The following is a 72089-nucleotide window of genomic DNA, read 5'->3' on the forward strand; positions in this document are numbered from 1 at the left end:
TTCAAAAATACATTTAATACAATTTTTCATGTCTAAAAATATACTTACAGTATATATATATATATATATATATATACAAAAAAATCTTTAAAAAATGTAGACAATTTAGATCCCACAATAATTAGCATAATAATTAGCATAATTAGTCGTTTTGCTGGTACACTGTCTGTTGTAAGATGTTGTGTGTATGTTCTTAAACTAAATTGGCTGGGGATGGGCGGTTCAAAGCCCCCAGATCAACCCCTGACCCCCGAGCATCCCGACCCTGCAATCTCATGTCACTGCCCCAGTGGACTCTGAGGGAAATGCGGTATCTCCAATGTCTCCAGTTCCAGTTTCATAACATTTTCTTCTTCCTGACATTCTGTTAAAAACATTGTTCACTGCAAGCTTAGCTAAAGGTATTGGTATTGGTATTGGTAAACATAACTACAAAATCATTTTACTGTATATTTGCATTCATCTGGGAACTGCCACTTAGGGGTTATATGTCAATATATATTTCTGAAATATAAATATGAAACTCAGCTCCTGTGGGTGCCAATTTGGCATGGTAAAGAAAGGGAGCTTTTAACCCAATATTGCAGGTACTGCACTACCAGTTTAGCTTTAGGTAAGGTATTTAGCTCAAAACGCTTCATTAGTTACCCCGCTGTGGACATTGAAAAAATGTAAACTTGTAAGCTATCTAAATCGCTCGGGAGTGCACAGCAAATATACAGCGTAAATGACATCCATATATTTAATACATATCAACTTCGACACAAAGAGTTAACGAACGAACAATGCAAAGTTTTTTGGAAATAGAATTTAGCCATACATCAGCGTAGGGACATACACCCCTCTCCCCTCCCTTCCTTCTTCTCCACGCCCCAAAAGTGCATGCCTCTCCACTGGCACCGCTGGGCTAAGCGCAGCCGTGCATTTCCGCAGGAGAAGCGCGCAGTGCGCAGAAGCCGTGGAGTGAAAAACAGAGTAAAAACCAAGCAGCCAGCTTCTCTACATCTCCCGCACCTGATTCCCATGCCTAGCGCTGATTGCCACACGAGAGGAGAAAGACAGCAAACGCGCGTCGTCTGTGAGCAACGGTGAGGAACGGATCTGGGGAATTTAGTCATATTGGACGGGAAATCCAAGGTCGACTGTAATCCTTAATGAACTTAATGCCCGTCTTCTATGCGCACCAGGAGAAGAAAAAGCGGAGGGTTGGGAACCGACGCGTGTCCAACACCAACGCATAAACCCCATCACAGAAGTATGGAACCTTCTCGTCAAAACTATGCTCTGCCGTTAACGTTGTAATCGTTTCTTGTGTTTCTGATGAAAAAGAAGTTAATTGCCTTATGAACCCGCGCAACTTAAGACTCAAGGTGTGGATTTCCCATTGAAACCATAACCAACCTGCATCTATCGTCTAAGAAGAGCGGATGACTAATCAGCGGCTCGCCAAAGAATTTACCGTACGGTTCAAACCTTAAACTGCAGCTGGTGCAGCGTAACTGCGAGTCCAGTGTCTACTGTTATTTTCTTTTACGTAATTACCCACTGGACAGATGATAGATTTTTATTCTAACCCATGTCACAATATTTGTATTTGCATTTTTATTTTTTTCCTTTCCTCGGTTTGGAATTTGTATTTGGATTCTGAGGAAAGGCTGTGCGTTTCACCGTGACCGTTTCTTCTCAAGCGGTTGGCAGTTAAACTACTTCTCCTTGCCTTGTTTTGGATACAGTTAAAGCGCATACAATACAAGTAGTCTACTGCGTCAAGTAAAACCAAGGTACTGAGGGGGGGCAGACTGCAGTTTCGAATCCTAGAGATCATTTCTCTGACTATTTTCTTCGTATTATGTCTGCACTTCGAAAGAAATTTGGGGACGATTACCAGGTAGTGACCACTTCGTCCAGTGGCTCTGGATTCAACCAGCCGGCGCCAGAGAAGAAGAAAAAGAGGCAGCGCTTCGTGGACAAGAACGGGCGATGTAACGTCCAGCACGGAAACCTGGGCGGTGAAACCAGTAGATACCTTTCAGATTTATTCACCACGCTAGTAGATCTGAAATGGCGCTGGAATTTATTCATTTTCATCCTAACTTACACGGTGGCATGGCTTTTTATGGCGTCGATGTGGTGGGTCATTGCATACATTAGAGGAGATCTCAACCGAGCCCACGATGACAAGTACACGCCGTGCGTTGCCAATGTGTACAACTTTCCATCGGCGTTTTTATTTTTTATTGAGACAGAGGCTACCATAGGCTACGGCTATAGGTACATAACGGACAAATGTCCGGAAGGGATAATTCTGTTCCTCTTTCAGTCTATCCTGGGATCAATCGTAGATGCCTTTTTGATTGGCTGCATGTTCATAAAAATGTCTCAGCCAAAGAAAAGGGCAGAGACTTTGATGTTTAGTGAACATGCGGTTATTTCAATGCGAGATGGGAAACTGACTCTTATGTTTAGAGTTGGCAACCTACGCAATAGCCATATGGTATCGGCACAGATTCGCTGCAAATTACTGAAAGTAAGTGCCATTCCTCCATGCATTTAACACTTTTTATTCCAGAAAAGCATTTACGCACAGTCTAAGTTATTAATTGGCCCATCAAAGCTACCCAAATAAGTAATTTAAGTGTGACTGCGAACTGGGGGTAATCCATTAGTCAGAACAATAGTGGTAATTATTACATTTTTAAATCTATTTTTGTGAAAGTACAGTTGCCAGCATGTTTGTGCACAGTTTATTTATTTATTTAGCATTCATTAAAAAAGAAATATATATAAAAAAATAAAACCAGTTCAGTTTATCACAATATTTGTTGTGGAAACGTTATTATCTTAGCGCCAAACAGGCCATTTTGTTCTTTAATGTGTTTACAATTTCAAATCTGTTGTGGTACTTGCCACAAAATGAAATACACGGGTATTTATAGGCCTACATATGTATTTGTGTGGTGGATGTATTTATATAATTTTTCTTCCAGCAGGCTAGTTTATATAATCAGCGAAGTATTCTATTGAAAGCGGGGCATGTACTATTTTTATCACTTTACTTTCAATATACTACTTTACTGTAATTATACATGTATAATTTATGGGGAAGACGCGTCTCATTGATGTCAGACATTGAGACTTCTTTAGCAAATGCAAGTTTTTCTGTATAAATCAGTGGTTTCTTGAAGTATAATCCAACAATTTGTTTGGAGCCTATAATCCAAAATAAAAACCCATGTTATCCAATTAATTTTAACCTCGTAAAAAGATATATTTGATAAATCTTTTTAAAACCCAGACTCTGTCCATCTTCAAATGATTGATGGCTTTGATTTCTGACAAGATGTGAATAGCTGTCAGTCTGGCTCAGTGGATAACGGTGATTACTCTGATATTTCCTTTCTTTCTACACGCTTGTTTAGTCGCGGCAGACGCCTGAAGGCGAGTTCCTGCCATTGGATCAGCTAGAGTTGGACGTGGGCTTCAGCACCGGGGCGGACCAGCTCTTCCTCGTTTCACCGCTCACGATTTGCCACGTGATCGACACCAAGAGCCCGTTTTACGAACTGTCTCAGCGGTCCATGCAGACCGAGCAGTTCGAAATTGTCGTTATCCTGGAGGGAATTGTTGAAACCACAGGTAAGTCAGCCCAACACAGTTCTGCCATTTTATTTCATAACCAGTCGACAACGGGAGAAATATTTGTATTGTGCTCTACAGATTAACAAAGGTCACTCACTGGCAGTAACATGGGCTATTTCAGCATCTTATAAATGTAGAACTGTGTGACATGGTGAGAGATGATTAAGATTTATTTTGGACTTGTTCCCAGCCTTCCTAATCTACGTGTAAAGATATGACAAGCTTCACAGGCACCTACTGTATCTAGGCCACAAATGTTAGACAGGTCATCCTATATACTACAAAGCTGAGTGAAGGGGTACATTAGATTAGAAATTCAGCGAATGGTTTCAAATATACAGATAGCTGAAATTAAATATCTTTGAGTAGCCCTTTCACAACACTGTCCTTACAACAAAAATGGCTCCAATTTAAATAATGTTTGAATCATAGCCCTGTGTTTCTATTGCTTGCATTAGTACTGTCATATTGCTTGTTTTATTACTGTCATTCTAGTCTTCGTCTCTTAAAAGATGGTCATACCAGAAATGAATCTTGCTGTTATAGATTATGGGGTCAGTGTCTCAACAGGGTTGTCAGTGCTAATGGCGGGTGAGACGTTGTAGTTCACTGAATGGGGTTAACCGGAATTGCTCCTGACCTGCATGCATTTGATTTGTAGGGTATGAGCTTCCCTGATACACAGCTTTCATTAAGCCAAAGAAAACAGACCGTACATTGCAGTCCTAGACTGAGATAATCATTTGACAGCGATGGACACTTTTTCTGTGGAATGTTTTTCTTCATGTACTTTGCAGCTTGTTATGTAATGGTGCTGAATAATTTAAAATGCATGCTGTCCATGCCATCACGCTGTACAGTATATTGGATTTAAAATGGAGGGTGGAAGAGCATAAGCCTAGGACTGTGTTGCCACTTGCTTGATCGAATCACTGCTGGTTGGGGACAATAAGCAGAGGCCTTGCCCTTCTGTTTTGGAGAGATACGAAGTACCAGACGATAGTATCACGAGTTTAATGCATGGAAATACGTATACAGTAGAAACAATTAGGAGCAGTATTAAATCAGCGTGAACCCATTTTTGTTGCCTCTGTTTGATTTGTTTTTTTTTTTATAAAGCTGCAATCCTGCTGTAATGAGGCAATCTTTCTTTTGATAAAGTAACTGAAATACTCAATTTACTCTCCTATTTAAAGCCCAGGATGGCAGAGTGATATGAAATGGTTTTTGCTAAATTATGGAGTATGGCTTTTCATCAGAGTTGATACGCCCGCTTAAAAGAAGGCTATTGAGATAATGCTTTTTCCAGTAAACAACCACATGACATGCGTAGCTTAACCTGCAATTCTAAAAACAACCAGCCTAAAAATACAGCATCCATAGTGCTTTTTTCTGTTGGCAAGTTACCTTCGTTTCTCAATAAAAGGGTTTTATACACACGGCTGTGCCTGTGATTCACAGCATATTCTTCTGCTGTTTTCCTTAAGTGCTTACAGTGCGTTTTATGCGAGTTACATCTGTTTAACGCGGGATAAAATGTCAATTTGTGTTTTACGGGGCTGTAGTTGTGTCAGGCCCGTTTCATTTACTAAATTAAATAATTAATTTAAGAAGGTTAAGCCCGCCTCAGGGAGCTCGTCCTGCTGCTGTGGTGTCACAGAATTCTTCAGTGATCCAGAAAAGGAGTGAAATTATCTTCAGCCCACAGGGCTGATATAACAATAAAATATTTTGGAAATGTTTTTTTTTTTTTTTGGCGACGAGAGGGTTTGTGCGATTGCGGTCGCGTCGAGAAGCTGAGGCAGTCGTTATGTAAGTTATGAGGAGCGTGAACCGCTCTCAGGAACCACGCTTCGTGGCGACCGCACACCGCTTCACCAGGCCGTCCTCGTCAGGGTGTTCCTGTGCGCAGCCACACAAAAGGGTCCTTCAACCGTTTGTCCATCTGACAGCTGTTCACTGGCTCGCCGTATAACCACTTTTCTTTTTATCTCACACTTACTTACCCACGTAGCGACCTTCTCATCGCTCTGTCCGAATCTCGGCTCTTTCTCCCACTCGTCTGTACGTGCCCCCTTTCGCCCAGTCGTCCGCTTACCCGTTTTACCTGATCGTTTGTCACGCGCTCTTTCATATTACTGTACGTGTTTTTAAGTCGCTCATCTACAGAACTGGCTTTTCATCTGATCATCCCTATAAATAAACCTTTTATGGTTATATACTTCTTCTTTTTCTCAAGTCTGGTTATACACATAATAGCTTACCAGCCAGACCACAATCATTTTTTTTATCACACCTCCTATCTACATAATTACTTTTCACAGAGCATGCTTAGCACCAGGCTCTGCACATGACTTATTTTTGCTCATTTGTCCATAATTGTTTTTTATATCAGATCATCCACATTATAGTTTCAGACTGTTTCATGCACATAGGTTTAACACCAAATCATGTATGTTGCTTTTTTAACTATCACATCTGCATTGCAGACTAGGCTTTCATGGTACATAGCAATCATATCAGTCTGAGATGTTTTGGAATAAGTATTTGTCCGGAATAATGCAGAAATATGTCATATATACAGTAGATGGTGAATATAAAGGCCTTTGTGGCAGAGATCTTCTGTAATCAGCATTTCCTGCACAATTCTTATTATTTTGACTCGCTTAACTTTACATTTATCTGTGACTTTGCAATTACGTGATTGCATAGGTAAGTAGGTTGTAACCATCGTGTAATTACGACTTATTGGGAAGACCTTCAACATTTATTTTGACAGTAGTACTTGTGTGACATCACGTGCATTCTTTCTTACATATTTACTAAGATTGGGGCAGGAAACATTGAGTTTGATAAAGAAACTTATCAAACCATTTTTTTCTTTTCCCTTTCAAGTCACAATGCTGATGAAACAAAATAGCCTTTGAAGAAACAGAAAAAGGCTCATTGTCCATTTCAAGCGCTAGCAAGCCAAGTTACTCACCCTGCATTAAAAAAGACAGTATTGATTTTAATACTGGTCTCATTTCTTTTTAGGAAATGCTTGGCTTTTCATGTGGAAAACCATTACTTTTATCTCTGTCAGTCTGCCCATTGCTGACCTATATAATGGTCTTTTTAAAATGGATATCTTGCAATGCTTAAAATGAAAAATGGCTACAAGTGCTTAGTAACATTGTGTCTTTGATCTGCAGTAAAAAAAGAAAATAAAACATAATCACGGTCGTCTGTATTAAAGGATATATTATTGTGCAGTGTAATTGATGTAGGTCTCTTCCCCAATGTTCTGGAGATGCCATTGTGTTGTTGCTACATACGCACTACCATAGCCTTTCAGCAGTTACCTGAAAGTGTTGATGTGTAGAATCCTGAATCATACTGTAGTTTTCTGATCACTTTGGCAAACGTACTCATGATTTTTTTATTTTACAAGATACAAGTTGGGCTTGTACAAACCCTATCCCACCCCCATAAAAATAACTTGCTAAAAAAGAAACTTTCAGCATCCCCTAGCATTAAAACAATATATGAATAAAAAATTTATGTACAGTTTTAGTCTCCAGACGCTTTCAATTTAGGCTATTGAAACTGTTTCCATAGTAACCATTTTTTTGTCCTTGGAAATTCAAGATCTCAGCACTTACAGTTTGAGTCGGTATTTGCAGTTAGCACAATGTACATTTATTGCATTAAATCCAGTTAATAAACTACTTGCAAGATTAGTTCACCTACTACACAGCACGTATGTATATTATGCTTTTTAGAGTATGTGTACTGTGTAGTAAAACAGAAAATGCTTTGTTTTTTTTCAGTGTATGTCACATTATATGGCCAGTAGTTAGCAGGGATTTTGTGTTTTTTTTTTGTGACAGTCATAGCATTATGAAATTCTCCCACCAGTCAGACACCACAGACAGGTATGGATTTCACAGCCCATCTCCAGAACCAAAGTGAAAAGTAAACGATGATTTTACTGTTAACGGGCCTGTTAAGCCTGAAGCCGAGGCCGAAGCCGTCTCTCCCGGGCGAGATCATTGAATCGCTGATGGAAAATTAGCGATCGTTTTTGGGCCAACTTTACAGATGTTAAATTACTTGGACTGCAATTGATTCACAATTCCCCCTGCCAGAGTGGCACGCCAATTATGCTCAGCTACCATATAATTTCTTACACAAATCCTGGCTTTGGCACTGTTAAATCAGGAGAGTTTCATCGGAGCTTTCCCTTTTACGGACGACTCAAGTCATGTGTGATGGACCGAAATAAGAATTTTTATCATCAGCGCAGTTCTGCGATTATTGTCTCTAATAATATTCCTTTGCGCAGTGCCCAGTGATGATGCATGCAGTGTTGTCACTGACAATTTCACATCCTCCAAATACAACAATTTGAGTCTTATTGTATTTATTTATTTTTGTTAATGGATTATGTGCTTTTTTATGTGCTTTTTTAGAAGTTCGAGAGAAACCCTAAATGAACGGTTCTTACAACATGTCCTCTGATGCCAGTGCGTTCGCTGGTCCGTTGAAAGTCGATGCACTGAACGTGGAGTGGTGCTGTAACTGAGCCATCAGTGTGCTTCTGAGGAGTGTGGCTCAACGTGCTCCATCCACACGTTAGCACTGAAACGATCTTACGGGCTTCAGCATTGATTCTGGCACATGGGAGACCTCACACTCAACCGCCTAACGTTACTGTGAAATGGAACGGACATTTCGCTTACTCAGCATTCGGGTCTAGTATTGAGCGACAGTCGCTGGAATTTCACGATTTGGTCACCGTTTCTGTGAGGTTTTCCTTCGGTGTCTTATCGGTGACACTTTCAAGTCTCGCCGGGGTCAGATGAGTCTGTGTCTCCTCCAATTTCCTTTGGAAACCTCTGCTTATTAGTTTGCAAATGTGCTCAAACTCCTTTGTACCTTCAGCAAAGGGAAAAGGTGTGTTCTGTTACATTCTGATGTGGCTAATAGTCATACTAGGCCACAGAAAATGATGTTTTTGTAACTATGTGTGTTTTCAAAGATTTTAGTTTTTCAGAAAGTTGAAAGTCAGCTTTGCATTGTAATGCCCTGTTTTCAGCAATTAAATAGGAAATACAGCACGATATATACTGTGAGATATGCATGCAATTTCTTTTTTAAATACACATGTCTCTTGAATGCAATAGCTGTTATATTGAATGCATTTCTAATCTCTGCCGGACATGTTTATTCTGTTGTTCTTATCTGTGCATATGTCTCTGTACTATCAGTGGCCATTGAGTAGCAGAAATCAACATGGGTATTGCTTATGCAAGTAAAGTAATTACTGTAGTTACATAGTATGCATAGCAGGAAGCATTTCTAAGGTGATTTGTTGTCCTTGTAGATCCTTATTCCTTCTTAGGCCTTTCACTGATTGTATTCAAAATTATATTAAAGGTTGACTCACGTATTTTCCTCGGGGCAAAAAGGAAAAGTAAGCAATTATAAAGCATATATTATATTTGTGTTCTTTTCAATAAATCTTAATTTAGAGTTGGAGCAGACATATTACTTCCCATTTCAAATACATTAAGAAGGGGTACCTGTGTCATGTGATGATGTATGCGCTGGTTAAATATTAATCTTGAGAAGTGTTGTGCGGCTGCTGCGTTGCTATATTTAGCATCGTGGTTTCTGCTGTGGCGCTCAGTGTGCACGGAGCACAAAGCCTTAGACCGAGCGTGAAATGTTCTCTTCGTCCGACTGTACCGAAAAACAAAAGTTGCTGCTCATTTCTGCTTATATTTGACCGTGGAAGGATGGTCAGCCATTCTGGTCTATGAGGAGAGCAAATGCTACAAAGTTGCCCCAAAAAAAACCATGAAAAACAACACGTATGAAATAGCCTGAATCAGTCACTAAATTGCACGTGAAATGGAGGGACTGTACAAATTGTTCCAGGTTCTCTCGTGATTCCTGTGGTAATGTACTGACAGAACCCTGGCTGCATGCTTCTCACACATTCTTTACCCCCTCCATTTTAGCTGTAAGCCATTTTGTCATGATTCACTGGTATTTGATGAAAAATAGAATCTTGCCATTGTTGTGTTTGTGGGTACCTCATTATGGCACAGTGTGTGGGCGGTGTAGGGATGCTTCTTGTGCAATGGAATTGATTTTACAAGTTGTGAATATTTATTTGTGTGTATACACGTACATGTGAAAGCATATATTTATTGTAATAAATAAATATATGTATATAAGTCAAAAGAAGCAGATTAACTGGCTGGTTTTGGAGTCATCAAATGAAAATGCCTATATAGCACAGCGTATCTGTTCACACACGAACTCTCTGCTCACAGTAAACAAGCCTGTCTCCTTTAGGGGCATTATTCAACGGATAGTGTTTTTAAGCGGTCCTTATATCTCCAGGGATTGTCTATACGAGTTTTCTTTGATACGCTATTAAGCTTGAGTCTTTTGCAGTGTTTACTGTTGCACTAAAAATTGCACCAAAACCACACAATACTTCAACTTTCCGTCGAGGGAATAATAAGCGGCGTGTTGGAAATTAGGAGACAAATATGAATTTCAAATTTTCAGTTAATTGAGACTGCAGCATTCGTATCCACACGGCTCTCTTGTCTGAATGAGTCTGATTAGAAATGTGAGGTATTAGGCCTGCTGAAGTGCAGGATGAAAAGCCCCAGCTGAACGCGCGGTTGCTGGGATAATCTGCTGTTAAAAATAAGAGGCCATTGTTTAGTGCGTTTAGCTTGGCTTTTCAAGGTATGTCCTTCGATTGTTTTCGTCCATGTGAGCTTGAGTCCCACAGACATCTGTTTCAGTCGTGTCTTATTATTACCTTAAACGGAAGAATCGATATGAAGACCAATGCAGAGGTCTCGTTGTCCTGCTTTTGCATGAATCATTTGGTGACATCACCAGTCTTTGTATTTGTTCCAATGAGTAAAAGATCGGTAAAAATGTTTGACCAATCAGTTGTGCTTGGAGAGCAAATGTTCACTATTCATGCAGATGTATTGTGTTGAACACGTTTCTTTCTCTCTTGAGCATCATTGGAATTGACTTCTGTGGTTTGAAATCACATGCAATGCTTATGGAAACGCTGCAAGTGTGTATCAGTTACAATAATGCAGCCAATAACGTGTCAGGAGAGTTTTATTTTATTTTCGTAGCACCGTGTATCATTTTATGGTAATCATTTACTGGACGAAACAAAATCTACGAGTAAAGAAGATAATTCATGTGGACAGTGGCTGGTAATGTTCTGCGTTTGGAAATTAATGCTACGTTTTATGTGGAGAGACAACAACGGGCTGAGGCAAATGAATCAGCGCGCCGGCAGAATTGGGCGCGCGTGTCTGGCCCGGCCCGCGAAACTCGGGCGAACGGGAGAGCGGCGCGGCCCGTGATTGGTGGGGCTTATTGAAAAGCCGCAGGGTCCCCGGAGAGACGCGCCGTAATTAATCGGGAGCGATTACGCGCGCGGCGTCTCCTCCCCGCGCTCGCCGGAAACGCACCGGCCCCCCGTGCTTTTTTTTCTTTTCTTCTTGGGTTCGAAGCGTTAACGGCGGTTCAGCCGGGGGAAGTTGGGCGTCTGCGCAGGTGAAAGCCGGAGCCTCCAATTAAGGCTAATGCGGCCCGGATCTGCACGCACGCACGCGCGGGCGGGCGGGCGGGGGATTCTATTTTAGCAGACAGTCACACCTCTCCCCGCAGAGTATCTATCCTACGCTAAAGGCGCGGGGCTGATCAACATGCAGCGCGCCGCACAAAAGCTCCCTTCCAGCCCGACGCGTTCGAGTATTTATAGATCTGTCAGTGTTTTTGTGCGGCGTCTAGCCTTCTCTTTTGTTTCGGCACATGTTCGTATTCTAGTGGGTACTTTGCGTACCGCGGATCCGCTTTATTTAAAGCGACCGTACTTGCGCACAGGGACCCAACGCGGTGTGAAGCATTGTGGGAACGGCGCGGCGCGTGGCTTGGTGACTTGCAGGGCGTCAGGGTTCAGCGTCCAGTCGCGCGTGGGAGAAAGGAATCATGGGCCTGGAACCGGCTCCGTTAGTTCCTGGATCAGGTCGAAGATGAATGAGGAAGAGGTGTTTTCTGTCACTTAATGGAGTCTCTGGCTCAGCAGAATTTTCATTATTTTTTTTGTTAACCAACCTCAGGTTGAGTGCCGCTGGCAGGATCAACTATGACTGGATTCCATTAGACTAATAATAAACATAGAAAATAAACAAAGAATCATTAAAAATATTAATTAACTCATGGTGAACAAATCTATGCGTCATACTGAAGGGAGTTTATATATTTTAAGTGAGGCCAATGGTGTGTATTGCGTAGGTATTATCATTTTGATTTTTCATTAATTTATAATTTATGGCTGACCATTATACGCCTGACTGCATAGAACCAAGGCTATTGTAGTTTTGTCATTAGTTTTTATTTCTATACTAGTTTTTAAAATATTTACAATTCAGTTTTGTTTCAGTTCAGATTGAAGTCATCTTTGTCAGTTTTCATACAATTTAGATTTTGGAGATCCATACTTATGTGGTTCTTAGATTTAGTTTTTGTTTTAGCTTCAAGAGATGAGTCAGTTTGTTTCAGTTAAACTGCAATAAGAATCAAGCACCTTTGCCTTAGCTGAAAGAAAGTGGGAACATAAACACTTGTAAAGAACTTTTACAGCACTTATTCTGTAATTTTGCTCTGGATAAAAGCATCTGCTAAATGCCAAAAATGCAATATGATGCTAAATTATTTGCTCAGTTTTATGTCAATGGTATGTTTCCTGTATTCAAATGAAAAACAACCTCAATTTAAAATAGGTGAGGTAAATATTGTCATGCACAAAAGACAAGATTAAATGCTTTAATAATTAAATGATGTTACCATGAACCTGACAAAAATGTCTGGTGACTTTTAAAAACAGGTGCTCGTAGGTACAGTACACTGTTGATAATACATTCTTGATTATACTTTGTAACACAGAAGTAATCCCAGGATGCCATTGGTTGCTTTCGCCTGACACTGGACACTGGGCACGTGGGCTTCTGCCTCGATAGCCAGCATCAGTTTCATCAGTTTTGTTGAACCTTGGAAAGTCTGTACAGTTAGTGTGATGGTAATGCATAATTTAGCTTATTGCCATCTATTGGCTGCTACTGCTTAGAAGCCCAACAGGCAGCTCGCTTTTATCTTTTCTGCAAAAATGATAAGAACATTATGTTGCCTTTTATTTGAAATTCTGAGGCGCATTTTCTGTTTTTAATTTCTCAGATAGGTATGTTTCTTATTTCTATTTAAACTTTTATTTAACCAATATATTTTTACGGCTAATTTTAGTTTTAGTTTCAGTTTTCATTTACATTAACATTGCATAGCGCTGGGTTATTTGACTTGTGTTGGGGCACGCAGTTGATAAAGGTGATTTAAGTCAATTAAAAAAAGTCAATAAATCAAAGCAAAAAAAAAAAGTAGAAACAAAGCAACGGATATTCCCTCCTTATCAAACGAATAAAAGCCTTGGGTTCTGTGTTATGGCAAATGCAAGTCTCTGCCCTCTCACATTCCCTCTAGGGTGCTTACATTCAAGCGATGCTGAAACTGGCAAGACATCAAAACCCAATACAGCCAGTGAATGCTAGGCTTCGATTTGGGAACACCACAAGTCACGACACATCCCCAAGATTGACACCTGGTCCCGCTGCGTCTTTGTGGTCCCGTTGGCACTGGCGGGGTCACGCTGTGTCAGAAACGCGGGGTCGCGTCGACCTGCGAAGCAGCGGTTTAGCGGTATAGGAGGGGAGTGCTCTTTTAATATCTGCGATCCAGGTGGTGGACGTGTGCTCTGTACTCTTCACTGAAGTTTGCCAGGAATGGTGGATGGTGTTGGTGTGGAATGGTGGAATGGTGTTGGTGACATCTCTTGTGGACTTTGCTGCAGTGGAGTTGGGTCCAACTAACTTTTTTTGTATGGTCAGGGGCAAACATGGCACCCACAAAATGATACAGTAATCATTGTGCGACAGGTTTATTTATAGGGAAGGCCAAATACAGATTGAGTTACAGTGAAGGCAAAATACAGATTGATTTACTGTGAAGGCCAAATACAGGCACTTTGGTTCACAGGTGAGGTGCAGCTGTTGGGCCCATGACTGAGGTGCATGAGCTGGGTTGCCTTGTCATTCATTCAAGTTTATAAATGGATAATATTAAAAATGTAAGCAATGTGTCAAAGCTGGGGTGAGTCAGGGCTTATTTTAAATTTAGAATAAATAATTAGAATAGGAGGAACAAATTATCTCTGTTGTTACTAGGAAATATGCTGGGAGCGGCAGAATTCATGACTCCTGTACAGTAGTTATAGCTCAGAACAGCTCTGCGTAATTTACAACATGAGGAACCAACTATGACATCAAGGATGCATTACAGCCCGCAGATAAACTGTTTGTCATTTCCAAGGGTAAACACAGTAATTGGATCTTTAGAGATTTGTCAGGTCCTTGGGGGAGGGTAATAAATCGTCGTTGGAGGGGGGTTTGCGTCGGACGGCCTGGTACGAACGCGTTTTGGGCGAACGGAGCAATAATAGTAACGACAAAAAATTTTAATCTCACCGGTAGAGCCACAATTGCGCTTGGAGGTTTGGTTCCGTTTCTCTCATCCTCCATGTTTTTTTTTTCAAAATCTGTTGTTTAGATACCTTCTAACGTAATCTAGGCTGGTTCACCATTAATCCTTTTATGCCTTGGTAGAGGAACGAGCTGCCCGGGGGGCTGTTTGAATTATATTTTACACAAATAACGGTTTTATTTACATTAGGATGAGAGCGGTTCCGTGTTTGGAGTGGATTTTAACTTAATGTGGCATATATTGCATGGTAATTCTGTATCCCATATGGAAAACAGAGAAATCCAATAAGACATCCTCCCAAGACCAGACAATTAATTTTAGTCCCCTGTAGGGGACATGAGTCTCTGGTCTTAATCTTAAGAACCATATATTCCACTGTGCTGAAAGCTACACTACAGGGGACATCCAGTGAAAATGAAATAAATACAAGTTTTGAAAATATTTTCACTGAAACATGAAACGCATGAAACATGTTATCCAAGATGCTTTATTATGTTAAAAAAGTAATATTGAAATGTATTCTTCTGACGGGTGAATATGTAAACAATGACTTACTTTGTGGATAATATGAATAACTGCCTTGCCTAACGGCTGCAGTGGCTTGATGCCGTGGACTTACATCACAGGGTGACGGAGTTGAAGCTGACCCTTGTCTGGAGTATAGGGTAGAGGAGCAATGATTTTAAGGCTCCATGTCTCAGAAATTGGAGTTAACCTCATTTAGGCATTGATTGTGCTGTGTGGCATGGTGCTCATGTGTTGGTAAAATATGAACTCAGTTCTACCTCACATTTTTTTGTTCTGTACACCAGGCTAAATGGTCCATTCAGAATTGGCCACAGTTCCTACGTCACAACTGGGCCCCTGTGAAAATAGCCTTTTTAACTATGTCATTTGCATAAATCTGCTCTTGGTCAGCCTCTTCTAAGAATGAAGTAATGCCTACGCCTTTCATGATTTAGCATCTACGGCAGCAAGGCATAATTACAAACGAACAAGCAAGTGAGAATTTGAATATGACGAGATTTCAAACAGGCCATTTTAAATGTGCCACCTCTGGCTGTCAGCTAGCAAGAAAGTCACTGCACATCCTTCCAAGGTCCGGAAAAAGTCCAGACTCCGGAATCAAAGGCCCAGCAGGAAGTGTCCAAATAGTAATTGTTTTATATCTAATCACAATTACTATTTGGACACTTCCTGCTGGGCCTTTGATTCTTGAACTGGCTCCTGGTTGAGATTTTACTCTGATTCAAACATATACGATATACCGGTAGATTTACAGATTCAATGTTTGTTTATTTGCTTTTCTGGGATTGGGAGTATGGGCAGGATATGGGAGGGGCGCTCGTGTCCCAGTCAGTTGACCAATCAATGCAGAGCATGTGAAAAAAAAACATGTAATGCCTGCGCAAAATGGCCTGTTCAGCTCGAAGGGTAAGAAACTCACCGGATTTATATTTTAAAAATTAATTGCTACATTTTTTCTCTTATAAAGCCTTAACATGTTTGGTATACCTTGAAGAATAATATAAAATGGCCAAAATTATATTATTGAGAAACGTTAGTACCTTTGGTCCTTTATAATATGGGGCCTTTAATGATTGGACCAGGGGGAGGAGTGGAGTCACATGACCACAGGACCAGGTTTAGTCACATGACCACAGCCAGGTGCTTAGAAGGGGTTGTGCATTAAAATATAATGAGGGGGATACAAAAAGCCACACTGCTTAGGAGCACACTGCCCCCCCCCCCCCCAAAAACTTACTTTTACAACTTTGTAATACTGAGACAACTGCTGCCTCTAAGAATTTTAGACTGATCTTCATTGTTGGGAACTTGAGTTGATTACATACAATTTCACCCACAAAGGATAATAAACGCTGAAGTTTCAATGTGTTTAGGGTATTGCTGTTGTAGTCCTGTATCTCAATTACTTCACTGTTCACTGCCTTGCGAAGAAAAATATTCTTGCTTTGGGTCAGATGTCATTTCAAGTTAAATACAAGTAAGGAACAGTTGAATAGTTCTTCCCCGGGACTGATATTAACAATACTAAAATAAAATATTATGTCAGTAAAGCACAAGGACGCATGGATGAATTATTATTGTGATTATCTTCTGTTGTGCTTTTCAGTTGGAGGGACTGGGATGGGGGTTTCTGTCTGAGTTAATAAGTCACCCTTCTACCATCTTGACAGCAATAAAGACCTCTCAAATCACTGCCTAGAGTGTGGAATAATTTAATTTGTGCTTCTTCGTTGACACATTATGCCCTAATAAAACCTAAGTACTTGATGTAAAACGGGCCAGAAATCAGGCGATGATTCGTTTAAGGTGTGATGAGGGCGTGACTCGTGAATGGAGAGTTAGGCTCTGAACCAAGGGTGCCCTTTGATTTTAAGATGGCTTACGTGGTTAACCCAGGCATGTAGCGGAACCCAGAGTTAGCCGAGTGCGCACTTTGACCTAATTGATTTATTTGCCTCATTATTGTGTCATCCACAGATATGTATTTTCAAGAGATTTTGCTCTCCCATTTCCTTCCAGAGTACTTTTTAATAGCTTTTATTTGGACCAATAGGTCCAAAAGTGTATCGTTATGTTTTGTTGAATTTCATTTAGATTCATACGCACTTATGAATTTGCTGTAGTCAGTTAAATTGGAGGTTCTATGCCAGGGTGCTTGGACCCTGGCTGCATTCGTGAAGACTCACCAGAGGGATCATTAGATACATTTTGTGTAAAAGTACATAGACAGAATATGACGTGTGTTGCAGAATGACAAAGAACAATACTCATGCCCTGATTAAATAAACTTTTGACCTTCATTTTGACTATAACAGTTTAAAATGTGAATGTAATGTACCGTAAATTTAACAGCTAACATAAAAAAATTTTCATTGGCTGAGCTCCGTGTTATGAAAATGAACATGTCATTCTGTTGATGTGTCATATCTACATCCTTGTGCTTATAAAGTCCCCAGATTTGCCATGTTTATTTGGATGTCAAGAGGCATCCGAGATTAACATCACAGAGAGAACTGAATTTTACATTTTTTTAACGAATCTGTCAAGTCATGCGTGTTGTATAGAAGCACCCAGAGCCTTCTGTAGTGATCGGTGAGAACTGACTGCCAGGTTTTGTGTTACTGTCCAATAATCCCCAAGTGATGAAGGTTTGCACTGTGCTTCCAGTGTTTGGGTTTGTGGCAATATTGATTGACACTGTCTAAATGTCCCAGAAAATGATGTCCACTCACCCTTCACTCTTAGCACTGTTTACTGAACCCTTAGCTACTGCTATTCAACACAGCCAATAAATAACTGGAACTCAAACCTCTAAATATACTCACAGGATCAACCTCTATACGGGTGATGTATTGCTCTTAGAAAATCCTATTACTTCACTGCAAGAAACCTTCAAGTTCATTACCATTTTTTAAATACATGTCTGATGACTCGATAAACTGGTTTAAATCAACAATACTACCCATTGGTTCTAAGAGCTGTAATGCTGCAGTCTGAAAACAAACAAGTTTAGCTCTCAACGCTGGCAATATCACATACAGTATCTTATTGCTTTGAAATCTCCTCTGAGCCATTGGTGTTATTTCACCTAAATTTCAGCCTCTCACTGAAAACCATTGACAATTTGCACTGCTGGTGGAACTTCCCACTCAGACTTATAGGACGCGTAGCTACCATAAAAGTGGTCATTCTTCTAAAAATCAGCTATCTTCTGTGATCCCAGTTGTACCAACTCCTCATTGGTTTACATGCCCCATAATTTTCATTATTATTTTGCAAACCAACTTTAATATATCACCAATTGGGTGAGCAAAAAAAAAAAAGCACCAACACAACTCATAGTTAGAATTATAACAATGGAACTGCATAGACCTACAAGTATCAGGTCTTTTTCTCCCTCACAGACACTGCAAAACATTTGCTTCAAAAACTCTCTGCAACTTTGACAGTATGGTGGAAGATAAATAAACTCAGAAAATTCGACCCATCACCCTGCAGATACACCCTAATCTGGTCCAATCCTCACTTCCTGGTCAATAAATAACCTCTCACCTCTGTGATTTGGAAAAAAACGAAGGCCTCCCTCCACTACAGCACATCTTAAGTAACAAATTCCTCCTCACTTTTCACAAGCTATGGTCCAGAAACATTGTATCAGCAAGGACTAATAAGGTCGTCATTAACTATGCTGATTTTGGATTCATTAACAGCCTTCTCTCATCCCTGTTATTAGAAGATAAATCTGTAACTCAAAAAAAAAACAACCAGACTCCACCGTCTCCATTGCCGCTAAACTACGAGAAAAACATCTTCAGATCTCTGTCGATACCAATTTCAGGACTAGAATCTGTTCTAACACATTCGCCATGACCTCATCCCACAACATACACTAATTAAATACAAAATGACTCACAGAGTACACATCACCCACCACAGAATGTTCAAAATGGGTTTCACTGACTTCACTGACATATGCACTTATTTCGCTCTCAGACTAGCAGACACGCACTACCACGCGATGTGGCTTTGCCCGCTAACGCTGCGGTTTTGGAAGGATGTCACGCGTTTCACCTCTTTGTTTCCAGACGGCAGCTTTCCACTCTGCATCCCACCTTCTGTTTACTTGGAAATACTTTCGTACCCAGTACCCCAGACCGTATCGACACACTCACTGTAGTCGCCTTAACTGTCGCCAAGAAACAATTCTTCTGAATTGGAAATCAAGACGTAAACTGAACGCTGCACAATGGGCAAATCTATTAATAGACCACATTACGCTTGGAAAACAAATAGGCTCTTGGAAAAAACCAAATGCATAGTTTCAACAAAATCTGGATCCCTGTACTCAACCGACTCAATTTACCATTGAACTGAATCACCACATACAACATATCTACAGCCATGTACATGCATGGACACATGCACAGACACACAGACACACGCACGCACACACACACACACAGAGACACACGCACACAGAATTTAAATGTTTGTGCAAGTGTATATCAGCATGTCGTCCCCGGTCTGTCTCTATCCTTATTGGTTGGTTTTGTCTAATTGATCTGCCTGTCTGATTGGCTTGTCTCCCTGTCCGGTTGTATCTGACTATCTGTAGGAATTTTTCTTTTGGGGGGGTTATGGCCTGGGTTATGGGTAGCTTCACTTGCAAGTTGTGAAAAAAACAAAAACTCAATAACAAATGAAATTCACATTTCTTTGGGAGAAAGCACATTGGCCCTCGACTATATGTTGTTTTTCAGAGTCATTTCTTACAAGATCATTCTTTGTCATCACTGCTTCTATTTTTGTGACATTGTACTGGCGCGGTTTATACATGAGCTGCCGAATGGAAATGTTTGCTTTTGTTTGTATGCTGTCTTTTGAATTTCCTGCGCACCACCGTTGATTGATAGTTACTTGGTTTCACGGACACCGGTTCGATTTTTTGCTTTGTTTCTCGAATACCGCATTTGCGAAATGCAGCGGGGATATTGTGCTTTTATTCCAGACCTTGTCCAATTTAGAGACACAAAATTGACACTGGCACGACCTCCGCTCAACCTAGAGCCTGTTACGTTACCTCCCCGTGCGCTCAGGCCAACTCCCGCAGCTGCACATTTTCGCATAATCTTCTCCCAAGCGATACTGTACGTTTGCCGCTCGCGTTCTCCGAACCGCATTTCCTTCGCCCCGCTCCTCCACCAACTGTCTCAGCGGAGGCCCCCGGACATGACCTTTGCAAATTCAGGCAAGGCTAAGGAAACATTTATAGAGCACAGAGCTCTATTTGTCTGCCGAGGATAATTCCTAAGGAGGAGGTCACTGAGGCCAGCTCAGTATTCTTCTCTGCTTTAAACATTAGCACTTGACGATGGTCACCATAGAAACGCATTATCTGTCGCTGAGGTAAAACTGTGCTCATAACAGTTTAGTTTATTGCAAAGTGAGTCATTTCCCGTCTAATACACACATTCTGGAATATTGCATTCAACACATCGAAGCTTTGTATGTTTACCTGCACCCCCCCCCCCCCATGCCCTTCCTTCTCTCAGATTGTTCTGCTCTGCGTTTCAATCCTCTCCACTCCTGCTAGTGTTCACTTCAGTCTGCTGAGGCTGGAGTTCCTATGTGGTTTTTTCCACTTTTTTTAGGGGGAGAAAAAACAAAGATTTTTTTGTTTTTGTTGTTGTTGCTGGAACACTACATGTACCGTACATATGAAACCCAGCTGTGGAAAAAATAAATACATAAAATCAATCATTAACCGCAAGCTAACTTTGTGCATTGTGTGACCCTGCTGCCAATCACTGCATCCGATTCTCTTTTGAATATTTCTTTTTTGTGTTCTTTTCCTGCACATGGGCAGTTTTACCTCATTGTTATTGTGAAAGTGTGTTATACATTTACACTAGCCTTTTATTTTATTGTCTAGCATCCCTCAGCTTTTCATTCCTGAAATTAGTGGAGTGGCTAAATTAAGCGAGTCATGAATTTCTAAATTCATTCAGACTCCGCAGGGCCAGGATGAGAATCCCTGAAACTCGGATGTTTTCCAGTGAAAAGTTTCCTCTGAAGAGTTTCCCTTACCTGAGGGTTTGCATATCTCTGTAGTTTCAGCTGACCTACCTGCTGTAAACATGTATTTAATTTCATCAGGGATAGGTGAGTGCTTTGTACTACTCTCAGTAGTGTAATTTATCATATTATTATTCATTTTGTAATCCTACCAAATTTGTCTGCTGTTTTTTGTATTCAGAAATATTTTTGTGTTCCTTTGTATTTTTCACCCGGCACTGCATGTTTCCCAATGAGGAAATAATGTGCTAAAAGGCAACCAGAAATGATGTTCCAGCTAGTGAAAAGTTTGTGTCGATATGACACTTCAAAGGGATAGTTCACTTTCTGGAGTTTTAAAAAAATATATTATTTCTGTTTTTGTGTATTTTTTGAATTGCCCAGAGAGATTTTGTGTGCAATGAAGGACATTTTTACAGATGACTGGCTGGCTGGTATAGGGGGATTTGGGGGTTTGTGGTTTAAAGTAAAAAATAAAAAAAGCACTTCAGGTAACTCCAAAACAGCATTTACAGCAATGTTATGTTCCCAGAGGCTGTGCATAGAAACACATTCATTTTATCGCATTTATTCACAATTACTAACAAAAATATCCTTTTTATATTTTGCGGCACTTCTTTCATTGAGCAGAGCGGTCTCAGGTTGCATTTAACATTGGAAATAGTTCCAACCGAAAATAAGATTAAGCATAATTTTTGGAAAATAATGCTCATGTATAACCTGAAGGAATCACATCACAGTACAAGCAGTTTGTGCAAAGTGTATTTTTTTTCTTTATACCACAAATCCATGAATCCATGAAAGCCCCTATACCAGTCATTGTAGAGCCAACATGATTAGAAACTTATTATAAATATCTAAAGTATCCCACATCACCTGTCCAGGTTAATTGAAAACATACACTGAAACTGAAATGCTAAAAATCTACAGAAAGTGAACTATGACACTGTCCCTTTAACACAGCGGTGCCCAATCACGTGCCCCGGAGGGCCGAGAGTTCACAGGTTTTCATTCCAGCCAATGACTTCACCTGCTGATCTCACTAATTAGTTCCCTCCTCTGCGGTCGAAGGTGTGTTAATTAATGAGATCAGCAGGTGTAGCGATCGGTTGGAATGAGACCAGCATACTCTCGGCCCTAGTGGGACATGATTGGGCAGGACCGCTCCAACATTTGGGTAACGCCGTTGATCCGTGGCTGGATTGGACGGTGGCGGGATCAAAGCCCACTCCGCAGGACCCAGCAGCCTCCAGAGTCATGGTATGGGGTCTCTGCGGTCATTGACTAGATCAAATGTTTTTTTTTGTTTGTTTTTTTGTTTGATAAAACCCCCCCCAAGTGCCCTTGTCAGCACGCTGGCAGCTTATCCAACCGATGTGTACGTACAGTTGAGTGTGTGCGCCCGCAAACGTGTGTGTGTGTGTGTACAAGTGTGTGCGTGTCTGTGCGTATGTGTGTGTGCACGTGGGCGTTTGCATACGGGTGTGTGCGTGTGCGTACAGGCATGTGCGTGTCTGTGTGGGTGTGTGTGTACATGCAGGAGTGTGAGCATGTGGGCATGTACACATGTTGTACACTGCAGATCCAGTTTCTCACTACGGGTTCTTGTGTTGGGAAGTCTGTTCCTTTCCCATGTTACATTTTAGAAGATATTTTCTCAGAAGTACTCTCTATTTGAAAAGTTTGGTTGGTGTCATACTCAACGCAGTGCATAGCACGTACGCATGTTTGAGTGCGGATCCGAGCGCGTGGACGGACGGCGCGCACCGGTGCAGATTCAGTGGCGATGAACATGCGCTCGGCTGAAACGCGGAGCGAGCAGATGATCCTCGCCGCCATTGTGGCTCCATCTTGGCAAGGCTAAATCCAGGCTTACCGCTCCTCAAATGCCAGTGAGCTCGCAGCGCCAACGCAGAGAAAGCGCTGGAAATCTCCTTCTGGGCCTCGCCGCCGTCCTCCTGTCTCTGTTTTCCTCTTTAGCGCGAGCGAGTAGGTGCGTTCTCCCTGCGTCTCAGGCCCCTGGATTGCGTCTCTTTGTTTACACGTCACCTTCATGGCGCCTCCCGCTCTCCTCTGCTGTCACTTCCAGCTGCGGAAGCTGGCTTAGCTTCATCCACCCAGGAGGGAGCGCGTGCGGCTCGTTTTCCCCGCACACACCCCGGCTGTGTCGGTTTCTGGGCGCAGGCCTACAGAAACGGTGAACCTCAATCTGTTTCTCCTTCATACTTCGAACACATACCCAGCGCACCCCATTAAATAATCAATCAATAAATAGATCAGTGGCTATTTACAATATCATTATGAACACTATATAATTCCAATATAATAAAAAATGACAAATAAAAATATGAATTTAGACATTTACAACTTTTTTTTTTAAACAATAAAAAAACAGTAAAACAGTAGCTGAACAAATTGCATAACTGTGAATAACTGATCTGCTGATTTCTTATCCACTGAAAAAACAAAGCCGGCTGTATGAAATATACAGTATGGTATATATTTTTATGTAATTTTATCTGCTACAGAATGTATGTGTTAAATAAAACAATGAAGTTGCCTGTTTTTAAGTGATGCGCACCATTAGAGAGATGTATGAAAAAAATAAGAGTCTAATCCAGTGATGAAGCTCCATTTTCAGAAGGCATCATAAACTTTTAGTTATGACTTCTATAATGCTTCTCCTATGCATGCACAAGTTCAGAAGTGATTTTAATTTATTTAATAAACGTATAGCCTGTAAACAGTGTGCAGTATTTTATTAGGGATTGGGTTTCATTTGTTTATTAATCTGTTGACTCAGCAGCACACACTGCCCATGTTTGTTTACCCAACTGGGGACTGGGTACTGTATGAAGATCACGGATCTCCATAATCATGAAGGATGAGCGCATTATTGCTGTGTTGCGCCTGGATTTCTTGTGCGTGTGTGGTTATCTTTGTGTATTTCTTGGTTGCATAGCTAATGAGTGTTTGTGCTCATATTCAGATTAAACAAATATGTTGACTGCTTTCTCTGGACAAAGTAATGGGTTTTGCTTCACTTACGTGTGTGGTTTGTCACATCAAGCTTTATTTCATCATTGAAAAATTCATCTCTGCTTCATGTTCTGTTTTCATTTTCGCATTATTAGGGCAGAAGCCATGTTATTTTACCTTGTGGATGACTATATATTCACCAGTATGTTGTTTCTTTTATCATAACCATATTTTACCATCCTCTGTTTTCTGTTTTGTTTTGCAGGGACAGTACGTTGTTCTGGCTATTTAAATCCTTTCTTGATTAGTGGTCACTACATTCACAGCTACAGTATGTACAAATAGCTGATGTACTCAAAAAACAATGCATTGGACAACAGTTGGAATAGCGTTATCATGCTATTTGTGACTGATACAGTATAATAACGAGTTCAGTCTGGATAAACATTACCTAGAGGTTGATTAAAGGTGGATTCAAGATGCAAAGAGAATGCTGAATACCATAATCTCATGATCTGTAAATGCAGGTCCTGGGCACATTGCAAGGCAGGGCAAGACAGCTGAGAAACGGCAAATAAAATTCTTGTTATAAAACGCAAAGTTTATGTCAGGAGGTCAGATGAGTATATTGACAATAATGACAGATATGACAAACTGAATGATAACGATGCTCCTGTTTTCATGCCACCAAAATACTTATATTGGAGGAGCAGTTATAAACAACAACAGCTGCGCTACTAGGCCAGCATTAGCACGTTAGCATGTGACTGTCTGGGAACGCGTGTCTATTGTTAGAATGGTAGGGCCATCCTGGTCATTTAGGCAGACAGTTGCAATTTTATATCGGCTGGAAATTGTGGTAGCAACTTGAGCTGTGTGTGCTAATGTTTGCCTTGAGCCGCATGCAAAAGTGAGATCTAAACAGCCTTGGTATGATACGCTTATGTTCATGCTGGTAGGACTAGTTTCCATAGAAACACAGCTCCAGTCAGGTATGATTTTTTGGATTATATAATGCAGAGAAAACACCTACACTTTGCCACATTTGCAGTTCTATTCTAGAATTAAATGCGCCCGAGTCTTCTTGTAAATTGTGATACGCTTTGCTAATTTGACTGCTAAATTTGCTCATATTATGGGCTCAGTCGTTTGAATATGATTTTTAATAATCGCATGAAGTCAGTTTTCCAATTAAAAGGGAATATGTGCTTATATTATGGAACGAACTCGAGAGATACAATTAATTGTTTATGCAATTCGGCTGTACTTATTAGAGCTGCCTACGTGGAAATTACCCTGTAATTGCGGGGAAATTATATAGGGGTGAATTCACTAAAGCAGATGGGCTTAAATAAGAGGAGTGCAGGGAGCTTGGATGTAAGCTGCCAGCTGAATAATCATTTCCTTGTTTGGTTTTGCTTTTTAATGCCTCTATACCAGAACAGCTTATTCCGCATTTAATACTGTATGTATGAACTGCTCTGATGAGAAGACAGATATTTAAGCAGGAACACCAAAACATCTTATAGGAAATATAGTGGAAATAAAAGTAAAGTGAGTTTGTCAGCTAGAATACACCAAAACTGCAGAATGTTCACATCTGAAAAGAAGATGCGATTGCGACTTAAAAAAATACTCCCCCAGCACAAGCATATGCAAAAGCTTTCTTGTAACAAATGAACACTGATACTGTACCTCACAGCAGTTAAGAATCAAATCTGCTAGGAAATGCATTCTTTATTCTTACAACGAAACGTGTTGCTAGGTTTCAAATGCCGATGTTCATATGTCTTCAGTAGTTCCTGCCAGTATTGTGTTGTTCTGCATATATTATATACATATGAGGACTTTGGGAATTATTGAAAAGCATAAAGGTTTCAGGCAGATTTCATACTGGAACGCTGCAGAATCATTTTCAGAGACCGTTTTCCCAGATGAGCCCACAAAACCGTCATTTCTTAAAAATGGAGAAGCAGAAGGGTTGTGGTGCTTAGCGCTCAGCCATTAAGGCTGGTATTCTAGCAGAGGCAGAACGTGCCCAATTTGCAGGTAGCCGCAAATATACACATTTCCTTCTAAAAGTAACGGAAATATATCCTATATGATTACAGCGCAATTTAAATGATGTCCATACAAGGGATTTCTTATTTGGCTAGGATCCTTACTGGGAACCTCCACCACTGTCATGATTATGTGTATTGAGGAAAATTGCTTTTCCCTTTGTGCAGTTGTATTCTCTTCAACGCAATCTAGCAACCTGACAATGTACATCCATCATTCACTCGGAGTTAAATTTATTTCAGTTCTTACAATACAGATTACTTGTCCAACATTATCTCAGTCGTGGTGCTGAATCTTTATCAAGCCGGTTGTTATGCTCGCATTTTAACACATCAGTTATGTGAATGGTTGATGTAATGGCTGCCACTATTTGTTGTAACCATGATAATATTGCGTCATCTCTGCTCTTTGACCAACCTTTTTGGATGCACTCGTTATGGATGAGCATCTGCTAAATTCATAAATGCCAAACATAAATATAGTGCTTTTTAATGTAAAAAAAAAAAAAGTGCCCTATTGTGAATGTGTACCATTTAATAGCATGATTTAAGCATCTTAATCTTAGTTCCTTGCCAAGGTCAAGATGTGGACTGAATCTCTAAACGGCAAAAGGTTGGCTGCACTTGGAAGGCTCCACTGACAAATTTCAACATTTGTTTTAAGCCACCTGAAGCTGATTCATCCTGTCTGTAAGATTCACTTCCTCTCTCAGTGAGCAAAGATAGCTGGATTCTAAATCGTACAGTGAAGCTGTCCGCTCTTTCTGAATGTGAATAGGACCGGCAGCTGTAATATCATACTGTACACGTTCCTTATTCTCTTAACTCTGCAGTGTCTGTTTGTATGTGCATGAGTGAAAGAGCTTAGGGTGTGGGAGAGAAACGTGGTGGTCGTGTGAGAGAAGCAGAGTTGCTGCTAAGTGCAAACTCAGGTGGAGGATTGTGTGGCAGTGTGAGTGCTCTGCTTCTGCACCTTTCGGCTGTGTGTTTGAATTGGAGATGGGATTAGACCTTCACCTCCGTATTTTCATTGAAATCTCAATGAATTACCCATCAGTGGGTAATAATAAGGGATTATCTTCCACACAGGTAGGTAATTTAATGTGTGCCACCAGCAGTGTGGAAATACCAGTAAACTAAGTCATCCTCTTAGTATTAAATTCAGTTTTATTTAACGTGGGTGCATTTAATAGTGTAAATAAAGAAAATTGTAATGTTTGCGCAAGAAAGGCACAAAGAGAACTTCTCAGCTAATGAACGGCCCTAGGTCTGTCATTTCTGTAGGGTGAAGGCCTGGAGCAGCACCGCACACATGACTGTTTTTTTCCTTGTTAATGTTGTAACTCCTAAAGACAGATGCAGACCTTTGTACTCGCACATTGAAAGCGGATCTTCTACCGCCATTTTCTCCCACCACAGATCTTGTGCTAAATTGTAGTCATTACGCAGTAGGCCGAACACAGCTGGGTATTTAAAACTTTGTTTTCATTTACAATTATTTGCTTCTCATCACTCTAAACATAACTGATATTAAAATGAGCACCTCTTTTATGTAGTCATTCATAAACTTTTATGTGATTTTGTTGGTTTTTTTTTCATTGTGAAAAGAATCTGTAAAGAATCTTTAATGTAGTCATGTGGCATTCTGCCAGAGGTTTAATTGGATCGGAGCATCCTTAGATTCTGAAGTGGCTTGATGAATTGGTATGATAATAAATTGTATTGCATTAAAAAAAATCACCTCTTGTGTAGAGAAGGGCAAATATGCAAAATCTTTGCGATGAATTTCCATCTGCTAAATTGGGAAGATGTTTGCTAAAAAGCCATAATTTCTATGTTTTGGGAATGATTGTAATCCATTCAGAATGGAATATTATACCATTTCATTTTAAATGTATGCAAATATTAGGCCTACCTCCAGTTTTAAGACATGGAAAACTGCCCAAGATAGTACAACTATGCTAACCTTGCTGAAATTGGAAAAATGTCACTTTTATTGAAAGTTATGGGAATATCAACACAACCAATAAGGGACTGATCTGACCTGATACTATCAGATTAACAAGGATTACTTTCACTAATGTTTTTTGAGCATCGTGATAGTAGACATTAAGTGATCCCTTGTGGTACATATTGTGTGTGTTACACATTTTCATATTCAATTCCAAATTGCTCTGTTAAAGTGTCCTTTATGCGCACCTAACTATCAAAGAAGTATTTTGTCTGTGCTTGCCACTATATGTTGGTGATGTCATACTGCAGCTGAATCACATGACTGCTGACATGCTTGGCCCTGATAATTGCTGATTACAACCATGGGCTGAATTACACTTCCTTCCCTTCTCACTCTGTAATGCAAAATCAGCTACATCATCCATTCCAGAACAAAGATGCAGTAGAGTCAGTTGATGTTGAATAAAGTATATTCTCTTTGCAGCAAGAACGTGCAGTCGAGCTGGAACTAATCTGCAAATCTGTGGCCTTTCTCAGACTCGAAACCTGCAGATTTGCATCTTCCCAACATTTCCTCTGTGTCCCTTGTTTTTTTTTCCAGGCATGACTTGCCAAGCACGGACTTCTTACACCGAGGACGAGGTTCTCTGGGGACATCGTTTCTTCCCCGTCATTTCTCTGGAGGAGGGCTTCTTCAAGGTGGACTACTCGCAGTTCCACGCCACGTTCGAGGTGCCCACCCCTCCCTACAGCGTGAAGGAGCAGGAGGAGGCCCTGCTCATCTCCTCGCCCCTGATGGCGCCCTCCCTGTGCAACAGTGGCGAGAAGAACAGCTCCCTGGACGGCCTGGAGACGCTGGAGGACATGGAGACCACCACCAAGCTCCCGTCCAAGCTGCAGAAGATCACGGGGCGGGACGGGCTGCCCCGGAAGCTTCTCCGGATGAGCTCCACCGCCTCGGAGATGACCTACAGCCTGGGCGACCTGCCCATGAAGCTGCAGCGAATCAGCTCCGTGCCGGGCGTGTCCGAGGACAAGCAGCTGGGGGCCAAGGGCAGCAAGATCGGCGAGCCCATCAGCCAGTCCGTGGCGGACTTACCGCCCAAGCTGCAGAAGCTGGCGGGCGGGGGGACGGGGGGCCGCATGGATGGACACCTACCCCCCAAACTAAGAAAAATGAATTCGGACCGCTTTACGTAAAAACCCCTGTCTCTGCCCTTCGAGACACGCGCACACCTCCACTGACTATTTGTAATTTGATAAGATGGACAAAATGCTCACATTGAAGAACATTAGCATATATACAGGCACACACACACACACATTTATACAACGGCTTGGCTGAATACTCGATTCTGATTGACCGGGAGGTGTGCATTATTTTTCCATGGCAGGTGTGCATTATTTTTCCATAATGCCATAGGCCTGGCTATGAAGGTAGTGCCAGCAAAAGTTTAATCACCATTCTGAGTGAATCATTGTATTTCTTGATAAAACATTAAACATGCATCCAGCCACTGCCAACATAAGCACAGTCAGCTTGATGTCCATGATTGACTAGCTAGAGAATAGCTACTCTAGTTTTAGCTTGACTATGTTTATAGTTTAGCCTGTGTTTGGAATATAATTCAATAGCTGGCTAGCTATCTATTTGTGATAAACATGCTGTCAGACCATTCTGGCCTAAAACAAAACTGCATTTTTAATGTTAGGTAACCTTTCGATGGTGAGCGCAAATGACCTAGCTAATAAAGCTAGCTTGCTAGCTAGGCCGATTGAGAGAGGGACTGGAAAGACACATTTGTTGCTGAGTAGTATAAGGTTTGGGATATTTGCTGGAATATTTAAGTAATGTTTCCATTGCAGTAGAAAAGCATGCATTGGTTACAAGTTTGCTTTCTTGCTAAGCCATTGTATAAGCGGGATAATGACCTCGGGGTTAGGCAATATGTGGTTTGAATGCCCTTTGCGGACGGAAATGTACTACCTCTGCATTGGGCATTGAAACAGCGCAATGCCCAGCCCCTCAGTCAGTATCCCTTATGTAGACACACAAGCACACACACACACTATGAAATTTAGGGTTATGGAATTCAGCACTGTTCTTGGGTGTAAGTACACATGCTTTGATAAGAGACCTCAGAATTTTTCAGGTGGTTGCAAAATTAGCACAAACTGGCATGCACGTATCACAAGCGCATGGAATACAATATGTGTACAAATATTTTTCTTTTTTCCCGGCATGGCATTTATAGACACAACGACGATTTTACAGACAATAAATAGTGAACAAACAATCTTGGAAGCTGGAGAGCTGCATCACACTCAAACTGGAAACGTTTTACAGGTTGTTGAGGGTTACGTCCTGTGGTGAAAGGCTCAAACGATTCATTTGAGTTGATTACTTTGGTCATTCAGTGTGGTATTTGTGTTTTTTGAACCGTTATTTTGAATGCATGTTATGCTTATAGTCTTTAGACAGAGACACTGAAATCAAATGCTTAGTCTATATTACATTTGTTTATTTCAGTCTTATTTCACAGCTGTATTTTTGCTACTGTATTTAATATATAGGAGCTACTATTTTATTGTGAATGAAATATATGGCATTTGTTTGGGTTGGGCATAAATATAAGGCTGGATGACACTAGGTATTTTAAACTGCATAATTTGCACCTTACGAAAGCCAATATCATGAAACAAGACAGTATCACTCACAATTGCCTTGTGCCATCCGTCTAGATGAAGAAGGATATTCTCAGAACTGAATAAAAGCATTTGTAATCTAACCACGCAATTTTAAGAGTCCATATTTTCAAATGGTCCTTTATAGAATGGAAGCAATATCGATATAGTCACAATAATCTTGCTGCATCCACATAATAGGTCAGTAGTGATCAAAGAGTTTAATCTAAAAGTTATGAAGATCATAAAGTTTTGATCAGTTTCATTTGTTATGAATTAATCCATTTAAATCACTCGAAATTACATTAATCATAGATAAATTCTGATATGCAGTTATTCATTAACTAATACATTTGAAGAGGTTTTCTTGTATATTTTTGAATGATAAAACTATACAATTTTTAATTAGCTGATTGTAATGGACTATATATAACTCTTATGTCCTTTCTCCTCAGCAGAAGTCAGTAGGTAATTGTTTTCGACTTCCTCTAAAATCAAATCAGTATTCTGAAATAGTCTGTTGTGGTCTGATCAGTGAATGTGTTGTGGATGTAAATGTGTTAATCATATGATACATTCACTCAGAGAATAAAGTGTCAGTTTCTTAAATTAAAAGTTGTATGGCTTTGGAACAGGAATCACAATCAGTATGAAACGATAAAGTGATCAAAGCACAGTCTAGTCAAAATGAATTCTATCCTCCCGTTCGAGCAGTGAAACTGTGCTCCAAATCTCTTGAAGGAGCCATCGAGATGGATCAGTGCGTTACACAACCTGATCCTATTTCCTTTCTGAAATGGAGTGTTACAGTTTGTAGTCCTAAAACCCAGAAGTAAGTTCGCGTTTTTGAGCCATGGGATTTTTCCCCATAGGGATTTTGTTTTGTGCCGACAATAAGGAAATCCCTATGGGGGAAAAAAAAGCATAGGAAATCTTCCGAGGGAACCGATGGCGGAAGAAACATCCGGGTTGGACTACAAAAAGACGTCACCGCTGTAACGCTCTATTGAGACTCAATGGTGATAAGGCCCCTGGAGCCAGAGCCCTCCCCAGGCAGAGCATGGCGGCTCTCTTCACCACCAGTCTTCTGTGCCAGTGGTTCTCAGCCTCTTGACTAAATGAAATAGATAAAAGCAAAAATGTCAACCCCCCCATCCCTTTTCCCATAGAAACACCAATGGGGGTTACCAATCTTAATCATAAAATCGTATGGCCCTTTGCAGTTTTATCTATTTTTAAAAAAATGAAATCCAAATGTATAAATATTTTCTTCACGCAAAACAGTTTGGGAAGCACAAACCATTATGTGGACTGGGTTGTGGGTTGTTTTACTTGATGGAATTTGTGAAGGCAGGTTTCTTTGTATGGAGGTGGGGCATTGTCCATTAAGACTAACTTGTGTATTTAATTTTCCCACAGACACTCATTGTAAAGTCATTCAGAAGCAGAGCCATAAGACTTCAAATGAACTGATAAATGTACGTACTACAAAGCCCTCAGCAAGTGTCAAATTTCCGCACCTTTCTCATAGCATGGAGCGTCGAAGCTCCAGGAAATCTCTACTGAAGGCTATTTCTTTTTTAGCCAGTCTTTCGTTTCGGTTTGTCAAAATGTTTTTCCAAGCTGACTACACAGCAGGTCTGTGTTTCTTGATGGCACTGTAAAACCCATGGCGAAAAACTAAATGCTGTATGTACTGTATGTTGCAAATAGAAATGTCTACCAAACACCTAGATATCCAGGCATGACAATATATCTATTGTACAAACACACAGGTTTTAAATGGACTTGTATGTATTAGTACTGTATAAATTAATCCTGTATTAAACTATGGCAATTTGGCTGGGTTTAGGTTTTTTCAACTCGCATTTTGCTACTTGTATATTTACAGTATGTTGTCTTTTTTCCCGAGGGTGGCCAATTTTCAGTCTTGTGGTCATAATCTTTTGTTCCTGTACCAATATTGAATCTGTTATTTTGGGCATTTTAAACGTTTTTTCACAATTCTTTGATGAAACTATGGTTTAAGGTGAGTTTAAATCGGTGATAATGTATCTTATCACTGGTTTAAACAGGTTCAAAGTGTCATTCACCGTGTGTGTGTGCGCGCGCGTTTGTGTGCAGATATTGTGTGTGACGTTAAATATTTTGTTTTTAGAGTATTTGAATATATTTGAATTTTCTATATTCTGTAAATGACATGCATACAGTATATATGGTTTTCTGAATGACTTCTGTCCCTAAGCACATGCTAAGCCCTGTACCCTAGACATTGCAAGCCATAATTTGGGTTTTTGGCAATTATGGGGGGTGTATACTGTGTCAAGACACAGTTGGTTACATCCTGCCTTGGGATGATGGCTAATACTTGACTCCAGTGCCTCTGGTTATCACTGCACAAGCAGACCTAATTACTCACCAGGTGTCTTCAGGTCACATCGGTGACAGATATGATTCTCTTCCAACCTTGGATGGCTCTGCTAGCATGCTCAATGCCAAGTGTTGTGGAAAAAAATCACTGTCCTGCAAACTGATCTTCAATGTCCCCAGTGCTGTTTTGCGTGGGGAAAGATGATAAAACTGTAAGAGCTGTAAGAAAATATTCAACAATGAATAATTCAAATTTGGACTTTTTTTGTTTGTTTAAATGATTAGAAGTGGGGGACATAGAAAATTACTTCATTTAACGCATCCATTATTAATTTCTAAACCATTATTTGACCTATATATTCATTATTTGATGTATGTATTAAGTTAAAAAAAAAAAACATGACCACTTGTATAAATTCAGAAGTTTGTATGTAGGTTTTCAAAAATGTGTTCGGAATTATTTATTCTGTACATAATGACATACATGTATACTTCATGTGTATGCACATACTGTACAGATGACAGAATTAGAACTGCGAGGTGCAAATAAAACAGAATTATAGGACAATGATGTTGCACGTTTATAATAAGGATGGGCCTATTCGATGGCGGTCCATAGCTCAGCTCGAAGAGCGAGGCATAAGACAGGAGACTTAAGGAGATACAGAACTGGGCTCGTAAGGATTCCATCTGTTGAGAGCAAGCTGAGAATAATTGAATGTCAAAGCTCATTTGTCTTACGATATACATTCTCCCTGCTGGTCTTAACTTTCCGGAATTACTTGACCCTGTGAGTTGACACGCTGCACCGTCGGGGAGCAGTCAGCTCAGGGCATTATTCGGGTTCTTGCGCAGGATGGGTTCGGTTTATCATTACTGCCGATAAACATATAAGGGCGTGGGTAATTCAGAGGGGGGGGTATGTATTGGGAGTGCTAACAAGTATCCAGGCTACTCGATAGTGCCCGTCTCATCAGCTAATGCTAACGGTAACAAGTGGGGTCTACCATTTTGTTGTATTCAGAAGAAATAACTAGTTGTTGGCGTGGTAACGTACCCTAGATACAAATTATGACCTGGCTTGTGTCTGCTGTGGACAGGGATCCCTCAGGGAAGCACGTAATTGGCTGCAGCTCGGCCGGCGAGTGAGCAGGAGGCAGGATTTTCCCTGACTCACCGCTCAGTGGTGATTAGACACCTGTGTCTCTCCAGCAGGTTAGTAAGCGCCTGGTCCTGCCGGTAGGTTGCAGAGTGAAAATACACGGCAGCTGGCTGCATGCGTGTCAGAGAATGTGTGCTAGCGTTCAGCCTTCAGATTCGATGGAGGATGCGGCTGGGATGGCACATGACTACAGTTATGATTGAGCATTCCAATGAAGAAAAATGCTCTGACAAACACTCACACATACATGCACGCACTCTCAGACATGGATACACACAGACACACACAGATATATGCACATTGGCATACATTACTTTCACTTTCAAATCAAAGTTAAAAAAAAAAAATGTCCTTGTGCTAATGGTTTTACCAGTTGAGCGCATGCCAAAATTAACTCTCTAAACTGTGTTTGTGAAAAAGTAACATTTGAATTCTGCATTTAAGGTCATCAGAGACTGAATACTCAGCTCACCTGCATTCAGCTACCTACCTCTTTTAGATCAAATTCTGTCAGATTGGTCATAGCACTAGCCGGCTAAGAGCTTTAGGGCATCATTTTAAGGCTGTATCATTCAGAGAGCAAGACTATACTTTGCAGATAGGGGAAGAGCCAAGGCAAGCTATGGCCTAGACATGCTCAAATAAAATAGAAATTACCTTTGAGCTAAAAAAAAAAAAAAAATCTTTCCTCTGTTTCACCTCCTGAGGGGGGGCATTTTCTCTCTTTTTATTTTGGGCTGAGATAAGTGTTGTCTGAACAGAGCTATATTTCTTTTCATTTCTTTGGTGTGAACACAGTCAGTCATGCTTGCCATCTGCCAAGCTGTGGGATGGTGGAATACACTCATTACCTATACAGCACAGAGTGTGCAATGTCTTACAGAAATAACTACAATGGGTGGACTCTTCAGTCATTAAAAAAAGAACACATAATAATAATACACACAGTATGTATGTGTGTGTGAGTGTATATATATATATATATGTATATATATATATATATATATATGTATGTATACATATGTATGTATGTGAACTCCATAATTCTCCATAATTTTTTATTTGTAGTCAAACAATTTACATGTAGGGTGCACATGCTTAGCTTTCATTTAAGGGCATTTATGTACTTCGATTTCACCATGTAGGAACTGAATAGGTTTCAGATTGGGTGAATGGCTTGGCCAGTCAAGGATTTTCCTGTTTTTAGCTCCTTTGTTGTGTTGGCAGTTTGTTTGGGATCATTGTCTTGCTGTAGGATGAAGCACTGTCCAATGGGTTTGGAGCCATTTGGTTAAATCTGTGCAGATCAGAGGTGGGTAACCCGGCTTCAAAGAGTAAAAAGACTGACCATGTATTTTCTCCACCACCATGCACTAAACCAGCTGATTCTAATTAGCATAACTCTTCAGCATGATAGAAGAACTAATTATTGTTATCAGCTGGTTTAGTGCATGTTGGTGGAGCAAATACATACAAAGCCGGGTTACCCACCTCTGGTGCAGATACACTTCAGAATTAATTCTGCCGCAGTTATCAGCAATTACAACATCAATGACAACAAGTGAGCCAGTATCTGCAGCAGCCATACATGCCTAAACCATAACACCCCCACCACCATGTTTCACAGATGAGGGGGTTATGCACTCTGTGCACATTAACCCTATGTGTTATTTGATTGAATCTAAAATTACAAATCTAAAATTGTGGAGTACAGAGCCAAAAAAACAATGTCTGTCCCAAATGTTATGGAGCTCACTGTATGTATATGTATATGTATATGTACATATGCGGTGCCCTCCAAAAGTATGCTAACAGTAGAGTGAAATGTGTTATTTTTGCTATATACTTAAGGCATGTGAATCTGAGATCAAAATATGAATGAGACAAAAGTACACATAATTAATTTCATGGTATTTTCATGTGAAGTTGTTTTACCATTTTTACAGAGTCCACTGTGCAAAAGTAAGTGAATGACTGACTGACAGGTGTTATCTGTTGCTCAGTCTGGTCTTGGATTTGTTTTGGAAATGGGTCAGGGGTATACACCTTCATGAAGACCAGGGGACTAATTATGGGTGGAGAACAACTGATCAGCCAATTGAGAGAACAGAAGATATATTAAGGAACTGGATATATTAAGTACAGCGGTTTGGAAAGTCTTGAAAAAGAAAGAAAACGCTGGTGGACTCAGAAATAAACACCGTACAGGTTTCCCAAGGAAGGCCAAAGCAGCTGATGACAGATGAACCTTAAGAGCTCTGAAGAAAAACCCTAAATCAACAGCCAGTGACATCGAAACCAGACTCCAGAGGGCAGGGGTGAAAATGTCACAAGGCTCTGTACAAAGAAGACTTTGAGAGCAGAATTATAGAGGCTACACTGCAAAATGGAGACCTCTCATCAGCAGCAAAGCTTAAAAAGGCAAAAATTAATTGCCCCCCTAAACTGCAGGCAAGCCAGAAGAGTTCCGGTGTTTTATCCACAGGTGAAACCGTAATAAACCTTTACCAGAGCGATGGAAATCCAAAAATGTGAAGAAAGGAAGGGACAGGCAATGATCCAAACGCCGCCCTCCCCCCCCCCGCTCCATCTGTGAAATATAAAGCAGGTAGTGTCATTGCTTGGGCATGTACGGCTGCTTCTGGTACAGTCTCACTCATCTTTATTGATGATGTAACGGAGGATGGCAGCAGTAGAATGAATTTGGAAGTGTCCAGACAGATATTTTCTGGATGTGTACAAATAAATTTCTCCAGTCTCATTGGATGGTGCTTCATTCTGCAGCAAGATATTGACCCTAAACCTCCTGCCTTTGCAACCGAAGCACTCATCAATAGTAAAAAAAAGTGGAAAGTCATCCCGATGTAAATCCAATCTAGCAATCTTGCTGAAGTGGAGACTGAAGACAGAAGCCGCCCAAAACAAAGATCAACTGATAGTGGCTGCAGTGATGGCCTGGAAAAGTATTTCCAGTGAACATACCAAATGTTTGGTAATGTCAGTGGAGCGTAGACTTGATTCTGTTATTGCATTTAAGTACTATGCAACCAAATATCAGGCTTTTGATTCTATTTACTTTTAAGTTAATCCGTTAACATAGTTTTGCCCAGCTGAAAATGGGGGACTCAATACAAAAAAACAGCTGTCTCTGTAAAGTGGTTAAATATGTACGCATGTAAATACCATGAAATAAAAGCTGATTGTCTCTACTTGTCTCACATTCATCTTTTGATCCCAAATCTAAATGCCTTAAGTATACTGAAAAAATAACAGATTTCACTCTACCATTAACATACTTTTGCTCATACTTCTCTGTTTGTCAAATGTATGCCCTGCTAGAGCTGCCCCAGTCAACTGGAAGTACTATTATTGTGAGTGGAAACGTATAGGAGCAACAACAGCTCAGTCGTGAAGCGATAGGCCACACAAGCTCACAGAACAGGAAAACCTTCCCAGAAGAGTGGAGGCTGTTATAGCTGGGGACCAACTCATATTAATGCCCATGGTTTTGGAATGAGATGTTCAGGTGTCCACATACTGTACTTTTGGAAATGTAGTGTGTGTGTGTGTGTGTGTGATTTGACTTAATGTAAGCACACAGAATATATAGATCTAGCCCAATACAGGGTTAATTTGATTTTGATGCTTATCTTCATTTATCTATTCTTTTCTTGCCAATTACATCGATCATCATAAATCTTTGAGTCCCCAACCATTAATTCACCCCATAGGTCATTCCTGCCTATATCTACTGCTTTTATCTCCTAAAGTCAATATCAACATCTGTGCATTGGAACCAATTGCACAACGTACAAGCATCTCTCGATGCCTGGTTAGCAATCTATTTTTATATTTTGGACATTTACAGTGCCGTCTGTATTTTTGTTTTCTTGATTTGGCTCTGTACTCCACAATTTCAGATTTTTTAATCAAACAATTGAAATATAGTTAACGTGCAGATTCACAGCTTTTTGCATAGATATACATAGAACCCCCCCCCATTTTCATGGCGCCATAATGCTTGGGACAAATGGCTTCACAGGTCTTTCTGATGAGTATGGTGTGTTCAAGTGCTTCCTTAATGCAGGCATAGAACAGCTTTCAGTATCTAGTCTTCATTCCAGGCTTTTAATTGCCTTTGGAGTCTCGAAGAAAGAGAGCGCTGGAAGCCCTCTGTAGCTGACCAAATTAATTCTCACCATAATCACGAAACCCCCCCCCACCCCCCCCAAACACCTGTCTGACAGATCAGAAGCATTTTATTATTGGTATCATTTTGATACCAATAATATTGTAAGCAGATCAGTTCAGTGAAGTATATGTCCAGGTGCACAGTATAGAGAGTACATGCCTGGTATATCTGTGCTGCACAGCTTTTCATGTTGAAAATGCAAGAGACGCGATTTAATTTACATGAAAAGGTGGCCTTCTGACGTCACCCGGCCTCCCATGAGCACATAAGCCATTATGTTCCCTGCGCTTTGCATTTTTTACATCTATTGTGTGAGCCATTAAAGCCAGGCCCGGGCTCGCTGTGGTCATTAAAGATCCCCGAGCACTTATTGCAAGCTGGGGAGTCCTCCCGTGGCCTGGCCTAATTCCCAACCTGGATGCCTCTGTCTGGCCGTCCACCGATGGCCCCGACTTAATTGGCTAAATAAATCCCTGCCCCTCCGCATCAACCGATGCACGGTGGGCATTTCGGTGCGAACAGGCTGTTGTACATTACTCAGGTGGATACCGCACATTTGCGATGACCGGGGGGGGGGGGGGGGATTAACCCCTTCATGTTAGAGGCCTGTGATATCTTCTTTGAGCCAAGAAAAGCGCACTTTTGACTGAAATTCAGCGTTCATCACCTTTAATATTGAACGGATCAATTCTGATGTCACGCATGATGTGAGAGGACAATGTGGCTCGGATTTAGCGCCGGAGCGGACGGAGTGTCGTCGAAATGTCCGGGTGTCCCTGATGGTGAAACCCTTCCCGCTTTTCAAGAGAGCTGTGAATGTCATGTTCTAAATAATTATGATGTCACTTCCTTCTTCCTTTGATCTAATGTGACATGTACAGACCGGCCGGCGTAAAATGGCTTTGGGAGGTTTTAAATGTAGCATTTTGCTCAATTGTATGAACGTTGAAACAGCTGGAGCAGACATTTGCGCATCACCGGGTGCCATATTAAATAAATTGTGCCTGAAAAGAGGTCCTTAATGGGGATAATTTGAGTCTGGAGAATCGAGCGCACGACATATACCACTTTCATAACTGCATGTTAATTAATTAAATTAATTTCATTAGTACACGGGCACGGTGAGTAACGTGTAGCTGAAGCAGGGTGATTACAAATATCACTTGACACGAGATGCGGTAATTTTAATTTTCACATTTGCATCTCTTATCAACCACACGGAATCAAAACAGCTTCAGAAAATAAGGTTCCCCTTCATCTTTGTGTAGAAAACAAGAAACATATTTTAATCAATTAAAACAAATTAAAATATTATTTTATTCATTCAAGTCATTTACAAGGTGGAGCAAGTTATGGTCTTCTAAATTTGGACCATCCCCTACTGAGTTGTGTGTAACCGCTTTGACACATTTTTTTCTGTGCATGTGACATTATAGCACATTTCTAAATTTAAACTACTGAACCAGATATTTTGGCCTAAAAACATTTTTAGAGTTCAAAATGATAGTTTATTTCTACCATCCTTGAACTGAATGGCAGAAAAGAGGCTAGCCCAATTCCCATCTTGGATTGAACAGACAGAAATGTTTTCTCCAATTTTTTTGAACCCTCATTTATTCCTACATTTTAATAGAAGTACAACACGTACAGATTTGAGATATTGATTAAATGTTTTTGGTGTCAGCTGATCATTCGTGAATGACAATGCTGAAGGGACTAATTATCGGGCAATTATTGGACTGCGTTGGAAGATATTGGTGAAGGAGTGATTTGCCTAATGTTGAAGAGATTATCACAAAAGCATAACAGAAAGGAACCCAGCCAGTGCTCAGCTACAGTACTTGAGTCTGTCGGCGATAGCCCATGATCCGGCAGCCCACAAATCAGGACACCTTGCCAACACTGTGGCAAGAGCACGCTCCATCTACGAAATAATTATCGAGCCAGTTGTCACATTGTTTATTTTCATACAGTAATACCAAGTCTTGCAACTTGACTGCAGGTGCAAGTCAGACTAAATACTTATATTTGGCTATTTTCTAAATATTTCACCCATCTTCTTTGCTCGTGACTTGACATTGCAGTACACCTGTGTGACATTGCAATAGACATCACATAAATTACAAGACAAGCTCTGAAACATATGAGCCATCCATGTCTTGAGCAAAGCCTGCTTCCTTCAGTACTGTAGAAGAATACGTGAGTTTACCACAGTGGAAAGAGACACTAATGCAGCTGTTTCTGCAGGGGACGCGCTCGATTTACAGACAAAATGCATGCAGGAGCTTGTGCGGAAGCAGTGGAACAACCGACAGGCTAACGTGCAGTGACGCTAAGGTAAATAGCACTGCTCATTTTAAATCACATCTGTACGTGTTCATTACCACCCACTGTAGAGCATGATGCTATTTAAAAGTAATTACTGCTTTACTGACTCAGGTGTTCAAATCCGCTTACCGTTTTTTTTGTATTTTGTTTTTGGAGATTAGCTTCATTTTAATCTTCTGTTGTTGTTTACATATGGTACTGTGAATGATGCAATAATACAGCTGGCTTTAGTCTGCCATGACATTGAAGAGCCCATTGAAACTTATAATAGTATTTTGTGCTTGTGTGATAATCATTATCATAAAATGAGAACAACACGGATCATAAAAAATGTATGTTATTTATTGTATCTATATGACATTAAGAATCTGTAGCGAGAATTGGACAGATTGAGTCTGACAGAATGCATGATCATAATTATGATACCGAAGAACTGTCTGGGACTGACAGTTTGAGAGATAACTAGTCACACAGAACCTACTTCTGAGAAATTACCTATCTCTCTCTAGCCATTGATTACTGCATTTCATAAATTGTTCCATTCAAATGACCTTCTCTTATTCATTTTTTTCCCAACGCTTTTTCTGGAAATAAAATAAATTAAGGCAGTCATAGGCACCCTTCTTGCTTTTACATCAATAGACAACTTATTTTGGAGTTAAACTGAAGGGCACAAATTTTATAACCAATGGAAAATAAAAGACAATGTGTGTAGTCCAGGACATAATCATTCGCTCATGACAGTTTAGCTTGCAAGACAATACAGTCATGCTATTGAACCCCAGCATTTGACAAACTGTTATGTATGCTAGGTTTGAAACAAACGGGATATTGTACTGCAACATCAGAAGATGTTGCTCTCATCGAGTGATATATAGACACTGAACCCAAAAAGCAGACTTCTAGGAGTGGCTTTGAGCAGATAGAGCTCCAGAAAAAGAGTTATTAGCTATGAATTTTGGTCTTAGTTTGTGCAAGCAATCATTTAATACTCTTTGTGCTTTGAAGTATTACAGATAAATTTCAACAATAGTTGTAGCTAGCATCCAGCTGGAGGCGCAAATCAAAATCAGTGTCGAGTAAACTGTTTGTATCGCAATCCGGCTCTGTTCATGTCCATGTTCATGGCAGTAATCAAACCTGAGTCTGTGAGGAAGTGAATCACCTGAAAAGCCATGCAGATGGATGGAGAGATGGGGAGAGAAAGAGAGAGAGAGAGAGAGAGATGGGGAGAGACAGAGTGAGAGAGAGAGAGAGAGGGGGAGATGAGAGAGAGAGAGAGCAGCAGAACCATGCAGAAGGTTATTCTTACTGGTGTTACTGTTATTAGAGCCTGTCATTCATTTGCACATCTCGTTTGCACCCCACTGTACCTTCTGTTTTCCCCCTTTTTACTTTGTCTTTTCTGGTGAACAGCTGACAGACTGCACGTGTCTGCGTGTCATCTCAAAGACTCTGCCGTAACAGTGGTGGGAGGCCATGCCACGTGCCTTCACTTCTGCTAGACAGTCTTAGAACTGGTCTGTGACCTTTCATTTCCATGATACCTTGGCACTAATCAAAAAAATAAAATAAAAAAATTAAAATACTGTCATCTGGCCCATCGCTCAGAAAGATGGGCAGCTACACACTCACGCACACACACACACACACACACACACACACTACAGCATGTGAGAGGGAGGTTCTGTTGGGAAGCCCAGACGGACCCAGTGAAGTGTCTCCCAGATGATGTAATCTGGGTGAGCTCTCAGTGGTGTAGGAGTTACACAGACAGTCTCCAGTCCATCCCCTGCTCACGGCTCCAGCAATGCTGTACGAGGCCTCGGGTACGTCCGCATGACCACATCCTTTGCAGGACGGAGTTTCCGTGAAGCTCTCTGTTTGTTTTTTTACTTCCGCATGGCATTCCCTAAATCCCGTCGGTCTCCGGGCATTCGCTTCACGACTCTTCCGCTTTGCTGTACGCCGTGTTATTGCGGTCTCCGGTCGGGTCCGGTTCCTCCGCGGGATAGTAACGGACCGTCACAGAGGTCAGGCCGCCTCCGGTGACGATGAGCGAAAGCGAAAAGTGCATTCCACGCCAACGGTTCCGTGTCCGAAATCTGTGGAACTGTTTATGCGATTGTTCACCTCACGCTCAATTTGTTAGCGTTCACATTAGCCACATTTATTCCAGGGCAGCGTTCGTAGCTGTGAATTGGTGAGTTTATTTATAGACCGAAATGTGAATTCGCGCAAAACTAATTCGTCCTCCGAGATTCATGAACTACTGAGCATCAGCTCTCAAAAAAAGCTCTCAAATGGTTATGCCTCAGCTGATTTTTTGGTCTGAAAAGCAAACAATAAACAACACGTACAGTGATTTCTCAACTGTGAACTACTGGAGGGGAGTAAATAAAATTTTTTGTCAATCAAATTTTATTAAGAAAGAATTCATCAAACAGGGTAGTTTATTCCGGAACAGCAAAGCAAACTTAAAGCAGATACAACTTGTGAACGAAAAGTAAAAATGGCAACGGTACACGGCCCAGTACAGAATAAATCACGTAGAGTGTTCATAGAGTAGGCCTATTTTATTTTCTATTTTATCCTTTATTATTCGGCCCAGTCCCAGTGAGACAGGGATTTCATTTTAAGAGGAGCCCTACCTGAGACGTCGAAGCATAAATGTGATTTGTGGCATACCGCAGCTTCCCTTGATAAATCAGATGTATCATTAAAAGATACGCGCTCATGTAATGTCTTACTATTACACAAGATCCCGTGCTTGAGTCAAGATCTTGAATCAAACACTAATCATGCGGAAATGAGACGTAAGCTACCTTCTTCAACCCCCCCAGTGACATCCAAGGCTTAACTCTGAGAGCTGAGCTGCTTTTTAACCGGTGCCTGCACAATCTGAGGCATTGCATTCACCTGAATTCTGCTCTCAACAGTGCGAAAGGTGAATGGCGATTATGGAGACTTAATGCATTCAATCACTGTACAGCCAATCTCTCCCAAGACAATCAATACGAACATTTAAAGCTAGTTTTCGTATTTGCATTCCCTTATTGAGCGGCGATATGAATATAATGACAGGTGCGCGTAAAGGCTTGCTGTCATGAAGTTGTAATGCGGCAGCTCTTCTGCAAGTGACACTACACCCAGCTATCGGGTTCCTGCTGGGGTGTACGGACTGGCTGTATAGCTGCAAATGATTGTGGTGCTTCAAGCTGAGCCTTTGGGATCAAAATAAAAGAAGTGCTTAGATAACCCAAGCCTGCTAAAAATAACGCTCTTGGGGTGGGGGGGGGGAGGGGCCGGTTCTCGGGCTAGAAGCAATCGAGGGATTTTGCTCCTTGCACAGTTTTTTTTTTTCTTTTTTTTTTGCCAAACACATGCCTCTCTAAGAGTCAAATTCTATCGAACGTGAAAAAGGATTGGGATATAGAAGAGGTGTGTTTTCTAAAATGTATTGCGCAACGTACTGCATCTGGGTCCTGAGAGCCTTTTAGTGATGAAGTGCTCATTTAAGAAAACATGCTGTCGAGCATAATTTTTGTGAACAACTATTTTTGATGGCACGCTTTACTATGTATATATGACTTAAGCTTTTTATAATGACTCCATTGGCAAGAAATAAACACTACTGATTTTAGGTTATACACTTACAAAGCCTGGGGCACTTTTGTGGTAAAATTATATATAAGATTTATTTAAAGGAATTATAAGTTAGTGTGATAATTAGTAATTAATGATGCATTTTAAATACTTGATGATGATGGTTTTTCCTGCTCTTGTTGCCTAGCAACAGTGAGCTGCCTCCGAATCAAATTATGTTCTCAATGTAATGGAGAGACTCGTTTATGTACCTCATTTTGAATCTAACAACAAAGAATTTAAAAAAAATATATAAAAAACAGCTTACAGTTTGTCTGATGTTAATATATCTGTTGGGGATTATTAAAACAGAAATGCTTATCTTCGCATATAAACAGATTTATATGCAGTGAAGATAACTTTCAACGCTAAGTAGTTCACCTCTCGAACGTGTCCCTTGTTTTCCAGTCATTCGAATCGTGCACATTTTGGCAGTGGTCCTTCATTTCTTGCTGGATGAATATTTGAAGAGAGTTCCCCACTCTGCTATGTGTGCTCTGTCCCTTTGAGTTTATACATCAGGCTGTATGATCCACCTCCTGTGATGCTTCTCCAATACACAGCAGAGCACTAACCCCTCCTTCTGTCACCCCAGTCTCTCTCTCTCTCTCTCCCTCTATCTCCCCTCTCTCTCTCTCCCTCCCTATTTCTCTCCCCCTCTCCCTCCTTCTGTCTCCCTCTCTCTCTCCCCTTCTCTCTCTCCATCCCTCTGTCTTTCTCCCTCTCTCCCCCTTCCCTCCCTCTCTCTCTCTCTCTCACCCCTCTCTCTCTCTCCTCCCTCCCTCCCCCCCCATCTGTCAAAAGTACAAAGGACAAAGGACTGGTGGGCTCTTCAGATTTTGGTTTTCAAATACACCCACTCTAATGGTACATGCTTGAAGTGGATTTGTCCTCTTCTGCTTAATGGATTAAATGTATCATTTTTATGATTGCATTTATATTGTGACACAAATAATTTTTGTTCCAAGAGACAGTATCTGGGCACCTTCATAAATTTTCTAATGAACTCTCCATTTTTTGTCATACAACTAGGTACCACACCCCATAGTGTGTAAATCATGATTGTTATTATTATTCTTTGTCGCTTACCTTGACCACCGTGACGTTCAGTGCCTGACGACAGCAAATAAAAAAAATGAAACTTCTGCCGCTTCTTTCATAATCACACAGACTGTATTTTCATTTAAACAGTTCCCGAGTTACCATGACAACGGGAGAAATCTCGGAGGAGACGTTTCGAAGTAGGCATCCTACAAACAGTGGGTCTGCTTTCAGACCACTTTAACCTGCTCTCATAGATCCATGTTCAGCCGAAGGCCTCAAAAAAACGACCCTATTTAACTTCGCTGTTTTTAGGGCACAGGACTCTGATGCAATGCCAGGATCCTGGCACACAAACTGGATTCCGGAACATCCGAGCATTCGAGAGAATGTTGCTGTTGAGAAACATGCCAGTGTGTTCTTCAAGAGGGCATAACTTTTATTTTGCAAAGCTGTGCTTATTATGTACTTTTACAAAAAAATAAGTATTGCACTTAAGTTAATTTATGATAGGTTCTTTTTTCATGCTGGACATATGCAATATCCTCTAATAATAGGGCCATCAATCATATTCATGTAATTATTTTATAATATGTGTGATACAATTCAAATGCTTCGGTAATTAATTATATCTGCTGCCATTATTTGTTTCTGCCTATAAGCCTGAAAGACCTGCAAATCCAAGAACTTCTAATGAGAATCATGTTTGTGCAATATAATTTGAGCCTTATAACTGACTGTTTTATATACGGCTTGGCCAGCCGTGTGTCTTTGCATCACGAGTTCACTGCACGAGAAAGATAACAAAAGGTCTAGGGTTGATTCTAGGTGTGGAATTTTCTATTGGAGTCTATTGCTGTTGTTTATCAGCAAATAAATGTCAGTGCCAGTAAAGCAGGCCATCATGAGTCTAAAAAATCCAAATAATTCGATCGGAGAAATAGCCGTAACCTTGGGTGTGTCAAAATTAAATATTGAAGCCAGGAGGTGCTGGCGAGGTCGGCATCAGCAAATGACCTGGTAGGAGAGGCGTGAGGGTGTGAACCGCACCGGGTGACACCATCGGGGGGAGGGGGGGGGGGGTGACACCGAAATGATTGGCAATACATTTGTTGTGCAGTGTTTTGTGTAGCGGCGAGTTGAAACCGCTAAATTCTCCGATGCAGTTTTCTGCCGGTTGATTTAATTAGCGGTATTAATGTGACGAGAAGCGCTTTGACGTTTGAATGCATAACCCCAGTCGACAACATCCCAAACCCCCCCCCCCCCTCCCGGTCGACACCCGTGTTGGTGTCACTAACCCTAGTGACGCCACTGCCTGGTAGACCACGGAAGACCACTGTGGTGGATGAACTATGAAGAAAACCCCCATTTCAACAGAACAGATATGCTCAGGTCAAACCAAGTGCCTCGAAAACAATGGATGGCGCTTCACCTTGCAGCAGGACAATGATGCCAAACATTCTTACTGTAAAGCAACCAAGGCGTTTCTCAGGGCCAACAAGCGGAATGTTCTTGACAGGCCAATCTCCAGTCCTGAAGAAGACAAAACTGAATGCAAAACACCACAGAAACAAACATCAGCTGAAGATGGCTGCAGTGCAGGCCTGGCAGAGCACCACCAGGGAACATACCCAGCATCTCATCATATCTATGGTCGCAGCCTAAAGGCAGCCATCAAATGCAAAGGATTTCCAACCAAGTTTTAAATGTGACGACGTTATTTCAGATCATGTTAATTCGTCCCATTACTTTGGCTCCCCTAGGGAGACTATGTATAAAAAGGGCTGTAATTCCTACATGGAGAACTCGATACGGATGAGAACACCCTGAAATGAAAGCAGACCGTCTGCACTTTAACCTCGTGTTCATTGTTTTATTTCAAATCCAATGTGCAGATCCAAATCGACAAAAATTGTGTCACTGTTCCAAAACCATTGCGTTTAATTGTAGGTCTGCATCACAGTTTTTATCATTTTAATCAAGGGATGCTCTTAAGAGTTTTTCTTATGAACATGGCTCAGTACCAAGCAGGGATGTACCGTTCCATACTGGTTCTGAAGAAAGTGGCTTTCAATTTCAAAAATCCACTCAGGTCTTCCTGCACTTCTTTAACATTGACCTTCAAAGATGGCTTTCCCACTGTCCTATTTCTTTATATTTAGAAAGCTATTTTTACACATACTGCAGATCTTCAGCGATAGAGAGAAACACTCTTAATTTCTAATAGAAAATGAAGCAGGAATTGGCCTACACTGGGGAAAAGGGGGGGGGGATTAGATGGAACTCTATACCTTGAAGGCCAGGACTGATTTATTTTATTTTGGTCTGAAGGTCAAAAGAATGCATCTGCCTACCTTGTAACCGTGGCAATGCTATCTTCTCATGTTAAATGACTGTGAGACAGTTTTATGAACCCAAGAGGACTTTGCTTTGTCATTTCCATGCCTTGCATGCAAAGCGAAGTAGCCTAAAACCGACTTCCTCTGCGTTCGGTAAACAGCTTGTGCCAGTAAAATTCAGTTACGACTCTCTTTCCCTAACTTCATTAAGAGGACGTACGGCCGTCAGGGGGAACAAGGGCTGCTGGCTGTGCCGCTGTTACCCTTTGCTTCAGAGCGCAGAGCGTCTTCTCGTGGACACCAAGGCCTTATCAAAATGTTATCGCTGTCACATCACAGCTGTGCGTTGTGCAAAGTGCGGTCATGATCTGCGTGTCTTTCAGAACTGTCACAGTGTGAACAAGTCTCCCGTGGAAGTGACGCAGCTCAGTGGCCAAACATTGCTGTCGCTGAGCCGATGTTGTGTCAGTGTTTCCACACCACCAATCTCCTCGTGTCAGGACTGTGTGAACAACACTAGCACACAAGGGTGAAGGACAGCCCCGGGTCTAGACTGCTCTGACTGGGGGGGGGGGGGTGGGGCTGTCTTTTTATTCGGGGCGCAGAGTGTGTGCCGTACAGTTAACGGACCTTTTTTATTCTTTGAGTATCCACTTGTAGCATGGAAAATTTCCAGAAATGTTTTTTTTTTAGTTCTCTCAATAAATGATGACATGAAACCATAGAACACAACTTCATATGACTGGAAACTAATAAGAAAACTTGACAATTCCGAGTGCTTTTGTGGCAGTTTCCCCTCAGTTTGTCACAGTGACAGTGTGGCAGCAGGGAGCAGCCCAAATAAGCAGGACACTCTCTTGGTGCTCAAAGTATAATAAAGCAACAGTATTTCTCTCTAATGCCACCCGCTACTCTCAAAAGGATAACAAGGACCATAGAACACAGCTTCATATTACTGGCAAATAATAACAAAATTCTACATTCCCAAGTATTTCTCCATACGTTCAGAGACTCTAAAGCATGGCTGAGTGTATGCAAGATTGCAGCACAGTGGAATGGCTGTCCATAAAAGGGACTGGATATGCATCACTGTCAGACATTGAAAACTGAGCCACAGCAGCAAGGCAGTATGATTGTGCCAGTATTTTTGCCAGTATGATTTTGTATCCAGTTATATTATTTTATTTTCTATTTTGAACAGAGCATTTTATGATTGGCTGAGCCTCCTGAGCAGAGAAAGAGTAGGAAATAAAGTGAGAAATGTTAACTTGGAAAATGTGTAGTGTTTTTTCTAGGAGTGGATGGAAAAAACTTGATTATTGAGCATGAATGGTCAAAGTTTGGGGAAGGCAGCGGAAAAATCTGGGGTCCCCCCACTACCTCCCCCTAGATCCAGCCCTGGTGTAGATCATTCTGGAGAGATCAGGGATGACCCAAATGTGATCAAGTTTTACTATGCAGTGTATAGCAGAGCCTAGGAGGAGCCTAATCTCTCTGGTCATTTCTCATTAACTTTGAGGAACAGATTTAAGCAGGTATTACATTCTGTTCTTCATGTTCTTTCTCTTATTCTCTCCATTGTTACGGTGACTGTTCTACTTGGAATGATGTGACAATTTGAAAAAAAAAAGAAGAAGAAGCTTGCTTTGATTCCACAAACTGTTTAAATCCAGGCCAAACTCTTAAGGGCATGAGCTGGATATATGAATGTCCCTACTACTTTTTCTGATTAACCAGATACCTGTACATGTTTAATCATAAGTATATAATTACAGGTCAGGATTAAGGAATGTTTGTCCTTAGCTTTGCAAGCACTCATTTATTCTTCACACAGCATGGAAAATTCAGAAATAACATCAATTAATGAAGAGAAAAACAAAAATATGCATTTATTTAGATGAATATTTAACACCTTTCTCCTTTCCCCAATTTTGAGTAAAAAATTAATATTTTTATTTTTCAGATTTTTAATATACATACCATTTGGAACAAAGACATAGCATTTTTTTCATGATTTGGCTTTGTACTCAATATTCAATTTGTGATCAAACAATCACATGTGGTTAAAGTGCACATTGTCAGCTTTTATGTAAGGGTATATTTATAAACTAGTAGGTGTATTGTGTCCTGCCTGTTTTCTATTGCGTCCTGTCTGCTTTTGTTGTTGACTGATCATATGGCCAGCAATGAATTTCCCCTCGGGGATAAATAAAGTTTATTGAATTTAATTGAATGTAGAAAGATATAGAGATGTAGATTTTCATACACTTTCACAATGTACAAATTGCAGCACTTGTTATACATAGCCCCACGATTTCAGGGCACCATAATGTTTGGGACATAGTAATGTTATGTAGTCATGTTTACTACTTATGTTTAGCTGCATATCCTTTGCTTGCAATGACTGCTTGAAGTCTGGGACCCATAGACTTCACCAGGTGCTGAGTATCTTCTCTGATGATGCTCTGCCAGACTTGTACTGTAGCCATCTTCAGCCCCTACTTGTTTCAAGTTTTCAATTGGATTCAGATCAGGTGAATGACTTGGTCAGCCAAGAAGTTTTGGTTTTAAAAAAACTCCTGTTTTTCTTTAAGCAGCACGTTTGGGATCATTTTCTTGTAGGATGAATTACCATCCAATGACTTTGGAGGCTTTTGCGTGAACCTGAGCAGATAAGATGCTTCTGTACACTTCAGAATTCATTCTGCTGCTGCTATCAGCTGCTACATTATCAATGAAGTCAAGTGAGCCAGTACCTGTGGCAGCCATACATGCCCAAACCATAGCACCCCCACCTCCCTGTCCCACAGATGTGCGGCGGTGTTTTGGATCTTTGGGCAGTTCCTTTTGGCCTCCACACATTTCTCTTGTCATCACTCTGATACAAGTGGAGTACAGAGCCAAATCAAGAAAAATATGTCTTTGTCCCAAACGTTATGGGGCTCATTGTATACCTAGAGAGTAGACCTGCACCGTTACTGGATAAAAAGTCACCACAGGTGCATTGGTTCAAAAAATGTAGATTACCTTAATGGGGCTGAGCCTGCACACTGTGTATTGGAAGGGAACTTATCCCAAAATGACGACCAATGCGCTGCAGCATAAGTTGGGAGAAGTTCCCTTCCAATACACAGTGTGCAGGCTCAGGCCCATTAAGGTAATCTGCTCATTGTATACCCACATTAAGATTAACAACCAAAAGTTATGGCAAATGTGAATGCAATCAAACATAAAATCGTGATTGAATACATGTTTTTCAATGAGCTATTGCAAACACTAAAATTAGCAGTAGAAAATTCCAGCAAACGATTTAACAGTAAATTGGAGCAATGCATATATTATTTGATTAAAATTAAAGGATCAACTAAATGTTTTCACAACAAGATCATGTTCAATGCTTTACCTTCCAATTTGGCATCAATAAGCTCAGTATTTTTCACCTGAAATGAAAATACAAATAACTATGCATACTTGATGTTTTACATTTAAATTGATGCATGTACTTGATATTTTAATTTCAGTTACAATGAAATTTAAACGCAGGTATTCATGCCACACGCAAACACGCATAGGTGCACATATGCGCTTATCGGCCGACTGTGGTTTCGACGGGGGTTTTTAAAAATAAACAACAGTCGCATTAGAACAGGAGCCGAGTCTCCGCTTGTCAAGCGACGCGGCGGGCGTTCACGAGCCCCCCGGGGGGGCATTTCAGCCACATCATCCGGCGGCGAGAACGGCCGCACGAGCCTGGATATAAAGCGCGCGGGCCATCTGTTCCTCTTCATTTCCGTGCTCCAGACCTGCAATTATGTTTCATTTACCTCAATCAATAACATCGTCAGCGCACAACAGGCCCCTTTTTTTTTTCTTTTTCAGTGGAGGAATTAGCGGTTGCCCAGCTCAGCGACGAGCGGCGGGGGGAGGGGGGGTTGGGGGGTTACGTTTCCACGGCGCCGCCTCTTCAGTCCGGCGCAGCGTCTTTTTGTCCGCCGTTGACCTTTTTCATCGCAAAACTTGACGGCTTTTTTTCAATAGACCGCTGCTTACGAGGCTTATTAACAAACGCGCACGCGGAGAGTCGCGCGCGGGGAGAACCGCAGAGTGACATTTGCCGTCACGTGCTAACCTTTTTCCCCCGGCTGGCTCTTTCCTCGGTGCTAAGCGCCCGCCGGGCGCTAGCGGGCTCGACCCGCGGCTCGGCACGTCGGATGTGCCGCAGCTTGCGGCAAAGGCCACGGCAGCTCGGCACCTCAGAAAAAAAACATCACACTGCCCCGCCTCCCCACTCTCCCCACACCCCCCCCCCTTCCCACGCCCCTCCCCCCTTTCCCCTCCCAACAGCATAGGCCCCGGGAGAGCAGTATTCTTTGACAACTCACTCATCCTCTTCCAGAGTGCCGCTGCAGATGCTAACACCTGCCATGCCTTCACATCAGACGGCTAAAGATTCATCCCCTGTTCCCGCCTCCAGAAGCACGCAGGTATTTTGCGCCAGCCTTAGCGCTATCCCATGATCCCCGGGAGGGTTACAACTGAAATACCCCCCTGGGAACGTGCTTAAACACTAAATAGCTCTTTTCAACGCCTGCTGTACACACACAGTCATAATTTGCCTTTGGTTTGAATGTCATTGCCTTTTCTTGTCTGAATTAGCAATTTTAGAGGAGAATGTATTGTATTCCACAAAACTAAGGGTATACTGTATATACGTATTCATAACAACAGAAAAAAACGCAAGCAGTCAATCAGATATGTCTCAGTTGTAACGTCTGACAACTGTGACTAACACGCGGCACTGCATCAACTTACAGTCATTCTATCTCTCTCGCTGCTTTAACAACCCATTCATGTGTTGTAATTATGTGCAGGCTTTCTTTTCCGTGAGGGAATTCAAATGAGGTTTGTTCTAATACAATTGATCCCACAAAGTCAGTGCAAAATGAGATCAAAATGTTAAGATGGCGCAAAGAGGAAGGCTTTAGTGAGGAAAATGGCCCTAATGGGCAGTTACCACATGCTCTCCTTTAAGAAAATCCATCAAAAATAATCCTGAAATCTATAAACGTGGAGTGTAATTAGTCACTGTGGTGGTGGTTGACGGGTATAAGTGCATGTATTGATTTTTTTTATTTTTCTTATTGAACAGCTACATTAAAAAAAATGTCCCTATATTCTTATTCTGACGAGTAGGCTACAGTAAAAAAAGAGGCCTCATACCTTTCTCCCTCTGGAATTCAACAAACTGCAGTGCTAGATTTTTTCCAATCAGTCTACAGCCAGATTAATACTGAAGGGCATAGCAGATAGACAGAAAGATAGCGTTTTATGAAATGTTAAGCCATTATCAGCTGCAAACAACAAATATACCAACTTCCTTCTCTTACAGCTGTGCAAGGCCAACACACGGTCTCACCACAATCAGTCTTATTGGTAAGCACACATTCACAGAAATAATTTGTTTTATGGAAGTATTATGGTTTTATCTTTAATGGTAATAAATCAAGGGGATGTTTTTGGGGGGGTATTCAAGAACATTTTACACTACATTTATTTGGCAGACGCTTTTATGCAAAGCGACGTACAATAAGTGCATACCAAAGGTGATTGGAACAACTACAAAACACAGGTCCGTTAAGGCACATTTGGATAGAGCACTGTATACTCAACAGCCTGCACCCTCCACTGAAACTGTGCCCACCCTTTGGGTCTGCTGGGCGGTCCTATCCTGCCAAAGCTCTTGTGTTCGGCGCAGCGTCACGGCGTTGGCCTCTGACAGCGCCACCAACGCCGATTGTGGGTGACAGCCCCCCCAGGGCAGAGCATAACCGCCCCTGGCATTGCCCAGGGAGGGGGGGTTACAGTGGGCGGGGGGCGGGGGCATGGGCACATTCACTTCATTTTGCAAGTGTCAATCAGTTGCCCGCTTCCTGCCAGGGCTATGTGCCCATTAAGTTTTATTTTTACACGATGACTGCATGACTCAGGTGGCCCGCTGAGTTACAAACAAAATGGCAGCTGACAGAATATCACCTCGGAGGAAAAGTGTGCATTTCTGCACCTTCCTGAACCGGCGAATGACGTTGCAGCGGGGGGACTGGCTTACAAATTTGATTGGACGTCCCAAATCGGGAAAAAGAAAGAAGAAAGACGAGAATAGAAATTGCGGCACAAAGGAAAGGCACGCGGGAATGCTAATTAATGCCCGTATATGGAGCAGCTCTTTATGATTATTCATGAGAATGGCATTTTGTTTTCGACCTACAGGCAGACGAAGCCTTAACTGATATTTTTATTATGTTTTGCATATATTAACTTGCACATCTTGCAGCAACCCCCGAGTCGGTTACTGTAAATAAACATTTGTAATTGAACATAACATTGACTGTAAGAGTATGGACATAGAGTATCACAGTATGCCATTAATAATATATAGTAATTAATAAGCATTTTTATGGAAAGGGGATTAACCATATATTACTGCTTCATTAAATTAAAAGTGAAAAACAGTAAAAGCACATATTCATTGTAGTCTTCTGTAGACTTATACCCAATCTTTTATTCATATTAAGAAAAATATATACCTTAGAAGCTGAGTGTGGTTCTTTGATTGTCTTCAGTTAGTAACTGGAAGTACAATGAGATCTCTTAATCAAATGTTTTTATTGAAAAAGTGCATCCTTAATAAAGCACACTTCGCATGGCTGGCTTATCGTGGTCATAGGCAACGTTCTGCCTCTTGGCTTCTCGGCTGCCTTTGTCCCAGAACTTATTTCATGTACTTTCGACAGCCAGAGAATTGAAAAATAAATACAAAAAAAAAATCTCTTTATATAACCTGACAACACCGCCAGCCCTGCAGCCTGTTATTTAGATGGATGTGTGGCACTCAATAGAAAGCCCACATCCCATAATTTAATTGCATATGGGACAAAGGGAGGCTAAGAGTCACTGAGATTTGAAAATTACACGCAGTTCAAATGACTATTTAATTAAATCATATAATGGGGCAAATAGGGAATAACAGAAAAAAATCGTGCTCCTTTTCTTCTTTTCAATTTTTATTTATTTTTATTTTTTTGGTGGGGGCAGGGGAGTGTGTGGTATCCAAATCATGTTGATAATTTCATTGACAGAAGTTGATCTATGTTCAGTTTCACGTAGGCCAATTATTGGCGCATAGGTTATTGATATGAAGATTGGAACTATTAAATGTGCAGGCGGCCACTGTTGTAAAGAGATTTCTGACATATGTCTGTGTTTGAAAAAATGATCTGCGCAACATTTTCTGTGGCAGATTCCGTTCTGAGGTGATCCTGAGTGTGAAGTCTGGATTTCTATTTGAAGCTGCTGCCCATACAAATCTGGAAATGTTTCTTACTGCTGTGGTAATGTTACACAGGTAATGTCGTACTTATGGTTTAACGTGTCGCTGTGCCCAACATTCTTTTATACAGTGTGTCGCAAATGTTATGGTGCCATGTATAGAAAGTGGTGTAATTTCTACACGGTGAAACCAAAATTTATAAATATACCAATTAAAGCTGAGAATCTGCACTTTATCCTCATGTAAATGGAACCAAATAAAGAAAAAAACTGTGTCTCTTTGTCCAAAGCATTATAAATACAGAGAGAGGGATAGAGAGAGAGATAGAGAGAGAGAGAGATGTTAAAAACAAGAGCAATCAATAATGAAATGAAGCAAAATGAAAAAGGCTCTCTCGTTTTACCCAAATCTCACTTCTGTGCTTAAACGGTGGTCTCCCTTGGTAACCAAACTGGAAACCAATATCCAGTGTGAAGCACTAGAGAGCGAGTGCATGTGCTTCAGTGGAGTGGCTGGGCCAGGCTGTACAAGATGTGCCAGAATTCCGTCCCACAGAGCCTGCCTGCTGTGGGTTTGGGGCTCTTCCGTAGGGCGCGTACGTGTTTATGAATAAAAGATCCGCTCCACTTTAAAGTAATTAAGAACTCACTCCTCCCTGGGGAAGGCAGTCAGTCTAAATGTCGTACTGTAGCGGTCGTACCTGTTAGCGTCCTCTTCGTGCTCTCTGACGATGGTCAGTCCGTGCAGGATAACCGGGGTAACCAACCATCGTTCAGCAGCTAGAGAGCTTGTTGAGTGGCTAATTAGTCGGCAGGTGCGCCAAATTAGGGTTGAAATGAAAACCTACAGGATGGTAGATCTATGGGAACAGGGTTGGTTACCACTGCTGTATAACGTTAAGCCATAAGATGCAATATGCACTCGTACACATTGTACAGGCAGTCTAGTCTTTGCTGTGAAATTGAATGAATTTAGACTGCATTCAGTCAACGTTCGTTTTACTGAATACAGGAATTGTTAGAGAATTTTTTTTCAGCGTGCTATCGATAGACAATGCAGATAGTCAAAACAAACGCAACATGAAAAGGAACGGGCCAAAGATCACTTGAGGCATTTAATCGCCAAGAGTGTCAGTATTAAAAACAATGACATATTTTTAAAAAAAATTAAAAATCACATTGGAACAACGCTGGCACATCAACAAAGCAGTGCCCTGTTGCTTTTGTGCTTTTGTTATGAGACTGAACTCAGAGGTACAGCGTGTTAAAGGTTCGGCGCTGGCTTAGCAGCGCTGGCAGAGGGGGACTAATGGGGGGGATCTCTGGCCCTCGTTGCCTGTCCCCGGCAGCTGCTGCGGGAGGAACCAGGGGCCGAGAGCCGGGGGGGGGGCGGGGCGGAGCGGAGCTGTGGAGTGCACTCCGCTCCGTTACCCGTTGATCCGGGAGCCGGGCGCAGCAGCCAAAACTGGCCAGGCCGACGGTGAAGCCATGCAAAAGAGATTCCCCGACATCTGTTCCCACCGACAGAGAAGTAATGTGCATTTTAGACATGACAGAACAAGGCTCCTCTTCTCCAGAGTGCTTTGCTTTCTCTTTTGTAGACAGCGGTATTTCTGTGTGTTTTTACCAGCGGTTAACAATCCCAAAGCGTGTCCCAATTTAAAAAAAATAATGTTTGCTGCATTTTAGACATGAAAGATAAAGTTTGTTTGTTTTTATTCTACGCTGTGGAAGAAAATTAACGAATGGTTATCAATCAGATAAGCGTTATTTTGGCCCGAAAAATAATTTGTTTGGGTTTGACATTTAGAATTTGTTCATCTGAAAAATATCATTTATGAAGAGTCAGAGTGATGCCTGAAACGCAATTTTGTTTGACACGAACCAGGAGGCATCTCTTCTTCCGCGCGGCACTTGAAGGGATGCAAGGGAACATGATTTAATTGCCCATTATTCCGGCGGACGTGGCTACTTTAATTACGCTGAACTGGGTACATGGATGAATGCGATCAACAGACCCGTGGAGGTCAGATCTATAAGAGACTTCCTTACAGAAGACAAGAGCACCGTGTTCACATGCAATCAATGTGGAACGCTTGAAAATTATGAATCTGTGAGTTCTGAATTCATATTCAGAATAGGCTGGCTATTTGCATGGACATGGAATCACAATTGTTCATACAAATTTGCACAGCGCCAAAATATTCCTGGAAATGTTCACAGAACTGTATGAAGAATAGTAACTCCAAACACCAAATTTGAGTACTTTGCAGATATGCAAAACATAAAAGCAAAACTTGCTTTCCACCATTTTTCTAGACGAAATGGAGCCTCAAATCTAAAGCTTGTTCTACCTGCAAACATCACTGGGCCCCTCATTGCTGCCATTTCCAGAAATTTCTCTGATATTTGAAGGACTCATGCAAATGCGGAAAACAATAATGTTTGCATTACTGTACATGAACGCAGATATGAAAAATTGAATGCAGTCCTTTATTGGTTTTGCCCTGCAGTGCGCTCACCTCCCCCACCGCCCACCTTCCACCCCCCCAGGAGAAAATGCACTGATACCCATCATGCCTCACTGGCAGAGTGCTGGTGACAGGGGGTGCAGAGGACCTCCCCCACTGTGTAAAGCAGGAAAACAGCGATGGAGGTAGGGGAAGCTTTCCCAGCACAGCGAAGCATCAACACAGCACCATCAGCTACATTTGCCCTGGATCGCTAAAACATAGCCGCCATTACTCGCTATGGATACTGGATATTCAATATTTCATGCTTGCATTCAGATATTTTTGGTGCCTGCCAAGCCCATGGCGTTCTACAGATCTGCAGCAGCTCTGTTCTCTGAAACTAGCAAATGTGCAAGCTGGGTATTAAGTACTTAAAAATACATGGCAGTGTTTACCTATATTTCAAAAATGGTATTTTTGCGATGAACACAGATGATTGTATCAGAGCATTTAATCGGGACAGGCTAAAACAAATGAATCACGTTTAAATGACTAATAAGTCTTTCTTCGTGGATGTAATATCTCACCTCAGAATCACCACTTTTGAAATGCAGCCACATTCAGCCGACTGCAGACAGCCTTTATATATAGTCAAGTAATATTTTGAATTTTTGAATATCCTGGCTAAAAATGATGCATATTAGCATGCACATAATATAGCTATTATTTAGACATTACTTCAGCCGCTAAAGGTACCACAGATTTCACAAGCAGCAGAATGTGTTCTATGGGCTAGACATCTATTCTATTAGAATTACACACTGGTGTCAGGGTGCTGAACTCTGACTGGGGGGGTGGGGGGCAGTGGGGGGGTTCCCCAGTGCGGGTCCTGGAGTCCGACTGCGAGCACGTGCACGCTTTTCTCCGACTGCGCGCTCGGCTAATTAACGTAATTGATTAGCTGCTGGGTTCCCTCCCCACTCCCCTCCCCTCCACCCCACACTCCCCCACACCCCACACAGGAGAAGCATTACAGTGGCCAGGTGTTTGGAATTAAGAAAGCTTGTTACAGGACCGCGCTACACAACGTGACTCGGAGCGGCGGCTGACCCTCTTAATGGGGCGCGGGGCTGATTGCTTTGCGGCGCACCAGTGCGTTTACAGAGGCCGCTGAGAGCAGACAACAGGCGCGGCGTATTCCTGATGAAGCTCCGAGAGCTGAGCATCCTCAGAACCAAGGCGCGGTCGGCCAGCGGCTCAATTAAGACAGACAACGCTACGCACCGTGAAATTCCAGCATGCAGATCGCACCGGATAATGAAAAAGATGAACCAAAACATGCATGCACGCTTGCATGCACACACACACACACACACACATTCACGTGCGCGCACACACGCACACGTGTGCACACACCTACAGTACATACACATGCACACACGCATGCACAGTCACATACACACACACATGCTCATGTGCATACACGTGCACACGCACGCACATACACACACACAGCACATACATGCATGCATGCACACACAGGTGCACACACACACACACATGCATGCACACACACAGACACACACACACAGGCTATCTGTGCACTTTACTTTGATGCCAGCAATCATGAATTCCTGCTAGAGAAGAAACATATACTGCCTGTCAGACACGTGATGAGGTAGCAGTTTATCTACAATACATTTTTCACATTGACGTGACCTGTATCATCACAATTCATGCTAGGATTCATCATTGACACACAGATGACCTTTCATCGCCAACACTCCATTCTCCATGTGCTGATGTCAGACTGATTCTCAAAATATTTCCCGCTAATTAATTAGGAAGATGTAGGCTACAACTGTGCGCATCCTGCCCTAACATGGATCATACAATGTTCATTTAATTGTCCTTTTTAATAATTATTATCTCTTTACTATTTTTAGCAATTGCAGCATTGAAGATATTGCAACAGAACTTCAAAGAAAGCTTGTGAAGGCAACATATGCTCACATATTCATGTTATGTCAAGCATTTGTGTAGGTTTGATAAATGGGTATAATTACCACAACAACAGAGAGGTTTCAAAAGGACGCACGCGCATTTCTCCCTCGCTAAAAGAAAGAAAGGAGAGGATGCGCCCATTGAGGCTTTCCGCTGCTAATGCAATGATCCAGGTCAAACTGAGTTTTTATATCACATTTTTACCGGCCAGAATTGTTAAACGTCAGGCTAAAACTACACGGAAATACGCGATTACTTAGCACTCATCCCATCCACACCATTAAGGGTTCTTTTACAGCTCTGCTCTCTGTAAGGAACACATCACATTTTACCACTGCAGTCATTATTAGGAGGGGAAAAAAGAAAAAAAAAAGCTTTTGGCGATATCATCCCAAACACACGCAGAATCTACACATGACCGACGGTGAAAGGGCGGCTTTTAAAAGTGCACAATTTCAACTGCATCATAAATCTTTTAACAAACCCTACATGGAAATAGCAGTGCAGATTATTAAAGGCACCCACGAGATGTGGAAGTACAGTACATTCAGGAGACGTTGCTAGGAAACACGACTGCTGGGTGAGTCAATGAGCAATCCACGGGCTCTCAGAGCTACAATGGAAAAGACGGCCCCGCGTCCGTACAATAATCTCAGCCTGCGTGGTCATCCAAATTATGCAAATTAATATTATCTTCACTGCCACTCAGCAAAAAATTAGCATCGGGTTGCACAACACCTCCCTTTTTTATCATTTCTAAAGATAAAAATCAGAGAATTCATTGCGTATCCACCAGCGGTTACACTTTGAAACTGAAGCAGTTATTAAGTGCTAAAAGACAAGAGCTCCCCTCTGCGCTATAGATTGAGTTTTGAACAAGAATTATCAAAAGTCTTCTTTCTGAAATCTTACAACACAACAAAATATCTCGGGCAAAATGAGCTGGAGCTCGATGCAGATATTGTGGCGTTCACTGTAGCAGAACCAAATCCATTCGGTCATTTATACCTGAATGACTGGACGTCTGTGCATCCTTGAATTTGAGCGGAACAAGCACACAAATAGATTAACACTAATACAGAGGATGATATGTACTGATTCCAGACATGGTCTGAGATGTAATTTGCATTTGTATTCATATTAGATTCTATTTCAACAGGATAGTGTTGTTCATTTTGATGTCGGCAAAACCAAATACAAAAATACAAATCTGTGCATATAAATGTGAAGAAGAAAAAAAAAACAGCAACCTAGAAACGTACTTGACAGGGGATTACATTATAGCCAGGCTAATGTCAGATGGGATACTTTAAAGGGATAGGCCTACTTACTGTCTTCCTCCCAGTGAGTTCTGATAGCTGTACAAGCCATCTCACCCGGACAGCAAGATGCTAGAGGCACCCCAGCCTGTACAGTGTCCCCGTAGCCAACACCCAAGAGCCCGTGGAGTGAGTGCTGTTGATTGCTATGCAGTAAATAATTAGTACATTTTCAGAGGAGCACGGAGTCCCCTATCTCAAAATTTAATTATTGGTGTTGATGCCTTGATGAAAAAAATGGCACATTCGTGACAGCTGGTTTTAAAACAACACAACATTTTGTCTGACGAAGAGATGGAACATTAACACTGGTTAAAGCAAATGGGTATGTTAAGATTAAGTTAAAATGAACATTGTAACCATTGTAGCCGACTGTTTTTATTTGAATTATCTGATTGAAGAGGTGAGGTGTACATCCTTTTTTTCAGACACAGATTTTCAGGTTGCTTTGCATAGAAGAAGCAGAATTCGATCCAGTAAGAATTGGGGATCTACATTTTGCAGGTACAAAGCAAAGAGCGCTATTCTTTGTTTCTGTCTTTTTAACCCACGTCATTGCGGCTCCCATGTGTTTTATATTTCTTAACATTGCTTTGCTCTTATTTTAGACTTTACTTCGCTGCTTAAACTTTCCATGCTCTAGTTGAATCTTGAATCACTTCTGACTCCACTCAGGATCTTGTTCTTTTCTTCATAACAAATTTATAAATACAAAATATACCCCTCTTAGAGTACCTTTTGCCTGGGGAAACCTTTTGCCTTCTTCATGGCAAACTTGTCTGCGAGCTGCATGCTGTTAAAATGAAGTTAGAAGGGAATGTTGTTTGACTATTTTTATTTTAGTATACAGTAACTCACAAGTTTGTGCATTTAAAATTTGCAGACATAATCAGTTTTATTGTTATTTATAATGATAAAAAGTCCAGTAAATGTTCCTTTGGTGTGTACCAAACACTCACGCACTTGTTCTGGCAATACTCTCTTCTTTTTTTTGGGGGGGGGAGGGGTTTATTGTGTGTCGACACATACACATGACCAAGAAGACTGCTTTCTGGGGATGACACAGAAATTCAATTAGACTTCCGCCATGGGCCGCTTTAATCGGCAGCCTTGAACTGAAGCCTCTGAAGGCTGGGCAGACGCTTTCAGCTTTTCTGAGCCAGCAGTTCTTGAGGAAGAACAAAAATGGTCGCTTGCGCAGCGCAATTATCCCCCGTCTGAGGGCTGAGGCCACACTTGCCTTACCTGCAGTGAAAAGGCGGGTCTGTCGGCTGAGGGATTATCCGCCACTCGGTTCGCGAGTGGGGAACCCAACGGACAGTGAACTGGCAACTCAGGACTCAATCTGTGACAGATGAGCAAATCGAAAATGACAAATCTAAGCGCCATGCTATCAGCAAGGCTTTGACTCCAGGGAACGGTGACTCAAAATAAATTTCCAAGATTTTTTTTGTAATCCCTAGTTGCAGCTAGGACGGTTCTTCAGCCTGGGCGTTTCCACTTCTCTGCAGCAGAGCACTTTATTGTGTGGGTAACACCCATATTAGCCTTACAAATCAAAGACATAAAAGGAATACGGTTTAAATATTTACATTAGCATTATTTTTTAACGAAGCTGCTTGCTTTTGTCAGATTATAAATTATGTTGACAGTGGAAATCAAACAACCTGAATTTATGTTTATAGAAGAGTATAGCTCATTAGTATTCAATAAGCCAGTCGTAACCTAAAGTAAATAAGTGCCACAATGGTTGAATTTGATCAAATTTGATCCGTATTTAACTGTTCTTGTATTAATTAATGTTTAAGGGCAAAGACGCCTGCCAGGCATCTTTACTTTCCGAAGGCATTCATCAAGAATTATTGTATTGTTTGTACAAAGCCAATATTTGTAAAGGAAAGCAAACGTTCCACTGTCTGTTAGTCTTGGTATTTCAGTAGTGGGCCAGAACTACGGCAAATGATTTATACACCATCATTTATACGCCTCGTTTTTGAGCGGACCTGTGACACCTCGGCTTCCGTTTCCCAGTTGTACCGTTGCGACGGCTCCCTCGCGTTCAGCAGAGCGCCTCCAGTATTTTCTGCGCAATCAGAAACGTGGATAAAGGTGGGGCAGCTGATGAGCTCCCGGGGGGACGGGCCGGCAGGTTTAGACCGAATAATCACCATCACGGATCTCATTCTCCTTCTCCTGACAATAGCAGGACTCCAGAGGAGAAAGGCCCTGAGAGAGACAAAGAAAGGGCCGTTATCTGGGAGTCCATCATTAACCGCAGAGGAGACAGCGATGCCCCCGGTGACAGGAGGCCCAAAGTGCGTGTCAGCTACGGCAATAACCAGCGAGGGTAATCACCTGCAGTAGGTTTCCCCGCTGTACTGCGCACTGGCCCTCCCCTTTTAAGTCGTACGCTGGTGCCTGCAAGATTATGGGCAGCCCTGCATCCTCGTGTTTGAAATGCAGTGACAGCTTCGCAAAATCCATTTATAAAAGCACGCTCTTAGCTCGCGCTCATCCTCGGCCGTAACTCGCAGCGTGCAAATTGCAGAGGTTTTCACTCTATTGCCTTCTCTTTTCACCATGTCTGACACTCCCGGCTCTCTGGCATTCAGCAATATTGACCTCTTTATTCACCAACACTGCCGGCCAATTAAAATTGCACCGGCCTGTCTTTAAAATGTACTTTTCTACTTAATGAAGGCTCATAGCGTTTCCTGTAATGGCTCCCAAGAGGAAGCTTCGAGGTTAGCGACTTTCCATATTATCTGAGCTGCTGAAGCAGTAAGCTGCAAAGAGCAGGATAATGCCGTTTCCCAGGTGTGCAACCTGACCGCCAATAAAGTGCATTCTGGATCTAAGCCTGTTAACAGCATCCATCTCCCACAAATTAAAATGCAATGACTGTTATGTCCAGAAGGATATCTTCAGAGTGATTGAGGTAAAGCCAGCTGTCTGGGGAATAGATATGCTTCAAAACAAGAAGATCAAAGCCATTTTTTGAACATAATTTGTCTGTGCATGATTCCCTTCTCTCGTGGTTATGTTATGCATGTCAGGTAAGATGGACATCTGTAAGAAAGATGTTGTATTTTTTTTACTGGGTAATTACTGTGCTACCAGTTACCGTGAGGCAGTCTACATTAAATACCACCTTGTATTTTTACATTTGTATTCTACAAACAACCTTATTTATCTCGGAAGATCGAATGAGAACTTTAGCTGTATTTACATAGGAGGCTAGCTCCCCCTACTGGCCAACAGAACACATCAAGTAGAAACCCGGTTTATTCATTGGAATAATTACCTTTTGGTGTATTCGAGGCCTATCTCAACCCCCCCACCCCACCTCACACACACAGTTAGGTCAACAGGACCAAACATGGTAAGCTAGGTATTTTGTTTGTTTACTCTTAATTAACGCTATAACAGTAAAATTGAAGTCCCATGCTGCTCTTTTACTGGAACTTACATATGTAATATTGTGTTATATAATACAAAAGTATTGGGATAGTGACACAATTTTGTTGTTTTGGCTCTTCGTATGACAGTACATTGGACTCCCGTACTTGAGGGATCCATGTAGGAATTACCGCCATTTTAATACGTAGGCCTTCCATTTCAGGGGCGCAGAAGTAACTGCATAATTGGCTGCCCAGCTGTTTCGTGGCCAGCTGTGGGTCTTTCCATCTTAAGTTCTAGAAAGCAAACAAAAAGCCTAGAGTTGATTCTAGGAATGGAATTTGCAATTGTTGCATTTGTTACTGTTGTCACTCAATATGAGGACTAAATCGGTGTCAATGCCAACGAAGCAGACCATCTGACATTCTAAAAAACCTGCTCTTCAAAGGGGTCTAAAGACTGTAGAGTTCTGTAACAAAGTCTTATGGACAGATGAGTATTAAAGTAACCTGTACCAAATTGATGGAAAAGAGGAAAGTGTGGAGAAAAAAGAACACCCCCCCCACCCCAATCTGTGAAACCTGGTTGAGGTAGCATTATGGCTTTGGCACGTATAGCTGCCTGCTACTGGAACTTGTCTTCATTGCTGATGTGACTGCTGACAGCAGCAGCAGGATGAATTGTGAAGCGTACAGAACCCCAAAGTGAAATGGTCTTAACTGACCAAGTCAATCTCCCATCCTGTATCCATGTGAATCCACACAAGCCTGGAGGCAAAACACCACAGAAACAAACATGTACTGAAGATGGCTGCAGTACAGACAAAGGATCACCAGGAAAGATAACTGGTGTTGCAGGCTTCAGGAAGTCATTGAATGCAAAGGATTTGCAACCAAGTACTAAATATAATGACTTAGTTTCCGATTATGTTAATTTATACAATTCGTTTTGCTCACCTAAAATGGGTGGACTGTATATAAAAATGGGTGTAGTTCCTACATGGATCACCTAATTTGGATATAAATACCCTCAAATTAAAGCTGACAGTCTGCAATTTAACATCACAACCATTGTTTTATTTTGAATGTGCTGGAGTACAGAGCAAGAACAGCAGAATATGTGTCACTGTCCCAATTATTTTGCATTTAACAGTATAGTAGATGTGTACTTAGACAGGTGAATTTAGAGGAGTTATATTAGGTGTATGACATAAAAAAACTAAGATTTATAAGACAGATATTCAGTTCAGTAAAAGTACAGTTTCCATTATCTCCAGGCTTGAAGGCATTTTGAAATGTGTTGTTGTGTTTTCCTCTGTGGCTGTAAATTGTAGTTGATATATATTTCTTGTGTGTGCCCTCTTAAAGTTAATGTTCCCCATTTTCTGTCCTCCCACCTGTGTGCACTTGAATTACATCTATTTAATCAGAGCCAAACACTTTGTCATATTTCTGATACCCGCAACACAGCAACTCAAATCCACAGGTTTGTGTGAAGGGTCCTTTCTGTCACAGAGAGGCCTATCTCAGGCGAGCGGCCTAGCTAGTCACCCATTTGATGGAAGCAGGGTAAAAAATTCAATTCCTGTTGGCCTCTGAGTCCACAACTAACAAGGATGAATCATATTTATTGTTCAAATTTTCTTTTCTTTTTCAAGAGTCAGCTTATTTACATGCTGCCTTTTTTAACTTTGTGTCACTTATCCTGGGACAAAACGTTTTGTTTTAATGTGGTTCCATGCTCATCTTCAGCCTTAGCTATAGAAAATACAGCCTTTGGCTAAAACTCTTTTAAGTGATAGAATTCAAACAAATGGCAGCACATCAACTCAAACAGTTACAGCATCCAGGTCACAAACTAAGTAGTATGTGCCTCTGTAATACGGTGTAGTTACTATGCTGTTTTGCTTTTGTTTTTTTCTCAGTAAAGGCAGTTCAATAACCACATGAGTAGCTAAGTAACTTGCTAATGCAAGATGCATTTTTCTCATATTTTCTATACATTGCAACATATAACTTTATACACGTGTGTACTAATAGATGTACTATAGATGCGTTTCATTAACCCAGCATTGCAGGAACTATCCTACAGTAATAGGCCTTTATTCTCTGTGAAGAGCTAATAGATAAAATCAACTAAACGTTCCTCGTGTACAGTTGCCAAATTTTACAAATTAGACATCATAAACTTCATTCCAATACAATTGTGACTTTAGTACTATATTAACTACACAGTAGTTGACACAACAGATGAAAATAAAGCAGCTACTTTATTACGAACATTAATCAAATGCACTGCTGCTAGATAGGCAATATTCCAGTAAAACTGGAATATACTTCAGCACTTCACTTTTACTGTTCTGGCTTTTGAATTAATTATGAGCAAATAAATAAAATAAACAAATCTTGCATAATTTTCACCAATACTGTTGCTAGCTCACCATGTTTTGTCCTGTTTACCTAACTTAACGAGTCACACCATTATAGTACTATGAGGCTGTTTTTAAAGTTTCTGCAGTTGGCATTCCAACAAGCAGGAAATTAATATTTACCTTCTGCAGTATAAGACCACAATTCAAATTCGATACAAGCATTGTCCTACGAAAGAGTAGCACCCCTGAATTTCCCACATTGTTCTTGGGAATACCCAAGGAAATGGATTACTGACTAGAGAAAGATGCACACTTCATCATGTATGAATTTATTTTGACCGGTCAGGTTGGTGCCTGTACCATATTTGGTAAACCTGCTTGCACTAGTTAAAGTGCAACTTTTAAGTTAGCACCACCAGTGTAGAGAAATTGGGTAGGAATTGCATTTCATGAATTTATTATTTTTTTTTAAATAAAAAAATTAAAAAAAAAGGTTGATAATTACAGCAGGCTAGTGACGTAGCAAGTCATTACAGCACGATGGCTATAGTGCTGCACGCTATGTAAAGCCATCGATGTCAAACCTCTTGAAAATGCCATCTTATCACGATTATTTTTTCCTGTTGACGCGGCAAAAATTGCTGTGTCAACAGAGCATTATTGCTGACATCAACGCGCTTATAAAAACCTGCCGATAGCAGTGCACTAATTTGGTGTAGATTAGCATATTGCATCAAGGCCGGTCATCTCGTGAGTTAGGACAGTCTGTGAGAACACTGGCTTAAACAACTTATTTGGTAGGTAAACTATTTGCACAACCTAAGGCACAAACCTTTCACCAGTACCTTTTTTATCTTTGAAGTGTCCAGACATTCATCAAATTAAAATCCTCGATTAAGTCAAGTGCTAAACAGTGGTAATCCAACATGGCTGACAAACTCTAGATTCCAGGCTGCTAAGTGATGGGCATGCTCCAAATCCCAATTTGTGCCAAATGATCTGATCCATTTCTGATCAATTTAAAAACAGCACAAGAAATGTCGCATGCTGGTTACGCCTCTCCCAACTCAAACATGGCTTGAAAAGACAACATTCATCAAATGCAATGATGCCTGACAGAAAATGGAGACCAACAAAGCTGCTGATAGGGCTGCCACCACAGTTCGGATTAAAGAAAATTGGAGACCTACTGGTTGGCAATCAAAGTCTAAGGTCACTGATCGGTGTGCAAAGTCTAAAATCATTTCAAGTTTAAAACTGAAGCTCTTTGGTCAGGCATGGATTCCTGAATACAAGAACATCAATGGAAATGTCATTTTCATGCCAGAAAGGGGAAAGGTCTACATTGTCTCAGGAATACATGTGGGCAGGATTTCATGTCCCAATTTTGTATAGCACCACTACTGAGCTCCAGGTGCTGCAGGCCACAGTGTCTGTTGTATTTGCACCAACCATGCACTACGCCATCAGATTTCACTAATTATTTACCGTCTTGGTACAGGAAGCAGTGGTGGATGCTAAGCTGAAAACTGAAGGGGCTGCAAATTTCCCCTTAAACTGATTATTAGTCTTTTTCCCTCGATTAACAATGCAGTGATTAATTCACAAAGTACTCAATACCATGAGTTCTCCTATGTGAGAAATAAAAGAAATTTTATTTGCATTGCAAAATTGTTCACATTTTATGAACATTGTTTAAAATTGTGGATGCATATATTCATGCAATGCACAGATTTTGTAATTCAAATGATCCTGAACTGTAGGTTTTGTAGCCTTTACAGAGTGTTGGGCTTAAAACAAATGCAGTAGTTAACAGAGTGAGTATCTTTCTTCTTTATGTGTATTTAATGATTAAATCTAATTTTCCTAAATTGTATTTATCATTTAATAAATGAATTATTGAGATTATTAAAATAGGTTGAGACTAATTATCAGTTTTTTATGTTCAAAGGTTTTGCCCAGGCTATTTTCAGCTCAGCAACCACCACTGTCAGGAAGTAATTTCAATTAAATCTGGCGATGTAGTGCGTTGTTGGAGCAAATACTTGCAAGAAACTGTGGCCCGCATGACCTGGAGATGAGTAGCACTGATATTTCTCTTAAGTGGACCAAATTAAATAGAGTTAATTGTGTTGCAATGTTTCTTGGCCAGCTCCATGGGATGTTGTTTTGGTTCATGTGATGGCATTTATGAATTCAGTAACAATCTGACAATGAAATTAGTTAGCTAGCTATGTTGAATTGTAAAACTGTTTCGTATAAAATATTTTATTATTGTAGCCTGCTGTAAGTCACGTGAGCCTAATCGTTAGGTGTTCACGCAGGGCTTTCTTCATTTACATTGCTTTAACCTCATCTTAATGGTACCTTTTACCATTTGCCTCATACAGGCTAATTGTTTGTCATGTTCTAGGTTCCCTTTGTGTATGAACCCCATCAAAACCTTCTCATGTCATAATTGTGATCAAATGGAACAGTAGTTAACCAGGTCACCACTCATAATTAATTTAACCCAGCCAACCCCATATTTTTCTTCAGTTTATTCTCGGCATTTCTTTATTTCTCAAGACCCATGTTATTTCCCATACTTCTTGATGACCAAACAGTTGCAATCCCCTTTACTGGTTTATTAATCTCAAATTTACGTTCATAGTTAATATGATGTTGATGTATTCTGTTGCCACGAATCAATTGCATATCGCTAAATATTAATCTAGGACAACTTTCATTGCAATCTATGGGGGCTAAGTATCATCTATGTTTTTTCACAGGGGAAACAAGGGCCTTGTTCACAAAGTGGATTGTGTGAGTTGATGGTTGCTGGCAGTTTCTTCAGACAAAGAAATGTCCACTTATGGAGGTTAACAGGAGCAGCGACCTCAGGCCGTTCTGTGGCATTTAAATTGAAGCTTCCACCAAGATTCAAACTCTGAACACTAGTTTCAAAGTCTGCCAGGCTACATGTCCCCCGACAGAATAAAATAACAAACATGTTTCATATTTAAGTTTCAGTTTTAGATACACATCAGATTTTACCAAGAGAAATTTCTGGGAAATACTCAAATGAGTTATTCAAATGAGAATTTACCGGGAATTTCACTTGGCAAAATCTGACGTGTATCTAAAACTAAAACTTAAATATGAAACATGTTTATTCAAACAATAAATTGGAATAACAGTCAATTTCAGGTGCAGAACATGAAGTATCAAAACCCAACAAAGACCTGCAATTCAATGGTTCTGCCATGTTTTGCAAGTTCTTACAGGTGCACCATAGAGCTTTATTACTAGCACAAAAAAAGACTGAGAGACTAATTTTGGACAGAATAGCATGAATGCATCCTTGAGCATAAACAATATGGTGGATGATCTGGGACATCAAGGAAGAGATCCTGTCTTATAGGACAAATACAATCGTTTAATCTTCTAATTTTTTTTACTACAGGTCACATGGTGGTGCAGTGAACAGCACTGTCACTTCACAGCAAGACGGTCCCAGGTTCCATTCTGTGTGGAGTTTGCATGTTCTCATTGTGTCTACATGAGTTTCCTCCAACAGTCCGAAGACATGCTGATTAGGCAAACTGGAGAGTCTAAACTGCCCATAGGTATGGAGTGCGTAAGTGAATGTGTGTGCCCTGTGATGGATTGGTGACCAGGGTGTATTCCTGCTTGTCGCCCAATGCATGCTGGGATAGGCTCCAGCCACCCCACAACTCTGAGCAGGAATATTTAGCAGGTTAGATAATGGATGACTTGGACAATTAGGTCTATACGAATATTTACTGTAGTGACTTGCGTTGTCAGGCCAAACTACAGGGCCATTTCTGACATTGATCTCCATTCCTTCGGTGGAATATGAAAGGTATCTACTGTATAAACACAAGAAAATGACTAAAAGAGCATTCATTTGTAAATAAACTGTTGTTTTCCACAGCGTAAATGCTGCTCAGGTCCCAGCAGAGACACATTTATCTCCTTAACAGCATTCATGTCGCATAGTTTAGGATTTAAACTGGAAGCAACTGATTCGGGCACAAAGTACTTAACTACAAATTTGAGTTGCTGATTCAATCGTGATACTCTTTTGACAGCCCTTTAAAATTCAATCTGTTTTGCAGCTTCCCCTTCTCTTGTTGAACAAGGTGCATAATTTGTCCAACGGACCTTGAGCATTTTAGGAGACAGGAAGAGCAGGGGAGATATGAAGAATGTGAGAAAAAGCAATAATTTCCCAGAGCACAGTAATTTGGCTGTCAGAAAGCAGTGGCGGTGCGGGCTGGAACAATGGAGGAGCAGAGGGAGAGGGACGTGCTGGCTCAGAGCTCCCTGCTGGAGGATCAGATTACAGAGGCTGTCATTACAGACAGACTGCGCCGTGCACAGAGACCCAGGGCTTCAAGCCTGAGCAGGACTCAGCCGCTCAGCCGGGTAGGTGGGTGTCTGAGATGGGGAGGGAGTATGAAGGGTGTGTGTGTGTGTGTTTGTGCTTGAGTGTGTGTGAGTGTGTCTGTGCTTGTGTGTGTGTGTGTGTGTGTGTGTGTGTGTGTGTGTGCGGTGTGTGTGTGTGTGTGGTTGTGTGTGTGTGTGTGTGTGTATGCGTGTGTGTGTGTGTGTCTGTGTACGTGTGTGGCGTGTGTGTGTGTGTGTGTGTGGTGTGTGTGTGTGAGCGTGTGTGTGTGTGTGTATGAGTGTGTGTGTGTGTATGCGTGGGTGTGTGTGTCTGTGTGTGTCTGTGTACGTGTGTGTGCGCGCGTGTGTGTGTGGTTGTGTGTGTGTGTGTATGCGTGGGTGTGTGTGTCTGTGTGTGTCTGTGCTTGTGTGTATGTTTGTGAGTGTGTGTGTGTGTCTGTGCTTGTATGTGTGTGTGTGTGTGTGTGTCTGTGCTTGTGTGTGTGTGTGTGTGTGTCTGTGCTAGTGTGTGTGTGTGTGTGTGAGAGAGAGAGAGAGTGTGTGTGTGTATGGGTGTGTGTGCGTGTGTTTGTGTGTGTGTTTGTGTCTGTATGTATGCGTGTGTGTGTGTGTGTGTGTGTGTGTGTGTGTCTCTGTGCTTGTGTGTGCGTGTGTGTGTGTGTGTGTGTGGGACTTGTCAGAGACTTCAGTGACGGGGCAGAAATCTCTTTAAGGGCCCGTCAGTCTCCCAGCTGGGGCTGCTGGTGGTGTGCGCTGTGACGTGAGCCAGGCTGGGAGTGAGCTGTGCTGTTAGCTCCCGTGCGCACTAGCGCTGCGGCAGGCGCTGCTGCTCTGGGTCGCTGCAGAGAGTCACAGCGTGTGGGAAGCTCCGCCCACTCCACTCAAGTGCTCCGGCTCCTTCTCTCTGACGGCTCTTCTCTCAGTAGTCCTGTCATTTTCTGCCCAAATCCACAGGGCTTTAATAACTGTAAGTCTTGTCCAGGTAAAACTCACTTTACTGTGGGGATGAAGCCTGTTGGCTGGGCTTGGTGGGCACTTGCAGTCCAGCTCTGTATTAGACAGGATGTGAGACAGTCAGACTGCTTAACACATGCTGACTGGGGCCTGTCTGTGTTTCACTGCTGTTTTAGACCCTCACTGGTGCTGTAGCGCATTGATTCTCTGCGCAGATGTGGG

The 72089-nt window shown here is 41.4% G+C and overlaps 1 protein-coding gene across 5 annotated transcripts; it reads left to right on the top strand.

The window, feature by feature from the left end:
* The first annotated feature begins 893 nt into the window (after positions 1 to 893).
* On the top strand, positions 894 to 32389 carry LOC135240714 (G protein-activated inward rectifier potassium channel 1). 5 transcript variants are annotated; one of them, XM_064310590.1, is made up of 4 exons: positions 901 to 1088; positions 1188 to 2527; positions 3420 to 3636; positions 28465 to 32389. In XM_064310590.1, exons 2-4 carry the CDS (start codon positions 1850 to 1852, stop codon positions 29061 to 29063), a joined length of 1494 nt encoding a protein of 497 aa, XP_064166660.1. In that variant the 5' UTR covers positions 901 to 1088; positions 1188 to 1849; the 3' UTR covers positions 29064 to 32389. The 5 variants fall into 5 exon arrangements, with proteins under 5 accessions (XP_064166662.1, XP_064166663.1, XP_064166661.1 ...); XM_064310592.1 differs by lacking the exon at positions 28465 to 32389 and adding an exon at positions 8094 to 10618 and having other exon boundaries at positions 894 to 2527; XM_064310593.1 differs by lacking the exon at positions 28465 to 32389 and adding an exon at positions 4301 to 5226 and having other exon boundaries at positions 894 to 2527.
* The last annotated feature ends 39700 nt before the right edge of the window (positions 32390 to 72089 follow it).

Source organism: Anguilla rostrata, chromosome 15 (genome assembly GCF_018555375.3).
Source record: "Anguilla rostrata isolate EN2019 chromosome 15, ASM1855537v3, whole genome shotgun sequence".
NCBI classification, from domain to species: domain Eukaryota; kingdom Metazoa; phylum Chordata; class Actinopteri; order Anguilliformes; family Anguillidae; genus Anguilla; species Anguilla rostrata.

What these genes read in the sequence shown, in the direction of transcription:
- LOC135240714 (XM_064310589.1), top strand. Translation starts at nt 1,850, where the DNA reads ATGTCTGCACTTCGAAAGAAATTTGGGGACGATTACCAGGTAGTGACC. An exon ending in TTCGCTGCAAATTACTGAAA is followed by an intron (nt 2,528 to 3,419) that starts GTAAGTGCCATT and finishes ACGCTTGTTTAG; the next exon opens with TCGCGGCAGACGCCTGAAGG. An exon ending in GGGAATTGTTGAAACCACAG is followed by an intron (nt 3,637 to 28,464) that starts GTAAGTCAGCCC and finishes TTTTTTTTCCAG; the next exon opens with GCATGACTTGCCAAGCACGG.